This window comes from Pecten maximus, chromosome 14 (assembly GCF_902652985.1).
Source record: "Pecten maximus chromosome 14, xPecMax1.1, whole genome shotgun sequence".
In the NCBI taxonomy this organism is placed as follows: Eukaryota; Metazoa; Mollusca; class Bivalvia; order Pectinida; family Pectinidae; genus Pecten; species Pecten maximus.
In genome coordinates this window covers 29,441,396-29,502,343 of record NC_047028.1, presented here as the reverse complement: position 1 = coordinate 29,502,343, position 60,948 = coordinate 29,441,396, and the positions used below count along the sequence as shown (strand labels likewise).

The 60,948-nt window shown below is 36.3% G+C and overlaps 1 protein-coding gene across 3 annotated transcripts; it reads right to left on the bottom strand.

The window, feature by feature from the left end:
- Positions 1-1,596: 1,596 nt before the first annotated feature.
- On the bottom strand, positions 1,597-45,615 carry LOC117341985 (myosin-VIIa-like). Of its 3 annotated transcripts, XM_033903899.1 has the most exons (29): positions 45,093-45,615; positions 24,831-25,114; positions 23,919-24,197; positions 23,313-23,399; positions 22,762-22,857; positions 21,027-21,145; positions 20,097-20,214; positions 19,632-19,760; positions 19,270-19,443; positions 18,793-19,020; positions 18,003-18,412; positions 16,971-17,122; positions 15,096-15,277; positions 14,245-14,357; positions 13,762-13,928; positions 13,205-13,299; positions 12,789-12,850; positions 12,185-12,337; positions 11,707-11,812; positions 10,234-10,384; positions 9,752-9,790; positions 7,439-7,531; positions 6,591-6,703; positions 6,065-6,183; positions 5,214-5,280; positions 4,582-4,698; positions 3,861-3,944; positions 3,313-3,432; positions 1,597-3,089 (listed from the first exon to the last, which is right to left on the bottom strand). In XM_033903899.1, exons 1-29 carry the CDS (start codon positions 45,115-45,117, stop codon positions 2,979-2,981), a joined length of 3,993 nt encoding a protein of 1,330 aa, XP_033759790.1. In that variant the 5' UTR covers positions 45,118-45,615; the 3' UTR covers positions 1,597-2,978. The 3 variants fall into 3 exon arrangements, with proteins under 3 accessions (XP_033759790.1, XP_033759791.1, XP_033759792.1); XM_033903900.1 differs by lacking the exon at positions 9,752-9,790 and having other exon boundaries at positions 45,093-45,614; XM_033903901.1 differs by lacking the exon at positions 9,752-9,790 and having other exon boundaries at positions 10,267-10,384; positions 45,093-45,613.
- Between the last annotated feature and the right edge of the window lie 15,333 nt (positions 45,616-60,948).

The window sequence follows — 60,948 nt, the reverse complement described above, 5'->3', positions numbered from 1 at the left end:
TTCATTTTATACAGTATCGAGTCCTATTGTTTGTTTTTATGAAGAGACAATATAAAATAGTTATGTACATATAGTTGGACTGAGTGAAAGGCAATCAATGTTGGTCTGATATACTGTTCCTTAAAGGAGGTCCAATTTGCTGATATATATTTTTTTTCAAGTTTACCACAAATAAATGAACACAACGGCTAGTTTGACAAGACTGACATATTTATTGTCAAAGTAAAACATACTTCATATGATTATAATTGCTCTTAATATTTCGTAGTGTTAGTACATATTGTATACTGGCAATGTCAACGAAAACAACAGATTTCTAATTCTCCCTTTGCCCATAATATTTGTGTCCATAAGGCCCCATTTTGATTTTCTGCAGCGTAAAATACTCTAGAAAAGAAAATATTACTTATACGATTTTTTAAGAGGAAGGCACATTTCCAGTAAAAATATAAATCCGAATATTCCGAGATAGGTATACAGTAATCACCGGATACACTTGCATAATCTAACTCATATAATTTATATCACATATACATTTATAATAAAAGATAGGTAGCAGAAATAAGAAGAAAAAAAAAGAAAAAAATAACAACAGGCGTTTGCTTGGAATAAATAAGGAAAATATCAATCTAATTAAAATCTTACTTCATTTAGTTAGATTTGGAAAATATTTACTGCTATAAAAAGTGTTTTACGGCAGTGGAACTAGAAGGAAAGATAAATTCAGATACAAATCTCAACTTGTTCAGAACTTGTGTTGGAAACGCAAAAGGGGAAGGTACAGATAAAAAACTAAAATATTAAAACAAAAAAAAACGGATACAAATTATACCTATATGTACCTCAAGACGGATATTTTGGTATCATCGTGCCAGACTGATCATATTATGTGACGGTAGGATGTGATCCATTTCTATTTTATGATGTCATATTTGAATATCTTATATTACATGTACATTCCTTTTAATCTAGTTTAATTCCATCCATGTACACGTACTAGTATACCACAAAACAAAACAAAACAAATATTGATATAAATAAATTGTTGGATAAACAAGATATTCAATTCGGGGTAATTGTGATTTATACTATAAACGAAAACTATATTGTACATGTGAATATTTGTTTCAATAGATTCTCAGTAGAATATCCGAGCTTCTGAAGTGTAATTCCTCGGAGAAAAACCTCGCGAAGTTTTATACAGAACTTAAACACCTCCCAAAAATTTATACATGATATATAAACTTCCAATTCGGTATACTTTGAAGTATTTTTTTTTAAGTTTTAAGTTTTAATTAAACATTTGGAATAAAAGTAACAATGATACAATTTTAAAACGGATCCTATTTTTTTCCGAATAGATCTTTTAAAATCATCTTTTTCGCGTTTTTGTTCTTTCCTCGAAAATTGAAACCTCTTCAAAATAGCATTTCTTATTTCCAGTTGTCGATGGATGTGCTCTCTGTCTATATAATCTGTATAATTATGTGGTAATATATAAATAGTTTGTTAGTTTAGTCACCCCGGTTGTAGATTTATTATTACCCCCCCCCCCCCCCCCCCCCCCCCCCCCCCCCCCCCCCCATAGTCCATATATCAATCAAACTTCTGCTTAACACATAACGTCGGATGAGAGGTGTATGGATACGTACAGAGTGCAAACATTTTGTTCGCCGGAAAACGATTTACTCCAAACGAAGCGGAGGAAATAGCTGAAATGGATCGTAATAATGAATTTAAAGGAAAACATTTCAACCATCAAGATTTATATATAAGAGAAACGATTTCCTGTCAGTATTGCCACTGACTACAAAAAAACTTGACTTTTAAGTTGAAAAAATAGTTCCTTTGTTACAAAATGGAAGTTCTAAACATTCCTATTATCTACATTTACCCTCAAGATATATTGACGCACCTGAGATATTTGTTTATTAATTTGAATAATGTTACGTTAATCTAACAATGCTTTTAAAAAACCAGGACAAGGACAGAATAAAAGATACACCATAGAATATAATTATGAATGTATTTGAAAGACAAATATTATCATTTTATAATACGTATAAACAACAAATATGGTAATATGATTTTGAAAATTACAATGGAATATATTTCATTTATTGATTGCAAACTTGTTACGCAAATGAACACAGATTTAGATATCCTCAAAATCAACAATAAAAACACCTAATTACATCCATGAAATTAATCAGCCGATTCATGTTCATCACATCCTTACCCAATATAGGATATTCTACAACACGTTTTTCCTGGAGTCAGTTAAAGATGGAAAGGCTAAGTATGATGTGACTCTTAACCATTTGTAGCAAAACATAAAAAGGTATATAAGTATTAACAAAACAGAAACTTGTTTCATATTGTCTATAAGATAACAATAGGATAAATATATCAACTTTATCAGTATCCAGATACTTCGCTACCAGTTAATACCTTTACAATAAAAACGTAAGCTATTATGCAAACCTTTAAGCCTGAGTACACACTGCACTCGTTATGGAATACGATACTACTTGTACTTTTATCTGGTATAATAACTTACTTATATAAGAATAAATGTCCATATACTTTGGTATGCATCAAATTATATTCGACGAGACTTGTCCCCATAGTAACCTTAAATGTATATTTCAACCTTATATTTGTAGCTCATTTCAACACAATTATCGATAAGCAACAAAAAAAGAAAGAAAGAAAAAGAAAAACGAAGAAAGTTTTGAAGTCAATAATTGACATATTAATTTGCATTCTTTGTCAAATTGTTTCTGAGCAAAACTGTGGTTAAGTATCTCTCGTTCAGTAGTCTTTGAAAACTTCATCAACTTCAGCCGGAATTCTTCCAAGTCATTTTTTCTATTTGATGTCATAGTTTTGATGACTGTAATAATGAATATTTAACCATTTTTAAAACGTGAAAACTTTGCACAGGTGACGCCAATTTTCAAGAAGGTTTGGCCAGATCAGCAGCTTGATTCACCGACAGTCACGCCTGCGTACTTGGGCCGTTTCTTTATATGAGTGTTCATGGTCCATGCCACATATGCCATCACAATGTCGTCAATGTTGTGTCCCTAAAAAATTAAATAATATAAGGAAACAAATAAATTAAGGAACCTTTATACGACAAATATCAATGAACTACAGAACTCGGTTTTTATATCAAATGAAACACATTAACGTCAATTGACACGAATTCAAGCTGATCTTTCCGATGACCCGAAAAAGACAAAAAAAAACATGTTTGATATCAGAAAATAAACATCGATCTAATATCTGAAATTCATAATTGCCTACCACACTAGTCTCAAAGAAGATTTTTGTTGCATTTGAAGATTCGCCGACGACGAGGGTGAAGGAGAATTCGTCGTAGGCCCAGTTCGGAATTTTTCCGTATTCGTAGCTGGACAAAACATCCTGTAACACAACCACACAGTACAAGATAAAATGGTTAGAGCAATACAATGCTAGTTGGGCTTCTCTTTAATAAATGTTGTGTTACCCTTTGTTCATTTTATCCTAAACCATCTTCGTTAAACAGTGAACAGTATTGTAGGTTTTTTCGATGGTTTTATTTTTGTGGGTTTATGAAAGGCCGAAAAAAATGTGATTTCTGCAGAGAAAATTAAACTATGTAACGACCAAATTTCCTTTTGGGAAACTATGTATATCAAAGACAATAATACTTTCGTAGAGTACACGAGTGAAATGGGAATTCTCCTAAACAGCTCTCCTGTCAATCTTGTCTAGATCTTATATGACTCTTATAGTAGATACGACCTAGTGTCAAAGGTCATTATAGATCCACGGTTACGGTCAAATGTCACCTATGAATTAAGCATTACCTTAGAGTCAGGATCCAGAAGTAACACTCCATTGGGATTGACGGCGAGTAACAAATATTTTGGCAAATGTTTCATCATCCGTTGCTGCAAGAGAACAAAAACTTGATGTATAGCATATGAGAATAGCATACTTTTTAAAGGAATATTGAATAGAACTTCAAACGTTATGGAATACGAAGTAAAGTTTCCCAGAGGCATCTTGGTTTCCACTATTTTCTTATGCCTGCGAAATATCGATAGAAAGCTTCAAGTGCAAAATATGTCCCGAGTCGCCGAATGACGGCATTTTCTCTTGCATGATATAAAAGCCGAGAATGAAACTTGGAACACTTATTGAGGGGAGCGATATGATATATTGGTCATTATGGTTTCTGACAAATTTCCAATCATCATATGCAAAATAAGGCAGTACGCAGAACAAAACGTGAATTTTTTAAATGATTCTTTCGGAATTGACTGTCGGCTATCTTTTTTCCCAAGTTGCACGATAATATGTTATATTCATAGATAGGCATCATACAAAAGGAATTCCAGAAACACCCCTTCTCGAGAAGTAGTGTCAACAAATCTCAATTCTCTAAATAGCTACTAAAATAGCTGCATAAAGGTCATCTTCACTCGCGACAAGTCCTGAATATGCATAACTAAATGTCGTCCGGAACACACGATAGAATTTCCGGATATCGTGATAGTTTCATTTGAGATATATGATCTAGTTTACCTTGACTTCAAAGAAGACACTCCCGTACGTCGGCCATTTCCAAATGTTTTTAAGAAATTCTTCTTTGGCGTTGTCAGCAGAGAGTCCCTTTGTCAGCTGTAAGTTTGTCTGAACGGCCTGTTGAATTCAAGTTGGTACATGCATACATAAATGCCAAGCCCTACTAAACAAACTTAACAATTCAATTAGATATGTCTTCTATATCTTTAATTTACTTCAACGTTTGAAATTAACTGATATAAAAATAACAAATTTTAGTTATACATGTATACAATTAAAGCAAAATATCAGCACACAGGCTGAATGGACCTATCGTTTTACCTGCAACGTATTTAAACTTAATCAATTTTGATCAGAACCCAGTTTAATGGTGATTAGCTTAATCACTTGATTAGTGAAAATCTCATTTCTTCTTTACTTCAGAACCTGAGTGTGTGTAATTCTTTAAACCTACAGGTTGGAAAAGACTGACGAGTGTTATAGTTTCCTAAAATTTTGTCAAGTTAGATTTTCCAGAAACGATTTTATCGGGATTTTAAGATTGTTGTTAAAACTTTGATAAGCCTAATCACACTTTTAACAACTAGGCCCAGATGTTTTGTTGCGACATCCTTAGTTCATGTTGTACTGACCTTTCGCCATTCGTCGACAGATTTCGTCTTTGTGTGGGACCGAGGTATCAAGGCATTGATGTTTTCGCTGGTAAAGTAAAATAATTAATAGGTAAAGTAAAATAATTAATAGGTAAAGTAAAATAATTAATGAAACTTTCACGTTCAATTCTCATTGTGAAATACCTGATTGATAATGAAGAAAGAAAATAAGGGGTACAGGCACCAGCGTCACTACAAAAGGAAATTTCAGATTCTGAAAAAAATATCAAGACCAATGTCCCCTACGATTCAAAGAGGAATACCACAAAATGAGCAAAGATTCTATTGTTTGCACCTTTGACATAATGGCTTTGAAACAATAAAAAGAAATTGGTGCCTAAAATATAGCTTCTGAGCCGATTCGACAAATTAGACAACTTGTAACCCTTGCTTTGTTCCCCCTAATCACATTTTTATTCGAACAATATTCCGACTGTCAGAAAAGGAAAAAAAAACACCTAGGCATTGCAGAACGTTTTTTGAGAAGATTTTTTAGAATACAAATAAATCATTATGAAAGCCAATGAGCCAAACAAGGACTGACAATCGAAGATAGAGAGTGACTCTTGTATACTGCAAACATGGTGAACTCAATGATTAGCGCCAAGTCAAATTAAAAAAGGTTCGGACAATGATACAGGTACATGTATATGGGCGCACCTACAGCACCTGACGACGAAAACTATACCGAAACTGTAATAACGCAGTGAAATGCATTCAGCGGGAAAATAAGCTTACCACTAAAATATTTACATTTACAGTACCTTCAAACTCATTACGTTACATAGGAAATAATATATCATGGGCTAAAGTAGAAGGTCATGACTCACTGGAAATTGATCATCCCGGCCATATCATCTCCGAACTGGCCCCGATAGATGTAAGCTGCCATCTTGGCAAGATCAACATTTGAGAACTTGTGGAATCCGCGGAGGTAATTTGGCAGCTCCTGTCAGAAATTGATTTGATTTACATATTGGAAGAGAATAAGTAATTGTAAATGGTAAACATATTGGAGCATAAAATTGAAATACATATACTTTGATTTGATTTTTGAATAAATGCAGAAAGGTATTTCCCTGCAAACTGCTGAACTGAAATATCCATGGCAAAGTTTAAGAAACAACAATAGAGAACACTAATGTTTTTATTTTGTGAAAAAACGCTTTCAGTGAAAGTGCATTTCCTTAAGTTGCCAAACTACCATATCGATATTTCTGTATCTGTACACAGAGAAACAACAATGCAGTGACCTTATCTGCGGAAGGTGGAGTATGACGTTTGCCATCTTGTTATTTGTGATAAAAGCTGTCTTACTTATAAATAAAAAAAGCATTACATTCGTAGATCCCTTACCTGAGGAAAGTGGAACATGGAGTCCGCCATTTTGTTTTGTCCAGGTTCGGCATTTACCCATATTTTCTTCATGAAGAATACGTGCGGTGCTGGTGGAGGCCCCTGTTCTGTTTCTGTAAATATGATATTTACTTTGTTTTCATACGAAGCTGGTTATATTGGTGGGCTTGTCAGAACAAGTAACAGAGACCTTCCAATGTCATTAAATTTCACCTATATATACTATATTGACGAAGTGTTATCTTTATATAACAAAATTTTATTGTCCACTTCGACCGGATATATCCTGTAGAGTTTAAATGAAGACCACTGGAAAGTTGATGGTCGACATCTTGATCTGATTTGAAAATATTCTATGTCCTTTTGTGATAGATGCTTCTTGGTATGCCTACTGGTTCCATTGTCACTTTCATAACTCTTATTTAATATTGTAACATAACCCAAATTTGACCTAGATTTGTATGTCGGGTGGCGCCGATGACGTGGAAGACGCGTACTCTTCCGGAACACCCGGTCTTATTCTCCTGATGCTTTTTGAAGAGTCTTCATGTAAATATATAGTTTTGATTTTGAGTTTAAATTATGATATGCTATTTTGTCAATAATTTTTGTTGTTTATATAAATGTGAAATTTGCATGTTTTACATACTATCATAAACATATGCTGATCTCAAGAAAACATTATCATGTTATTTTCAAATATTTCTGTAATCTCTATCGTTATAAATAAAAACATATATGTTCAACATTCTTGTATGTGGAGTAGAAACATTGTATGGTTACAACAGAGCTGTCAATAGGATCCTGTGAAATTGGTACAAAATCGACATATATTGTTATCAACTTACGACTAGCCCTTCCTGAATGTGCTAGCTTTGTCCAGAATCTATCAACCTGACAAAGGGCGTCCATAAAGTAGTCTCCATCATTTGCACTCAACACTGTAAGTAATGAATCGTTCAAATTGCAGTACATGTAGATGCGTAATGGCAAATATCGGAAAATAATGTTAAAGAAGACACAATAATGCTTTTCTATAAAGATAAAAACTTTTTTTCGGAAGAGGAACTGTATGATATAAAATGAATATTCATGCATATTTTCGGAACAAATTTAACATATTTTTATATGGAGCGCATGCATGGCACTTCTAAAAGATTAGATAGATTATTATAAGCTTGATACATTTCGGCAGAGAAGACTAAACTAGTTAAAATTCGTTAATACTTTCATACATTTACAGAATTATTTTCTAGTTAATATAACAATTCCAGGTAGGATTTATTTTTGATCCATTGATACGTATTCTGTTATATTTATTAGAGAAATAAAAAACAGATAGAATATAACACTGTTTCACAACCGACCAGTTGTGTTAACCGACTTAAAAGAAATATGTGGATAAAACAAAGAAATGGGAAAAAAATCAGGAAGAAATATGTGTTCGGTACACGTGGAAAAATGATTAGATGGAGCATGTGTTAAACACGAAAAAGGGATTGATGAGGTAAATAAATACAGGGTGGGGTGATAATATGTGCATCTTATTGTACTGCGCGGAACACAATACGTAGACATTGTATATTAGTATATGAGTAAAGGAAAGGGGATATTTGTACATAAAACTGCAGTGTGCTCACTTGTTCAAAAGCAAGTCTTGGTAAACTAGTCCAGATCTAAGAATGCTGGGTAGATGTGACAGAAAGAAAACAAAAAAAGATAATGAAGCATACAAAAAAAATTGTGAAGAAATTCTTGATATTGGATTTGCAATGTGAAGCTGGTCACGAATAACGAAGAGAAATATAGATAGAAACAAAATAACGACAGGAATTAATTATTTCATTCACATATTTAACAGTTAAGCTAAGACGAAAGATTGGAATAAATCATAAGCATTTAGCTTACAAAATATCCACATAATTAGACTGAAAATAATTTCCCCTTTAGAAAAAATGATGATTATCAATATTAATATTGTTAATTATTATGAATATATCACAGTTACAGATCCTTTCATCGAAATATCAGGATCTGGTCAAAGTTAATTTATGTTAAGAATATGATATATGGCTATATATGATATACGAGTCAGCATAATTACAATATCAGCCACCATTAGTAACCTTATCCTCATAAAACTCTATATGGAAAACAAAAATGTCGGTAAATATATGTTATGTACATCATATAAATAATCATGATTTAACAGAGACAAGATCTTCACAGATAAACAATCCATTTAAAACTGCATTTTTTTATACACGAGTGTTCTTATGTGCAGATTGTTAGACAAAGGAGTGTCACTGGCAGTATGACTCATTCCTACAGTATGCCTGTACACATGTTTACAACTAAGCAGACTGTATCAGAATGAGGGCGTGTGACTGCAGCAGTCAGTGCTGTTTAGAAACGTGCTATTTGAGAGAAAATTGTGAAATGTTAATATACTGTAACTTAAGCAGGCAAAGTGTGAGTATGACGAAAACAATGGAATATTCAAAGTTTTCAAACATGTACCAAGGCATTATATTTGCCATCGGTATCACACATTGCCAATTTAATTCAATTTCATCCACACACATTTTCTTTCTTATAGTCATTAAGTTCAGCGATATTAAGTAATGTTTGATACTACAATGCTAATTGCTTATCGTTAAACAAGTGAAAAACAAACATACAGTCGTGCATTTTAACTTTTGAACTGGAATTTAGTCAAACTATTGCCTAGATAATGTTTACATCGCATGTTTGTGAGGATTCCGGAAAGAATGATAATATAAAAGCTTACAAAGGATGTCTTGGCTTTTTAACCATCTGTTTAACTGGAAATGTTAATTGCGGTTAATGCTAACGTAGAGAACATATCTGATATAGTCACTTGTATAATGTGACCTTAAGATTTGTACATTTCTGTAAGTGTGGATGAAAATGACAACTATTACCAAGAAAGAAGTTCAACGTAACGTCATGTTAAATTTTGAAAAAAAAAATATTTCAAAATTTTAACTATAATTCAAAACATGACGTTATTTTGAATATCTTCATATATGTAAATATATTACATAAGTGACGTATATAGCATCAACTACGATCAGTGGATTCCGTAATAGGTGAAAGGGATTGCTCTTTTTGCAACTACAGGCGTTCTATAGACCTGCCTGTGATATTGAATTCCGAACCATGTTTGTGACCAGAAGCTGAAAATAGATCTGAATGTTTAACAGGTGGGCAAACTAGTAAAACATCTAATCACAAAATACTACACTGTTTCCGTCTTTTCAATTTGTCGTTAACATAACTACTTTTAAATTGACTCAGAACACATCTTATAAAATGTGGAGACTTCAAAACTTTTGAAACTATGAAATGGTTAATTTTCATCAATAACAAAATTATCATATTGCTTAGTCAATCAAATAATTAAAAAAATCAAAGCTAATTAATTAAAATATTTTCTAATTGTTCTATTATGGATGTATTTGATTTCAATTATCAAACATGCGATCTAATTTTATTTCTACCCTAATTGAACTCTACCCAGATAAGTGATTCGTCTAGCTATGGTCCTCATCATCCAATATTTTCTAATTGCAATGGAATCCAATAATCTTAGCGATAAGGCAAGTGAAAGGACACACACTCGTTTTTGTATTGGTAGATGAATATTGTGGACCTCTGTCACGAAGGGCGAAGAACAAGCCGTATTCCATCGCTGAGTCAACTAGGTCGAACGCCGTCAAGATCTGTTGCTTTATATCAAATACACGGCTTGTGCTCTCCACTTCCACCGACTGACAAAAACAATATCAACATAATCATATATAAAGGTTAGTTTAAATAAATTTCATGATCTGCATGTTGTCGTAAGCAAAAAGTTACTTTGTCACTTATATAACTTATTGTTTTAAATAATTTTATAAATGTCCTAAAAATCCAAATGTCTAATTTTTAATGATACTTAAAGAGGCTTACCCGCAGACGGACCGGTAAACGGCACATCTCCGATCACTAAATAAACTTCAGTACACGTTTCTATGTGACAAAATTAGAGGCTTTCCGACTTTATTTCTTGAAAACAATTACAGAATATGTATTTAAAAGACGTTTTAAAACTCAACCTGAGAGGGAAATGTATGGAATATAACGGCAAATCTTCTTTGTAAATCGCCGCTGCCTTTGAAGTTATCACTGTGCGGCACTGTGCACGTGCTTGTTTCTTTGATGTGTCAATCAAATTAGACTCCACTTTATAGCGGGGACTTATTGCGGGTTGCGATTAAATAAATAATATTTAAAAAATGAGGTTTTAATATCACTTTTCAGCGTTTTATAAGGAAAATAAAATGAAAAACTCGACAATTCCAACAATCTGTCATGTGTAAAAAATCTTTTTCTATTAGCCAATTTTTCTGATCTCTGCGGGCAAGCCTCTTTAACAAGCACCGTTTGCTTTTGGAAAATGTTTTGATAACTTATCTTAAATCTTGACCGCTTTTTTATTTTCTCCAATCCTAATACTGAATTTCTTTATGAGTTGTCGTGTAAACCTGACATAAGCATTTACGCTTACCCAAAATACCTCAAGTATTAACACAGCATCCATATCACAATTCACTCACATTTATTTTGATTCCGTGTACTTATTTGTCCAAATTGACCATTCATACTATTTGAGAAAATTTCAGTAAGAAAATAATTACATCCACTCTTTTTATACCAACTGATACAAAACTATAAAAACATTAAAATGACAATTTCAATTCATTTTAAAATATACAGGTGAGGTATTGTGTAGATAGGTAAAGTTGTGAACAGTCTTAACTGTTGTTCGGTGTATTGTAAAAGACCTTGAGAACCATTGTCTGAGGCCTCACGCCAGAGATGTTGAACAAGTGTTAAGACTTTTCCAAAAGAACAACGCAACAAAAACATTTCTTTTCTAGCCATGAAAAAACTATCACGCGCTTTATTATATCTCATTACTATGTAATTTTAGATATGGATATAGAGGAATTGTTTTTGCCTAAAAACTGATAAATGCTTCACCCTTACATACTAAGCTTTCAAAATATTTCATTATCATATGACTATAGCACAAGGTAATATTACAAACCTGTATTTCATTAAAAGGCAAGACGATATCGAATTTGATTGTTCTCTCTGTGGACCTGAGCAGTTCATACTCCTTTTGGTGAGGTGGGTATTGTCTGAATCCGTTTCTAAAACAGAATTATGAAGGACTGCGTGACGGTATTAGGTGGTATTATTTTTCTAATGTGATTGCTTACATACACGACACAGCTCATTGTCCGCCCATATTACATTCATATACTTTCAGAGCATATCAAATATATTTGATCTTTCCTTTTTATTTGGTACATGTATCTCAAACTTATTTATGTTTATCTGAACTACCTCATGATCTCTACAAAATATCTTGTTAAATTTGCATCCTGATCTATATCCTCTAACCGTTTTGTTGTCAGAAATCTATCAAGAAATTGGAGAATTCATTATCCTTGTTTATCAAAACTGCTGTGTACCAAATATTTGAATATCCAGACCATGTGTAATGATCAATGCTCTCCTACCGTTTCGTTGTCTGAAATCTGTCAAGACATGGAGCGGCCATTCTATGAGAACTTCCTTTCATGAAGAGCTCGCACTCCTCCACTAAATCACTTCCGGGGATCACTGTAGATGACATTTGTACGAGCAATTGCCAGCCTCGATCTTCACTTGCCCTGCAAAAGAGGATGTCAACACATTTGGTCCTTGATATCACTCATCAGCCCTAGAAGTGTCAAACGGTTTGCTTACATTCCATCAAATAATAAAAAAAATAATTAGGAGTTATAAAGGACGAATAATAATTCACTAACAAATGCACAACCACATCAATCATAGATAACACCTGGAGCTTACAATCGCGCATATCATTGGAGCAACGAACAGACAACTTCCGGCCAAACTTTAGACATTCAGTAGTGGACAGTTAAGACATCTTTTAAACAAGTCGCGGGACGCGACTTTACCGGAGCCGGAGGAATATTTCATAGTGAATTTTATGAAATTAGTGGTAATACAAATATTTATTGGACATTTTACTTTTTTCATAATTTTGAATTTCTTCGCCGTCTAATTTAGCTTTGTAAGGCTGTTATAAGGACAGATTAATTTTGAGGGTATACTTACTTATCTGGATTGTGTGTGAGCTGCTTTATGAGTTGGCAGTACACCTCTTCCCTCAAATGTCTCTGAAGAAAAAAAAAGGAAAAAAATTTTTTTTTTTCATATGATATAGAAGTATATCTATTTTTAAGAAATCGAACTATACTAATATATAACGAAATTGATATTACAATAATCGGAGAATCTTTTCAAAATAAATAATACCAGCGCTAGAAGAAAATCCATAATTCTAACTAACAATCGGATAAGCATGCTTCAAATATGCACAACATATAGTTTTACAGGGATACAAAGTAAAAGGAGAACAAGACAAGATGTTCCGACAGGGTAAGCGTCTTCTCCAGCATTGATGACACCCTCCACGTTTATAGTTTAACACTTAAATGTAGAACAAGGTCAAATATATCTTTCATACTCACGCTTCTCATTGACGGTTCAATAATAGAGTTATTGGCGAGTTCAAAATCCGATATGTTGTCCTTGTTCGAAGCGTCCCCCATGAACTGCTGGATCGGTATACAGTGTTAAGGTTGATTTTAAGAAATCGTATGGAATGCATTTATTAAATGATTAATTTGAAATGCATAACACAGTCAGGCATTTAGTAAATGAATGTAAGAAACAGAATTTCTAAGCAGATGCGTATGCAGGAAAAATTGATAGTTTCGCCCTGTCAGTAGTCTGTATGAATATGAATTATGTGAGATAATAAAAAGTGTACCTAAACACCAGGTACATGTACACTGCACGTTCACAAATATATGTTATATATGTTTGCGTACGTTCTCTCTAACATGAATACTCAAGCATAAAGTATTGGTGGAATGGCCAAGTATCATCATAGTTATCAACCTGTGTTTTATACAAACGTTCCGTAATCCGGTTCTAATATCATAGCCATAGACGTTATCTTTCTCCTGATATTTGTAAGATTTTGCTCCATGATCTGTTGGAACAGTTGCATGTAAAAGGATATCGAGGAAGCATCTGATGCTTGTCTGCCTAAGTTCATCTCGATTACATGTCTTCTTGAGCAGTGGTTTCTTCAGAGGATCCTTACTGAATTGCCACAACTGAGTTGATTTGTCCTTCTTAAAGGAGGCTTTGGATAAAATTTTGGACATCCTGTTTTCATTTGATGATCTGAAACACCAACATGCAATCATATTATGGTATCTTAATGACGCGTATGAGAAAGGCAATACAAAACCTAACCTCGTTTTGCTATACTTTATATATGGTGTTGAAATGCGGAGGATGATACTCCATTAAATATGCTAATTAACGATGAGTCGTATAAATTTTTCATACTAAGCAAAATCTCACCATAAGTAATGAGTACCACTCATCTACTGAAGTCAGTTACTTCATATGTGATCTTTTTCGCGTTCGTTATAACTGTAGGATACCTTAAGTCCTCATTGATTTGTCTAAATGACATTATACTTGAATGACTTACCGGAAGTGGTGTTTGGAGAAGTTGAGTAGGTTGTGTTCTTCCTTTCGGTTTTCAGTGTTCACCAGCATAATGAACGGGTTAAATTCCTTCCTTAATTGAACAGTCACCATTCCCTATGGCAAACAGCAAATTTAGTTTTAGTATTATAACCGTACATATCAATAACATTTTAGCGAATTATCAAATTATAACAAATTCGCCCAAACGTAACACAAAACATTAAAATGTAATTTTGATTTAAGTAATCATGATCAATTGGGATGTGATCAGTGTGATAAGCGCTACGCAGAGATCCGTAGGTTTACAATGCACGCGATATCGTTCTGATTATTAACGCAATATTACAGTGACAGGAGAAAAACTTGTTGGCATTGTTGCTCATTGACATTATTACTTATATGAGAGAAAGTGATTCCGAAAATTAATTAATATCGTGAAACTTAAATATATGAAGAAGGCCAAAATCTGCAAATATTTTCAAACGTACTTTTTCGATTGTTTTATCATATACATGAATAATGATACTGGTCAAATGCATGCATTTTATTGTCCACCATGCTTCCTTATCATTCAATCGTAATTTAAATGCTGTATCAAGTTACTTTCTACAGTCAATTATACCCACTTTTCGATCGTTGACAATATCTTTATGACCTTATATTTTAAGGATACCAGTAATTTTTCTTCAATATGGATAATCAATATAAACGAAATTGATGAGCAACTTTTAGTTAACAATCATCGAACAGGTGCATATGTAAAAGGAATTTCTATTACACTTGTCTGCGATAATTGTATTTCATATTGTTAACGATTGTTATCAGGAAGATGTTGAATCATGTAGACTATACCATCATATCCTTTGTGGGTTGTTCTATAACTGGGAGTATATAAAGGAGGTCACGTGGCATTGTCTCGCTCTTTCCCGTACGTTGGCATGTGCCTTTGAAAACATCGGCGTTCTTCAGTTGGTCATACGAGTGATCGAGTTTGATGAGGTCCCCTTTTTGTACACCGAGTCCTATTGCACCATCTGGAAACAAAGGGGAGGTAACTATCAACTATTATGGCGAAAAACCATACTGTTATAACCTTTCAAGGTCGTTTAAAAATACTTGTTCCAAGTCTATAAATCCAGGCCAATTCAAAGGGCTATAATAGTTCTATTATACAAATTATTTATTTCTAAGCAGATTAAAGAGTGCAAGTGTCCGTTTTCCAAATATACAACGCATACCTATTCATAGATACATTACATTTGTTTTGCACGGCGTGTCATTTTGACGTTTAACTGGGAATTATGTAAGGCTATTTTAGCCAATAGGAAGGCACAAATACATGTACATCATTTCATAAATAATATATATTATGTTTTTGATTTAGAGTTGAAACTAATCTTTATTTGTTTCAATTTGAATACTGATGCTACATGGTCTTGCGATTCACAGGGGCTTGGCACGATTTTCCATGTATATAGTATCAAGGGTAGTAACTACGAAGAGGGGAAAGACCAACGTATTTAAAAAAAAATAATTTGTCGTATTCTGCGGGTCAAAAATCTTAGTGACACATACATTACCTTAAAGAGAAATGTTTTATCTTTCCAATGAGTGTTCGATGAACAAAATTGGCCAAGTATTATCCAAGTTATGACCTGACGAATTCGGAAATAGATGCTGAAATGGCTAGGTCGGAATCTCCCTGTCCGGTTGAATAGTCGCCTCGCCTCTAATGGGTACCTCAATAACCATTCAGAAATCGAAAAATCGACGCTTGCAGCGGTATACAGTAACCATAACTATGTCAATATAGGATGTCGGTTGGTTATGTTATCCGTCATGTGCCGTAGCCAATTCCATATTACATCACCGAGCTTACCGTCTTCAAAAAGAACGGCCATCTTTCCCTTCATTCGGAACGCTTCTTGGCTGTACGACCACTGTGACGACATAAACAAAGTCACGAAAGGTTAGGGAAAGATGGCCGTTCTTTTTGAAGACGGTAAGCTCGGTGATGTAATATGGAATTGGCTACGGCACATGACGGATAACATAACCAACCGACATCCTATATTGACATAGTTATGGTTACTGTATACCGCTGCAAGCGTCGATTTTTCGATTTCTGAATGGTTATTGAGGTACCCATTAGAGGCGAGGCGACTATTCAACCGGACAGGGAGATTCCGACCTAGCCATTTCAGCATCTATTTCCGAATTCGTCAGGTCATAACTTGGATAATACTTGGCCAATTTTGTTCATCGAACACTCATTGGAAAGATAAAACATTTCTCTTTAAGGTAATGTATGTGTCACTAAGATTTTTGACCCGCAGAATACGACAAATTATTTTTTTTTAAATACGTTGGTCTTTCCCCTCTTCGTAGTTACTACCCTTGATACTATATACATATATATATAGACTATCATTTGGAAAATCGTGCCAAGCCCCTGTGTTGCGATTCACATTGCGATAGCTTATACATCTAACTTTCACTGGTGTAATTAAAACATATCGGTATTTTTCCTATAAGTATATCTTTATTGTCTCTGAACACGTGTGCAAATATAACATCCAAGTTCGCTATCACCCATGAAAATGTTGCCACTGGTTTAAACATTTGAAATACCTCTCGATAAAACCCATTTTCGAACGGAATCGAACTGACTGAACTTTGATGTTAACAGTTATAATCGGTGGTCAATACAGATCGTCGAATACTCACCATATTGTGAACAGTCCTGGACAACAAGGCCATATTTTGATTTGCGCTTTAATCCTTCAAGGAACATTGATAGCATACGAAAAAGGTCTTCGGAGTGGAGTGAAAATATCACATATTCTTCGGATTTCACCGTGGAAAGGGTCGTAGTATGTCTGAAAATGGACATGAATTATATAACAGTAGTTATACTAACACACCAAGAACATAGCGACACCTATATCAAAATCGTTAAAAATCAGAGGAAAATATAAAATTTTAATGAAATTGGAAAATAGAGCGTGATACTTCGGAAGAGTAAGCGTCCTATAATTTGTCTAAATCTAAGTAAATCAGTGAATGATGATTTTGATGACAACTGCACCAACAAACATTCTCATGGCATCAAATTATGATCTTCAACACACAAAGTAAACATAAGCTCATGTTTATCGCTCACACTTGCTTATACGCCAGGAAATGTTCAACTATCTTAAAGTTACCTCCCTTAATCTTGATCACACGAAAGTATCTACGAATATCACTGAGTTAAATGATTGGTTAGTATGCACCAGCTGAACGGGCTAAATTCTAAGTACACGAAGGCTACTTTTGTAGGTTAGCACATATTTAACATACAATTCGCCCTTTTATATGAACTCATTGAGGGAAATTCAGATTATGTACCGAGTAATGCTGTAAGGCGTTAACTGGTAAAATTATCATATACAAGTATAGGTATTGCCCATCAAATATCAAAAGGCCATTTATACAAATGTAGGTTTAATGGTATGCCTTTAAACTGTTGTTAATGCTCATTTGACAATAATGTGTAAAACAATTTTGTACTTTATCTTAATCAACTAATCTTCTGTCCTTAAAATAGTTTCGTGTCTTTAAAGTTCAATGAAAAAATGTAATATAATTTCGTTCTTTGTCGGCAAGCATTTAGGAGAGTATGTATAACAATGCCAAGTTGGAACTTTAACAAAATAACGAAAAATGTGTATTTCGGTCCCACAGAGATGGTATACCCGATTTTCCCGCCTGATTTACCTGCTTCGAGATACTGAGGATACTTCTATGAATGGAATCTGCATTTTGATATTCTCTTTCTCATCCATCACTTGAACGCCTTTGAAATTTAGGCCAAGAATCACTTGGGACCACGAGGTGTCTGGGCCTTGGATTTTGCTGGCATCGTAGAAACGTGAAAACATGTGAAACCATTTATTTTTGGCGAACGTCACAACATCTGCTTTCAAAGTGTCTGCATTGATTTTACTTTTCAAAATGTCTGTTTCAAGCACTTTTGTCACTTTTTCAATCCAGGAATTAAGTTCGTCACCTGCTTTCTTTTCACCTGGAAGCCAACTCGTTAGGAAAGACTCAATATTGTCCCTTTTTAAATCACTTCCATGCTCTACAAAATATCGCTGAGCAGCCATCATAACCAACACTTCCTCCTGAAATAATTTATCAAAGGTGTAAAAATACATCAGCTTCACATCTTAGACTGAATGTAATAAACTCTTGATTATAATACAATATGCATGATGAATATGGCTTTTTTTTTTTATTTCTTGAGGAGATATTTGGTGATCACACCACTGATTTCCCTGAAAACGTCTCGACTCAGATGATAAAAAGGAAATATTTCAAATGCAAAATGTAAGAAACCACAGGCGTTTAAGGCTTTTAAAATCATCTGTTAAAGGTTCCAAAATAATATTTTTATAAAATACATCAAATGTAAGAGCTCGGTATTGAGTTTCGCTTCACAGAATTTATTTCCAGATTCTAATACGAATTCCAACTGACAGCTAATCCCGATTCACTTGCATACCTTGTCACAGACGTATTCGCCCACCGACACGCCTCTCATGACTTGCTGATAGACGAGGTCGATGCCAATTGGATCGTGGATATGCTCGTGCCAGGGCGTGAAGTACTCTTTCCGGAAATACAGCCTCCACGTGGACGTGCTCTCCTTCATTCCCATCTGACGGGTGTGCTGTTCACACTCCGATACGGCATCCATAACACGATGTAAGCCATGTCCAAGACAAGATATCTAATGAGAAAATTAAATGGATGAACCTCTAAATGGCGGAGCGCAAATTGTGGCATCAGTTTTCAAATACAATCAATAGAATTTGACCCTTCAACCGTCATTGTTGCGGTAACCCTTATAAGAAAGGAAAATGCCTGCCCTTTAATAATCGATGTAATTATAATCTTCGTATGCATAAGTTTACTTAAGATATATTTAAACAATGACAAAAGTCGAGAAGAAGATGAGAGAAAGTGATATGATTGTTACCCTTTGCATAAGTGTTATATAGACAGAAAATCCTTCAAGATGCTGGAGACCAGTCCGGTTCCCAATTTGTCGACTTAGTTCTTGAACCGTTGTCACAGAATCCGCTTCTACCAACATCCGATTCCCGTTCATCAATGCTACAGGAAGCAGGATGGGTTTGCCATTCTTCGCAGCCTAAAATGCAATTACATCTCTTAAAGCATTATACAATGACTTCTTTTACAATAACATTTTTCTTTACTTTTGTTCATCACTCAGATACTGAGCAGTCTGAATCTGTTTATGAGCCACTATACTAAAATAACTTAAGATAGTTTGTATTCGGAAGAGGTAATGGCACCATGTTTGCTCGTGAGACTAACCTGAAACTCGAGCCAGCTGGGTGGGAAAGCCCTGGTCCCTGTGATGAATGTCCGCCGCAGTATCCTCTCTACACGGTTAGCATGTTCCGGCATGCTCTCCTGGAGAAACTGGAGGAAGCATGGGGAAAACTGCAACATAAAATCATAATGATTTAAATATATTTGCCATCATGATGCATATCAATGAAAAATAATAAGAATGATCAGTTTTTAGATTCATCCCTTGCGTATAATGTCACAACATGAAGGGAAAATATAGTTATTTAGCTACACAATGTACATGTAGCAAAATATACCACAATGCAAATAAAAACATGACCTTTTAGCCTTCTGGGAGGTATCGCAACTAATGGGGATGACCTGTCTGCTACAAGGCTAAGTATGTGGTATTGTAACGTAGACTCTTTTTGTTAAAAAATAATGTTCAAACTATAGGAAGATAACCCGTCTGAAGAATCAACCTACCCTCTCAGTAGGGGAGAAGCTCCCGGCCATGAGGTACAGGAGGACCCAGCCCCTCACTGTGCTGTTACGGGACGGATTGTTGGTGAGCTGTTTACAAACCTGGCAGTACAGCTCATCTCTACAACAGAGACATCACCATTGTCACGTGATATTTGCTGGTCACATTACTTATGAGTTTAGTTATCATTGGTTAGTCACATACTAGTACTTGTAAGTCACACCACATCATCACTTATTACTGGCGAGTCACATCGTTGGTTAGTCATACAAATAGTGAGCTACACCATCGGTTAGTCCAACCCAGTCGAGTCAAATCAATTGGTTAGTCATATCAATGGTTTAGTCAGTGCCATCAATAGTGAGTCACAAATCGGTTAGTCACGTCAATGGTGAGTCACAATATCGGTTTGTCGCGTCAATGGTGAGTCAAATAATCGGTTAGTCACGTCAATGGTGAGTCACAACATCGGTTAGTAACGTCAATGGTGAGTCACAGCATCGGTTTGTCACGTCAATGGTGAGTCAAATAATCGCTAGATGACGTCAATGGGAGTACACAACGATTAGTAACATCTATGATGAGTCAAATAATCGGTTAGCCACATCAATGGTGAGTCAAATAATCGGTTAGTCACATCAATGGTGGATCAAAAATTGACACGTATACACAGCATGTACAATTTGAGAAATATTTTCAGTAAAATCAATTGTCGGTACAAAGTCAAAATGAATAAGAAACTTTGATAGAGTAATCACGCAGGCCTGTTTAAGAGGAACACTACCGCGGACTGATGTCTGACTTAATCCATTGTCTTAAAATTATCTAATCTGAAAATATACTTCAAGTCCTTTTTACAATGCAAAGACTGTAAATACAAACGTTCAGAACACCTAGATTCCTACTGATTATCACTGATACCACTACAATACCTGAGGTCCGGCTGGTAGATGCCAAGCGCACATATGTACTGGACCTTTTCCAGCATGGAGACTGATTTGTCATTGAGAAAGGGCAGACCTTTGGCTTCTGTGAATCCGGGATTTTTAAACTGTAAAAGAGAAATTGTCAACTTAAAATTGCAGCAAAAGACCATACCGCTTCACATTGTTGGGATATTTTGGTGGTATGAAGGTCTACGTCTCGAGTGCTTAGCCTCTAGAGAAAGACCGGATAAGTGCAACCGACGGATAGATTGATCAGTGAGGTAGTCACCAGGTACTACAGTACAAGGAGACTCCTCGAAATTGTAAATATATATGGCATACGAAAATGTGTTTTATCACCTTATATATTAATGTTGTTTTCTTATATAAATATATATCTTTACATCATATCAAAAATGCTACCATTTGTACAAATGTAAATACCATTGTATAAATGTTTATGGAAAAGGATGTTTATAAGTTATACAACATGTGTTAAATTTCTTTTGAATATTTTGAACTAAAATATGTTTAAACTGAAACGTCCTCGAAATGACCCTGGCTGTTCACGGGGAAATATAAACAGACCATACACACAAAGAAAATGTCGATGACCTGTACATATGATAGCGGTGTCAACTAAAACATAACACTTTAACGAGCAAACCTCCGTAATGATGAATGTCAATCAGACAGCGGACAAGGGGAGAAAACACACCAGCCTGCTCGTTTGAGCATTTATTATTTGAACTCTTGAAATGTTTTGTGGATATGAATATTCATCAGTGAAACTTTCGAAAGTTATATAACATACTGAAAACGCATTTTTTCTGCACTTGATTTAGCGCAATATCCATTTTCAACAGATCATATTGTATAAATGAATTGGCGTATATCCAATTTATGTTAAACAAAACACTATGATTTGATCTTATTTGTAAAAGAAACATTTTCATTGACTTAAAAATTTGTTATTGGTCCATAACGTGAAAAATGGCGTTGCCCTTTGTAACGTCGCTTTTGATTGGTTAATACAGAGGCGTTGTACATCATAAGAGAAAAGAGCTGATCAAGAAAAGCGAATTTCACAGAGATTGTATATAGTGAATTAAATTAGAAGGATTAAATTTAATCCTTAAATAACATATTTTGAAAAACACAGTCATAATTTCCAGATTTAGACCAAAAATCGCTCGACAAAGTTGACTGCGAAAACATGAACATTTACAGTGTATGGATCGATAACTCGTTCGTGTACATGAGTTCAGCGTTCGACAGAAATTTAGTATAAATGGAACACGTTTACATGTCAAATGAATATTGGCCAATTTCTCTAAATGTAAAGATAGCATTGAAGTTGTTTTATTCAAAGACAAATCATATCATACAGATAGCTACTGTAGGTTATATCGTTAGAACTTGTCGAAAAATTGTTTCAATGCAGTTCCACTCCAGACATAACACAGCGATCACTATGCGTCGAAAAGTACCGCCACATTGACGTTATCTGTCGTGGATGAATGAACATCAAAGCTTTAAAGAACAATTTATTTTGTATCTATTGTTTTTATGACAACACAATCTGCTTTTCATTTTGCTGGAACAATGACTGTCAGAAAAATGATAAACAAACACAAAAACCTATATCAGTTCTCCCAGCAGTACCACTGTCTGACAGATAAGGTACAATCCGCCTTCCTTACCACGGTCTGACAGATAAGGTACCATTCGCCTTCCTTACCAGTTCTGTGTATTTCTTGTGAGCATCCTCAACATCCTTCTTCGTGTATTTCTTGTGGTAGAATTGTCGGACTTGGACAGTAGGGGGCGTTGATTGCTGAATGGTAAAAGTATTTTAAAATATTATTGTTTACCTTACTCCTGTATATCGATTTCTAAATATAGATATAGAATTTTCAAGAAATACTTATATCATTTTGTGTGGTCTAAACAACTCAACAAATCAGAAATTGAAAACAAACAAACAAACAAACAAACAAAACAATAACAAACCAATCTCGTTACATTGGCTCTTTTTCACCATGCTTGTGGAATTCTCAGCGGTTTTTATTTCAGGCAAAGAAGTGTCCTTTTCCCATAGAATGTACATACATTTCAATTTAAAAGGCCAAAATATTTGTGTCATTCTATTTTGTCAGGTGTACAGGACAATGGTGTGAAATTTATTCACTCCTGCTAGGAAATGAGAAGATAGCTACAAAATCTTAAATTACCTGTATAGCATCTACTCTAGAAAAAGAACCTGCAGATTCCATATGTCACGTGACTTACCCCAGCAACATCTATCTTGTCTACGACGTCCAAATCTGGCAAATCTCCCATGATTCTCAGTATTGTTACCCAGGAAGCTAGCGAGGCCTGGACAGAAAATAAAGAAATGAAAAGCTTTTCTCACCTGAAAAATATGTCAATCACACCTCGCTATCAGGTAAGCTTGGTGATGATGACTCTTACGAGAATGAATCTTATGATGACAAGTCAACCTCCTCTTTTCAAGGGGTTTTCTTGACAGCTGGTAAAAAAATTGTGTGTGGTTTTGAACATTCCGGAATGGAATTTCAGAATCTCGCTTTTTATTTATTTTATACAACTATATGTTATGTACATGTCTTGCAGAAGATTTATTAGAGTAATGAAAATTCTTTGTAAAGGCAATTTGATGTCGGAAGTGTTTGATGGCCCTAAATTATTGTGAACTATAAGCAATACTGTTGCAGAAATATTAATGATATATCAACCGATAGCATGGCCAGTAGTGAAGTGGGCGAATTTTCTGCATTATCATCAAGATGAGAAATATCTAAGCAATATATTTCTTAAACGCAATAATTTGTTAACGCGTGAAAGTAATTGAGGGTAACAAAAACTCAAACCTACCAAATGATCTGACTTTTCGTACTTGGGTAGGAGGGGCTGGGGCAGCGCAGCACAACAGTAACTACTAGATCCCTTTACTGTGAAGAGACTCTGAGCAAAGGATGTCCAGCTACTAGGGGCTACGGAATCCCCGGAGTCATGTGACCTGGTTATGGAAGGCTCGTCTGACTGTTCGGTTGAGTGATCACTTGCTGTAGAATGACGACCAGATGACCGATGGTCATCGATGTCCTTGCCATTGTTCTCTTGGACAACAGTGGAGTCTTGTAAAACTTTTAGCTAGAAATGTGATGCATACAGATTAATTTTACATAAAAATACATATCATTACGAGAACAAAATGGCGTTCATTATCAATGTATCATATAGATTCTAGTATAGATTTTGGCATTACAAAGGATATCAAGTCAGCTTCAATCTTCGTTGTAAATACGTTTAACAAGAGATGTCAGAAGAACGGCATAGCTCGCCGAGTGGGTTAAAACTCTAAATTAGTTTTTTTATGTAGGTCAAAGGTCCCTGTCAAGTTCAGGAGATCTCCAAATGTAATACCAATGGAACATTCTTGTCACAAGGAATGCATATGTCGAATACAAAAGCTCTTTCTCGTTCGGTTGACACACTCTAGCCATGGTCGAAGATTTTCAAATGTAGGTCAAAGGTCACGGTCAAAGTAAGCAGGAACCAACATATTATATCCATGGAAAGATCTTGTACAAGGAACACATACATGTTTTGTATATCAAATTATCATTAGTATTGAAACAACAATATTTCATAAAAGAAACCTAACCTAGGTAATTAAGGACGACGGTGAGGGTATACAAATTTAGTAAAAAATTCCCCTAGACGTTGTTCCAGGCGAGCTAATCATATACATATATAGGTGTAAAATAATCACAGTAAACATACGAGCTGGTCCGAAACTTGCGCAGACGAAAGCGTCGCAGTCCCGAATTTGGGGTCATGTTCACATTCTTCTAAAGCTGAGAGTCCATTTTTCTGTTTCGTCTGAGAACTTGGACTTTGTGGGTTATCGTCGGTAATGGAAACGTCGAAATGACGTTCATCCCCACCCCAGGCGGAGGTGGTTGGTACTTGTATAGACTGTGATGACCTTTTCCTCGGGGGAGGGTCCCCGCTCCCAATCTTTATGTTGCTGACATGTCTCTGTTTTCCGTCCGACATTCCGTTTGTCCTGAAAAATAAACATGACAACATTCAACAATTTAGATACACACAACGGATTTTTTTTACCGAGGAAATTATCTATAGGAATCATAACGGGAAATAACATATAAAAGATAAGCGAGGCCATATGAACTTTATGTCAGGAAGGAATCCGTGATCACGATACGGTGTGTTATCTTTAACAAAGGCAGATTGCGATGAAGTAGTTTTAGTATTTTTTTTTCTTTAAGGGCGCACATTCAACAAAAAAATGTATGATTTTTCTTGAGGGAAACATTTCTCGTTTGTACATATAGAAATGACGAATTGTCTAACAATGATAGTTACTCTTTTACTTTATTTATTAAATTCATTTATTTATTTTTGTTGGTCTATTTACCTATTTATTTTTAGTTTGAGGGGGTGTTATGAAGTTCTAAGAGATTAAATGGTGTATAAAGACAAATCACGATGACCAGACTATACATATCACAACCTGGATACTCTTCCGGAAAAAACTAAACTGACAGCAAACTAGAAATGACTGTGCCATAACATTTTAACCGGGGCATCGAGTAATTAAGGATCATTGAGTACAAAATAAAAACTAAAACCCTGATTTAGAACATGATATTAACATAATATAATGACATGTGGTGAAGGAAATTAAGTAGAGATTTCCTTTATATCTCTCGCGGCATTAAAAGTGTTGCGTATGGTTTGGTTATGTATTGTTTAACATCTTATCAACAACTATTGTTTAATTTAAGGACGGCCTCATTCTGCGTGTAGTGAGAGTGTGTGTTGTCTAGAAGACTGCGATATGTTCATTTGTCTCCATGTGGTGGCGCAGATATGATGCCGACTTTATAGTGCAGGAAATCACATCCACTCACTTCCAAAGACATCCAACACGACACAACATCTGGACAGTACCAAAGGTATCAAGCAGGACACCACACCCGGTCACTAACAAAGATACCCAACAGGACACAATATCTGGACAGTACCAAAGACACCCGATAGGACACAATATCTGGACAGTACCAAAGACACCCAGCAGGACACAATATCTGGACAGTACCAAAGATACCCAACAGGACACTACACCCCGTCACTACCAAAGATACCCAACAGGATACCACACCCGGTCACTACCAAAGATATCCAAACAGGACACCACACCCGGTCACTACCAAAGATACCCAACAGGACACCACAACCGATCACTACCAAAGATACCCAACAGGACACCACACCCGGTCACTACCAAAGATACCCAACAGGACACCACATCCGGTCACTACCAAAGATACCCAACAGGACACCACACCCGGTCACTACCAAAGATACCCAACAGGACACCACAACCGATCACTACCAAAGATACCCAACAGGACACCACAACCGATCATTACCAAAGATACCCAACAGGACACCACACCCGGTCACTACCAAAGATACCCAACAGGACACCACACCCCGTCACTACCAAAGATACCCAACAGGACACCACACCCGGTCACTACCAAGGATACCCAACATGACACCACACCCGGTCACTACCAAAGATACCCAACAGGACACCACACCCGGTCACTACCTAAGATACCCAACAGGACACCACACTCGGTCACTACCAAAGATACCCAACAGGACACCGCACCCGGTCACTACCAAAGATACCCTACAGGACACCACACCCGGTCACTACCAAAGATACCCAACAGGACATCACACCCGGTCACTACCAAAGATACCCAACAGGACACCACACCCGGTCACTACCAAAGATACCCGACAGGACACCACACCCGGTCACTACCAAAGATACCCAACAGGACACCACACCCGGTCACTACCAAAGATACCCAACAGGACACCACACCCGGTCACTAACAAAGATACCCAGCAGGACACCACACCCGGTCACTACCAAAGATACCCAACAGGACACCACACCCGGTCACTAACAAAGATACCCAACAGGACACCACACCCTGTCACTACCAAAGATACCCAACAGTACACCACACCCGGTCACATCATACTTGTTCCGTATTTAGTAGATATAAAAGAAACTGTTTACTTTTACTAAATCATTAAACAGAGTCGAAGTTCGACATAAAGCAGAGAGCAGCAGTGGATCTCAACATTCAGTATTACTCTACCGACAAAAGGTGGAAAGGTGACTTCTTGAATAAACAGGATTACAAGACAGACGAGCAAGCATGTTTGAAATAAGTAGCCTGTTTGCTTTCTTTCACACGGCGTACTGTTCACTGATTATATCGTGTATCGTAAAAGTAAACACGGGGCCTTTTTCTTGTGCCTTATCTTCTTTCACACGGCGAATACAAAAATCCTCAAATCTTTAACATAAACTTTCGATATTAAGCTAAGACAAGATCTAGAAATCTGTTCAACATTACAATTTCTATTATCATTTTGCGATGTAATTGCATGATAAAAACACGATATGTCCCGAAGGTGAAACACGGACAGGGCCGAGGTAACCCGGAGACATTTGACAAGTCGTGTGTGTAATTCGTCTTCAGCTATCTCTCTCCATCCTGTGTCTTGAGGAAAGTTTTAAAGTCAGGTGTGAGATTAGACTCACTGTTATCAATTCAATTTATGGCGTGGTTGGATTTAGACTGAATAACCGCGCGTACTGACAACGCCGCTAGGCATGGTTTCGGCTTCATCTACCCAGGTTAAGCGATAGCATCAGTGATTATCGAGTAGTATGTTCACTGTATAATGTCCTTTAACTTTTGCCGTGCCTGATTTCTTCCCATGTAATGCTGAAGTTGCAAATGGATCACTAGGTGACTCCGGGTCTGTCTCATTCGGGACCGACAGACGAGGTATATTGGAAATACCGCGATATCGTATCCATAGGGATTGTGTGCTTGTGAAAGCGTTCACAACAACAAATCAACATTGCTGACAGTGGAATTTCCAATTTGCTTCTTGCCCTCCATATTACATAAATATGATCTTAACGTAGTCATTATATCATATTATGTTATGCCCCCCCCCCCTCAATCCTCTAGCCGTAACTCGCACCCAGCATTTTCAACCCAACCACCCCAAACCATGGAGTTTGGAAAAATCGCTTTACAATTATTAAGTATCATTAATTGATTTATGACCAATCAATTGATTCTAAGAAATTTTTCACATTTTTTTTTAATTCTCCCAAATTTTCCCCTGTGAAATGTTCACTGTGTGAAATGAACTCTTTTGATGCATGAAATTTGTAAGTATTTATTCTAGCAAAAAAGATATTGTCACAATGGTCAAGAAATGCTGGATACCTACATTATAGATCACGTTTTACGTGTATACTGTTTGTCCTTGGTTCCATCTAAGGTATTTGCTCGTAATTACACAATGATCAAGGGCTTGCCGTATCTCCTTTATCTTTGAGTATAAGTTAACAAAAGGAGTTTATGATATTGTTCCTGTTTTAGAAAAACCAACACCCAGATTTCTGCTCACGTTGAAAAGGGTGAGGTAACTTCAAACCAATAACCAATATATATATTATTAACATAATTACGCATAGTCGTATACGTTTCTGTATTTGAGAACACCTTAGCCGATAATAATTAAAATGCCATATTTGGAATGTTCTCAGAGGTAATAAAATTGTTCATACAAAAAATGAGGCTGTTCCACATATAGAGATCTAATTAAGGTGCATTATATATCCCATTTCTAGTCAGTGCTGCCCAATATTCACCAGTAATATAATCTTATAAACTTGTATTTTTCTTTTAATATGTACAGGTCTGTACCCTTCATTGATTACTTCGGCATTTTGGCACGGTGGAGTCTGCTTGAAAGGTTTGAATCGTCGAGTGTATTTTTTTTTCTTTCGTTTTTGAGGATACTGAAGACCGTGACTGAATATATGTTGATAGGCTGTCATGATTAATAATTATGTAAAACTAGTAACGTATCAACACGGAAGTGACGTCATTTCAATCAAGTTCAACCGTCTATGTTATTTTTAAGTAATCACCTTTTTTTTATAAAACAAATGATAACATCAGCTTGTTAATTTTTCTGATTTGTGCTTAGGGGATTAATGAGTATTTTCAAATTCTTTCAGTCAACAAGTCTCTGATAAATACCGAACGGCCTTTGAAGAAAAAGTCGAAAAATACTCGGGAACCTATCGTTAAGTTAAACATGAATAGAAACATTCGTGGAACCTGGGCTTGATATGTAAAATCATGATCGGGAAGATTTGACCGGTATGCATAATTATATATAAAAAAATACATATATACTGCGTGGCAAATGTTGTATACGTGTAACGTTTATACAGGTGCAACACAGGATCCTGTTTAGTCAATCCGTATCTTTTCATATCTACTCGACCAAAAATTAATGCATCTGTAATTCTCAACGCCCAAATGAATCATCCTCATCATTTCTTTACAGGCATGACACGGTTGTAAACAGATCTAAAAGCAAGTAAGCACTATAATAATCTAAAAATCTTTATCCATTTACACGAACGACATTCCTGTCACTATAAAAGTTTGAGTGATACGTTAAACATTGTGCTGTTCTACAAAAACACTACCAACTGAGGTGGCCGTGTTGACATGTAGTAATGCTGTAGTTTATAGCAACACGAATACACATTATAAAACTTTCTGACGGCCATGTTGTGTTACTATTTCAATACTAGCGCTCATGACCCAATATTGACACATATTTTGTACTCATATGGCAGGTTAAGAACGTCATCTCGTGTAAAGATGTAGTTTATCGAAGATAAATTCTCGAAACAATTGCCTTAAAAGTTTTGTAATGAGTTGACAAAAACATCGGATAAATGTTGTGTAAATTCTAACTAAATCTTTAAAATAAAATGTAAAGTGGTGGATACTTGTAATTGCCAGTTACAGGAAAAGCTGAATCCACAATGGCTGAAACTAGTACATAAATATAACCGTCAAGCAATTTAAATAAAGATTTGTTCAGATTTTGGACAGAATCAATAGAAAAAGTTTGTGGGTATGCAGAGTTGACACAAACCATTAGACAAAGATCATATAAAGTGCATGATGTTGAACAGAGGTTTTTTTTAGACATAACGTCTTAACATGGCATTGTATTTTAGGGTGTATCTCTTTCTAATGCTGGGATAAACGCAATTTTCTTATACAGATATTTTTTCCATACTCTAAACCGGATCTATCAACAATAAAAGTACATATATTTTTAAAAATTCATCTGAATTTGAATTTTGTTTCGTCAGGGATGGTGGATATCGAGGTATATTTTGTGACGTTGCCAAATCGTTGACGTCCGTTTCTTAAAGTTGTTTCACAAATGAAATCTTATGCCTTATCTTACAATCAACAAACACTTTAAGAATTCTCGCGTGTGACAGTATGCGTGTTTGGCCTACATTAACCATCCGACCTAACCCTAACAATTATGTTACTGGAATGCCTGCAAACTAGAACTCGTATTGTATAGAGAAGTTTTTAAAGAAAGGCTGCCTTTGGCTTTCGCTCCCTAAACAATGTACATTGTATATGTTATACCTACACATACGTACGTATGTCAACAAAGACCCTTAAAGAGTTTATCTTTCATTGAATTCCTCCAAACCTCTGTGATAAGAATGTTCATTGTTTTGACATAACCTAGGTTTAAACCCATATCCAGTGTCGTATAAGTGTACAGTCTAAGCCTATACTGTGATCAGGTGGATGTGACTTGTTTGTCCATTCGCCCATTCAATTATTCCATAAATAGCATTTCTAGCTTCCCCTAATGAAGTTGGTGACGTAGAATGCGTATGTTTGTATATTAAGGAGTACATCATAATCCGATGGTGAGGGCGTATATACATACTCGAAGGGTCAAGAACGGTGGGGTGGGGTCAAAATCTTATGATGGATTTGAAATACAAACCATTAGTGCTAATATAAATGTTGTATTTTCTGATCAATGTTTTTTTTTTATTAAATTTTAACATGTACATTGTACATAGCGTGCAGTTAATTCATGCAGTCATCGTTTCATACATGTATCAACTAAGTTCTCTTTTGAGATGGTGCCCCCGGATGGAGGATTTACCCTAAAACTAAGGTCAAATGATGGCGAGGCTATACAACAACTAAAGTCACATGACGACGGTGTCTACAGATGATAGGGCTATACAACAACTAAAGTCACATGACGACGGTGTCTGCATATGATTGGGTCATACAACGGCTTCAGTCACATGACGACGGTGTCTACAGATGATTGGGTCATACAACGGCTTCAGTCACATGACGACGGTGTCTACAGATGATTGGGTCATACAACGGCTTCAGTCACATGACGACGGTGTCTACAGATGATTGGGTCATGCAACGGCTTCAGGTCATATGACGACGGTGTCTATGGATGATGGGGCCATACAACGGTAAAGTCACGTGACGACGGTGTCAACAGATGATGGGGCCATACGACGGTAAAGTCACGTGACGACGGTGTCTACAGATGAGTTTTTTGTTTTTGTTTTTGTTTAACGTCCTATTAACAGCCAGGGTCATTTAAGGACGTGCCAGGTTTGGAGGTGGAGGAAAGCCGGAGTACCCGGAGAAAAACCATCGGCCTACAGTCAGTACCTGGCAACTGCCCCATGCAGGTTTCGAACTCGCAACCCAGAGGTGGAAGGCTAGCGTTAAAGTGTCGGAACACCTTAACCACTCGGCCACCGCGGCCCCTCTACAGATGATGAGGCCATACAAGGGCCAATGTCACATGAAGACGGTGTCTACAGGTAATGGGGCCATACAACGACTAAAGTCACATGACGACTCTGTCTACAGATGATTTGGCCATACAACGACTAAAAGCATAGTAGGAAAGTATATATTGGCTGTTATAGATATATGTATACAAAAATGTATGCGCGAGATGTCGTTTTTTCGTTTGCCTTGATTGTCGTACGAGAATTGTGTTCAAAGATGATTGGGCACTGCAGGGTCGTTTTAAAGTTCTAGTTCAAGCTCTTTCTGACAATGACTCTTTCGGCCTGTCACTGAAATGTTTTCTCGGACAAACCATCGGCAATCACATTTATTTAAAATCAAATTCTTCTCTTTAAAGTGGTAAACAGCTGTCACGGTACAATGCCGCTATACATATTTATCGCATCTTCTGGTGGCCAACGTTTATAAAATGTATATTGTGATATTGTTAACTGTTTGTAACCATCACGCGAACACCTCTTATATCTTGTTACAAAATGTCAACTCAAGACCAAAAAACAATCCTACCTGCATATTTCATAATTTCTAAAGTTAAAACCGATAAACGCCTTTATAAATATGTAAATGTATAAAACATCCTGTTTTGCGAAATACCTACGAAAACCTAAAATTACGCCCGTGTGTTACGACTGGGTGAACATATAACCACTGAAAACTGGTTTGTCAACAAATCGTAGACTTTGTATATTTATAACTGAAAACGCATGAATCGTTGCTATTAGCCTGAAAATAATGTTTATGAGTTTTCTCATCTGCAGATTATTTATGGCCACAAAGTTATGTAGACACCTCTATTCTAATTTGAATATAGTTAAAACACAGCACGTCTATAAATATAAAGAAACATTGGTATGCCTGCACATGCATGTCTTTAAACCTATTTATAGTTCCTTTGGTACGTAAACAAGCATGTCCAGTCTATATAGAGTCGTTTAATTAGTCCTGACATGTGTATGGTCGAACGTCTAGATTATGGTTTTAAGATATTTTTAAATCGCACATGTTGAAAGATATTTATCGTTTTATAAGCTCACCTGCCCGAAGGGCAAGTGAGCTTATGCCATGGTGCGGCGTCCGTCGTCCGTCCGTCTGTCCGTCCGGCCGTCCGTCCGTCCGGCGTCAACTTTTTCATTTAAACAACTTCTTCTCAATAACCAAGAGGCCCAGGAACTTCATATTGGGCCTGTAGCATGCTGGGGTGAAGGGCTACCAAGTTTGTTCAAATAATTGACCTTGACCTTCATTCAAGGTCACAGGGGTCAAATAAGCTATAATCTTCGAACGACTTCTTCTCAATAACCAAGAGGCCCAGGGACTTGATATTGGGCCTGTAGCATGCTGGGGTGAAGGGCTACCAAGTTTGTTCAAATAAAGACCTTGACCTTCATTCAAGGTCACATGGGTCAAATAGGCTATAATCTTCAAATGACTTCTTCTCAATAACCAAGAGGCCCAGGAACTTGATATTGGGCTTGTAACATGCTGGGGTGAACGGCTACCAAGTTTGTTAAAGTAAATAACCTTGACCATCATTCAAGGTCACATGGGTCAAATAGGCTATAATCTTCAAACGACTTCTTCTCAATAACCAACAGGCCCAGGGACTTGATATTGGGCCTGTAGCATGCTGGGGTGAAAGGCTACCAAGTTTGTTCAAATAAATGACATTGACCATCATTCAAGGTCACATTGGTCAAATAAGCTAAAATTTTCAAACAACTTCTTCTCAATAACCAAGAGGCCCAGGGACTTGATATTGGGCCTGTAGCATGCTGGGGTGAAGGGCTACCAAGTTTGTTCAAATAAATGACCTTGACCTTCATTCAAGGTCAAATGGGTCAAATAGGCTATAATCTTCAAACGACTTCTTCTCAATAACCAAGAGGTCCAGGGATTTGATATTGGGCCTGTAGCATGCTGGGGTGAAGGGCTACCAAGTTTGTTCAAAAAACTGACCTTGACCTTCATTCAAGGTCACATGGGTCAAATAGGCTATAATCTTCAAACGACTTCTTCTCAATAACCAAGAGGCCCAGAGACTTGATATTGGGCCTGTAGCATGCTTGGATGAAGTTCTACAAAGTTTGTTCAAATAAATGACCTTGACCTTCATTCAAGGTCACATGGGTCAAATAGGCTATAATCTTCAAACGACTTCTTCTCAATAACCAAGAGGTCCAGGGATTTGATATTGGGCATGTAGCATGTTGGGGTGAAGGGCTACCAAGTTAGTTCAAATAAATGACCTTGACCTTCATTCAAGGTCAAATGGGTCAAATAGGCTATAATCTTCAAACGACTTCTTCTCAATAACCAAGAGGTCCAGGGATTTGATATTGGGCCTGTAGCATGTTGGGGTGAAGGGCTACCAAGTTAGTTCAAATAAATGACCTTGACCTTCATTCAAGGTCAAATGGGTCAAATAGGCTATAATCTTCAAACGACTTCTTCTCAATAACCAAGAGGCCCAGGGACTTGATATTGGGCCTGTAGCATGCTTGGATGAAGGGCTACCAAGTTTGTTCAAATAAATGACCTTGACCTTCATTCAAGGTCACATGGGTCAAATAGGCTATAATCTTCAAACAACTTCTTCTCAATAACCAAGAGGCCCAGGGACTTGATATTGGACCTGTAGTATGCTGGGATGAAGGGCTACCAAGTTTGTTAAAATAAATGACCTTGACCTACATTCAAGGTCACATGGGTCAAATAGGCTATAATCTTCAAACGACTTCTTCTCAATAACCAAGAGGCCCAGGGACTTGCTATTGGGCCTGTAGCATGCTGGGTTGAAGGGCTACCAAGTTTGTTCAAATAGATGACCTTGACCTTCATTCAAGGTCACATGGGTCAAATAGGCTATAATATTCAAACAACTTCTTCTCAATAACCAAGAGGCCCAGGGACTTGATATTGGGCCTGTCTGTAGCATGCTTAGAGCCAAGAGTCGCCAAGAACCGATCTTAGGCCAATAGTATGCTGGAATGAAGGACTAGAAAATATATTGACATGAATTAACCTGGCTTACTCTGATATTTAAATAAAGTTGTTATCAGCATAGTATCTGTATAAATGACCTCAATCAACTGCAATTTTGTGTAGAGGCAGGTGAGCGATACAGGCCCATTGGGCCTCTTGTTTAAATATATACTACGTATGATAATGCATTTTGTTGATTCTAATACATCAACCTCTTATGTAGCGTTAAAATGCATTTTTTTTTGATATTTTGAAAATGATATTTAAATAATAAATAAAGCTCACGGTTGAACACAAACAAATCAATTGTCACCTGCTTTAGCCTTGCTACTAGAGAGATGTACTTGCTTATGTCAATAAAGATAAAAATGAAAAAAAGATGTATTTATATATATCTAAATCAGTTCACGTATATCCAAAGCAATTATTTACTAATAACCACACATCGTGATATTAATGATATAAAAATGCAGGAATTTTTATTATGACATTCATCAAGTAGAACAGCCATCGGCCTATATCTGATTGACAGTAATGTATTCCTTTGTCTTTGCTTGGGGTCAAAATCTAGACACGAAAGAGGAACAGTAAAATTAATTGACCGCGAATGTATTTACAGTCTATTTACTGAAATACGGTGTTGTCATTAAGGAATTATAACTTTCTTAATTGATGCATAGCCTTGAACGTCGTGTTACGGTAATATAATTTAAATAATACGGTATATGTTGAGAAGAATTGATAGTCCGAACAATGATTCAAATAAATACTGATAACTCGTTCATAGATATATAGTTTGAAATATTTATCAATCAACCAGCTCCATAGCAGAACCTCTACTGATCAACGAGCTTTATAGCAGAATCTCTACTGATCAATGGGCTATATAGCGGAACCTCTACTTATCAACGATATATAAAGCGGAACCTCTACTGATACACGAGCTATATAGCGGAACCTCTACTGATCAACGATCTATATAGCGGAATCTCTACTGATCAACGATTTATATAGCGGAATCTCTACTGATCGATGAGCTATACAGCGGAATCTCTACTGATCAACAGGCTATATAGCGGAACCTCTACTGATCAACGATCTACGCTCGTGTATATAGCGGAACCTCTACTGATCAATGAGCTATATAGCGGAACCTCTACTGATCAATGAGTTATATAGCGGAACCTCTACTGATCAACAGGCTGTATATTGGAATATCTACTGATCAACGATCTATATAGCGGAACCTCTACTGATCAACAAGCTATATAGTGGAACCTCTACTGATCAACGGGCTATATAGCGGAACCTCTACTGATCAACAAGCTATATAGCGGAACCTCTACTGATCAACGGGCTATATAGCGGAACCTCTACTGATCAACGAGTTATATATTGGAATATCTACAGATCAACGAGCTATAAAGGGGAACCTCTACTGATCAACGATCTATACAGCGGGACCTCTACTGATCAACGGTCTATATAGCGGAACCTCTACTGATCAATGAGCTATACAGCGGAACCTCTACTGATCAACGAGTTATATAGCGGAACCTTTACTGATCAACGAGTTATATAGCGGAATCTCTACAGATCAGCAAGCTAAATAGCGGAACCTTAACTGATCCTCGAGTTATATAGCGGAACCTCTACTATAATAAAGCAGGATATCTATCATTCCGCCATCTTCTCAGCGTATCTTCGTAAATCAGGACAATTTGTACAGCGAAACCTCAGCAATCCGGCCAGATACAATTTATACAGTGTAGCCCTGACAACCTGGTAAAGTACAGCGGAACCTTATCAAACCGGTCACCAGTACTGCTGTGTCACCTCTTTAAATCGGTCAGCAATACAGTAGGATGTATTTGTTTTTATTGTGTAAATACTGAACATGTGAATACCTTACTTAAATTAACAATTGCGGTAACGTCCATCCTTTTAAGCAAAACTGAATGATTGTAAGACTACAAAGTTAAAGGGAAAGATTCGCACAGAAAGGACCCAACCTGTCCAGTAGCTAGAGAGTAAACAATCGGATTAAAGGTGGCCATATTAAGGCATACCTATTGTAAATAGATTGGAGAACCCGTATTAATACACACACACAAAAAAAACGGTATGTAAAGTACGCTATTTATGAAAGATTATACTACAATGACGTCATAGTTACTCGTTACCTAATACTTGGATTTTTTCTATTATTTACTTTTATTAATCTGGTGAAGATTACCTAATATGAAAAGGAACTGTGTGTCCATCAAATAAAAGCATACAATGTTAAAGTAGTTGAGCGTGTAAACCGGAAGTGAAATGTACATCACAAAAACGGTAACGTCTTAAGTGAACGTTAAGTATTTTTTGATAACACAAAGACTTGTGATATATACAAAGAAATAAATCTCTTGAGAATGTACACATTGTAAATATGTCTAATCCGACCCGCTGTCTAGTTACCGGTGAATAATGTAAATACAACCCCTGTTATGTAAGTCCGCCCTGCCGTGTCGTGTCACTTCCTGTATCCCGATGTCCTTACTGATAAAATCAAAACATATTACGTTTCCCTTGCAACACGAACATTTAAATTAAAACGAAATTTGACAATTTATGGAGGGTAGGGATTTGGCGAGACATGCAGCAATGCAAATTTGTGTTCGCAGTGACCCCAATGACCTTGCATAACCATATATCAATTGCAATGTCTCGATAGCGACAAAAAGACGCCAAAGCGAGACTATGGTGTTCTTTTTCCGGCAGTGGTCTCATTGTATTTAAATGTTTTGGGCTTAGCTCCTAAGTTTACAAGCAAATTTGATTGAAGTATTGGTTCATGTGAGGACCAAAGACATCATAATAACACTTAATGTTAATGCTGGACGCACATTTAAATGAAAGGCTATTCCGGTGTCGGGATAAATGCTATGCCAGTGTGTTTGCAATATGACATTTCAGTGAACTTCAGCTACATGTATAATGACCTCCATAATTTGGCCCATCGACGTACAGGTATAGACCGAAAACCGAAATGCAGTATTAATAATCCGCAAATGATTAAATTTTATCACAGCTATATGGTAGATATATATTTTGCACCTGTCGTTTGTCTGTTCGTGTATTCTTCATAACCAGCCCCTATGCGAAAACCTCTCTTTCGTTTGCCTGTTCGTGCTCTTCATTTCCGGTCCCTGTGCGGAAGCCTCACTTTCGTTTAATTGTTCGTGTTTTGCTGACATCAGCAACATTACCTATGGCGACAGGTTTAACGTGCTTGTCTAATTTTATTTGTGTTATGGGATATAAAGCTCGTTTTTATGTAATCTGTGAGCTGAACACTGCGTAACTTGACAACGTATCTCCATTAGAGCCTTGCTAAACAAGTTTATAGAATTTGCTGTACATGATGGCGAGATGTGTAACATTAATTAGGCCTACATCCGTGACTATACGAAATCGAGTCACAGCAGGCACAAGGGGTCGAAATCTTACCGAATCCGGCGCCTAAATGATCGGATATTGCCTGTGATTCGGTTAAAAGGGGTTACAACCACAGGGGCGTGTCACAGCATATGCTTATATTGACCTATCCCAATTAATGGGTTCATTATCATATTAATATAATTGTTGGTATTAGTAGATGTTTTCTGAAAGGAGGCAATCTCCAATTATGCAACCCCAAACCTTCTCGAAAGGCCATCTGGGTATAATGAAGCACTGTCTATAAAGATCACCTGTTCTGGGTCACCATGTTAAAAGGTACAATACCCATAAACCTGTATATGGGACCACTTGTCCATAAAGGCCACTTTATTTTTCTGGGTAAGTAACTATATTAACAGAAATGGAAATTGCTATGTATACTATATAATTGGTACATCAATCGAAAATGTACAGTATAATTCCCAGTCACCGTATAATCTCAACTCTATGCGTCATGTATACATCCACACTGTTCGTCGAACGATCAAAAAAGCCCGTCCCAATGGAATCATGACGGTATGAAAATGTATTTACGGTCGTTAAAACAAAATCTCTGTTTAATGGCGGCGAACAGAGCTAAATCAAGTTACTCGGATGGTGACTTCATAGGTCAGGGTCCTGAGGTTATGATGGTGCTATAGGCTGTTACTTTTTAACGTCCTAACAGCACAATTAGGTCATTGGAGGACGTCGCCTACATGATTTGTCACATGACTGCAATGTCATGCCGCTGGCGCGTTTCACATCACTTCCGGTCCATTTTACTAACACCCACAATTGGTCGGTAATGCTCGTTATAAATCCGATTCTGTGTTGACTTTAGACTTTGGACCAAGGTATGGAAACCGAATCACGTGTCTTCCTCACACCGGCGAACGCAAACACAATGGCCGAAAGTGAGAAAATGAAATATTATGAAGAAACATTTTGTTAAAACAGATAGAGAAGCATTTGATCTGAATCACTTACGTCCTACTTTCATTCAAAGATTCGAAATGGGGTACTTTAAAGTGAAACCTACGGTATTAAACGGAAACCTGTGACATAAACGGGAACACATGACATAAACATGATCCTGTGACATAATCGGAAACTCGGGACATCATGGGGAAACCGTGATATAAACGGGAACTGGTGACATAAATAAGAACTCGTGACATAAACGGGAAATGGTGACATAAACAGGAACTCCTGACATAAACGGGAACTACTGACATTAACGGGAAAACCGTGACTTAAACGGGAATTAATGACATAAACGGGAACTCGTGACATAAACAGGAACTGGTGACATAAACGGGAACTGGTGACATAAATAAGAACTCGTAACATAAACGGGAAATGGTGACATAAACAGGAACTAATGACATAAACGGGAAATGGTGACATAAACGGGAATTAATGACATAAACGGGAACTCGTGACATAAACAGGAACTGGTGACATAAACGGGAACTGGTGACATAAATAAGAACTCGTAACATAAACGGGAAATGGTGACATAAACAGGAACTAATGACATAAACGGGAAATGGTGACATAAACAGGAACTCGTGACATAAACGGGAACTCGTGACATAAACAGGAAGTCGTGACATAAACGGGAACTAATGACATTAACGGGAAAACTGTGACTTAAACGGGAATTAATGACATAAACAGGAACCTGTGACATAAACGGCAACTCGAGACCTTAACGGGAACTCCAGCCATGGGACTAAACTGACGTGAGGAGAGGGAATTTACTTATATTTTCTGTACATCTTACTTTCGTTGGAAAGAATTGCGCCGATCAATAAAAAACATTTCCGGTCCGATAGAAATATTTGTGTAAACAATCAAATTCAATGAAATTTACATGTAAACGCTATAAGAATAAGTACATTGAGAATATAGTATTTTGTCTCGCTTCATCGGCGACACAGGGCACCATCTATCTTAAATCTTAAGTAAATGGTATTTCCTTAAATAATATACGGTATTTATTTCAGTAAACGTTAAAACGTTTAAAAGCCCATATTAAGGTTAAACAGTATCTATTGATCTCGTTTAAATCCGTGCGGTATCTTAATGTTCATTTTAATGTTTTATAACTTAGTCAATCCGATGATATGTGGTAAAACTGAATTCAGTTATTGACTGAAGTATCGACAACTGTTTAAACCCATCACTTTTTAAACACCTCATTTTCCCAACCTCATCTCCAGTTCATTTTATAAACGATCAAACTAGGGAGAGCCATTGGCTTATTACCCTGTATAGTACGTGTATTACGTTAAGTGATCCGTCACGTGATATCGGTAAAGCGCCCACGGGAATATTAAATTGTAAATAAAGCTGTCATAATTTCTATAGTTAACGCATTTAGGCTAAATGATCCTGTCAGAGGTTTTAAATAAATCCGTTATCAGGACGATTTTCTACTTAGTAACTCTGGTGTGACAAAATCTGTCGAATTGTAAGTAGGGCTGGGAATATTGGTCAAAATACTGTTATTACAATTTTTGAAAATATTATCTGGATATTATGAAACGAAGAAGAAGAAGAAGAAGAAGAAGAAGAAGAAAAAGAAGAAGAAGAAGAAGAAGATGGTCATGAGAGTTGAAGAATGTTATTGCGATCTCGTGTGTGCAGCTATCAACACAAAGTACATATGCCCAATACGTTTCAACACCAAATTGTATGGGAAAATGACAAATGCGTCTATATTTTCCATACGTTTACTGAACTATACCAAACGTTTTACATCAGCCTTAAATCCGTTTTAATATCCTAATTGATATAGAATGGACACTTTTATTTCGACTACAAATCAAAATTTCCATCTTCAAATGTCAACGAACTTTATCAAGAGATGAATTTTAAGCGGTTCTGTATTAAATGAAATGTGAAATGCGTGTAGAATTAGGGATTAACTTGTAGACTTGTTAAGATGATGTCTCTAGGAGTTAATGTCATCTTTCTCCCTCGATCTTCAGATTCTACGAACTCTCAGATCTCTCTTGCAACTAGATAGTACTGAGCCGGTTAGAGCGATGGACTAGATACCTTTGATGTTTTAAGCAAGTCTAACTATTTCCCAGAAAGCTAAAGGGTCAAAAAGTAGACAATGACATGTCCCTATCAATTCTGAGAGTCAAGTTTCATTTTTGGTGGCTAAAACATATAATCTACCAGGGTCTACTTAATACCCTGGTCGGTTTAGGTAATTTAATAAAACCCGGAAGAGTGTTTGTTACGGTAGAATAACGAGTCATGTTGTTACGTGTGGACCAATCGAGTGGGGCCAAGAATTGGGGGTTTGTTGGGGGTTGGGGGTGGACTCTCGAGTAGTTTATAAAGTTATAAAATCGCGTAAAAATAAATAAATGAATAAATAAAATAAATACCACAAGGCTCACCAGGTGTGAGAATTTATCCACAATCGTACAAGTTTGGCTACGCGTCATGAATACATATACATTGATACCTTTACTAGTATAACAGACACGAACTTTCCTTTTGAGGTTACGTTTGAATTATGAACAGGTAAAATCGGATCAATTGTAGACACCTGTACATACCACTAGACGAAATGACGTAGTTATACATATGAGTAATGTTATTGTGTGAGCGGAATGTGGAATATCTTTAATACACAAGGTACTTTTAATTCTTTGTGTACATTAAATTTTTTGATAAGCCTACCTGTTCGATTTTCACCTGAGAGAAATGTTAACAATTGTATTGCCGTGTTACTTTTTCTTAATAAAGCAACCACAGGTAAAATTACATGGAATGTTTATTTAATGACTTTCAGTTCCTTTGTGTTACTTCTGAATTATTCTAACGTCCATATCCTGTCTCAACGGCACGCGGAGGACGTATAGACCGGGGAGGTATCGAGTTATAAAGCTATATACATGTATGTTGTATACTGTACAAAATAATGTCGGTTTAGGTGAGGAATTTATTAAATCCCAACGCGTGTTTTAGTCCCCAAGCTATGTAGATAATGTATAAATATAATGAGTTGTGGATGATAGTCAATGCATTTAATTATACATGTAATTCATATCTCTCTTAATTCTGCTATTATCACCATATACGTATAATCCTACCCCGACCCCTACCCCCTACCGTGACATATCACTACCCCAACACACCTTATCCTTGTGTAGTGGTCGAGTGGTTAAGGTGTCCCGACACTTTAACACTAGCCCTCCACCTCTGGGTTACGAATTCGAAACCTACTTTATTATTATTATTTCTTTATTTCCTCCAAATTGAAGAGTTACAAAAAGAAATATACATTTTTGTCAAAAAAAATAAACACATCAATTATTTACAGAGATGACCGGGTAAATGAATACATAATGAAATAGTTAAATAACTACATAATGAAAGGTCACGAAAGTAGCAAATGATACAAAAATCATTACAATGCATGCATGTGAAGCCTGAGGTTTCCAGCGGTTGGGGAGAGCCCTACCAGCAAAGTCCTCTCAGGCTTTCACAGGCATTAACACACACGAAGGGGTGATATAATAATAATAATAGATAAATAATTGATAAATCAATTAAACAGTTATTAATTTGGCACTACTCATGTAAAAAAACAACATTGTATGCCATACGTGTATTACACTATTAATGCTGATATAACAACAACATTTTATCAACAAAAATAGCACTATGCAGTACAAATATCACATGATCAGATGGACTTAATCTGTAGGGAAGACTACCACCAAGTAGTACATGAATTAAGTTATATTCCGATAAGGAATGTAAGAACACGCTAAATTCTATATCAAAAACAGCACTAATAAGACACCAGAGATCGTCTCTAAGACTTTCAGTTTTTGTACAATGGAGTACTATATGTGATATACGGTCATCATGTAAAATACCACAGAAATGGCACAGTTCTATAAGGTTTGTTGATCTTAAATCCGTACATAGTCGAACTATATTACTTAACTTGCTGAGATGTTCAGGGAATTTTAGTGCTACTGTCCATAAAATATGTGGAGAAATTACATCTTGAATGAGCATAAACCTACTGAAATCTGAATCGTTATTCATTCTATTGTACATCATTAATTCTTCCCAATTAAAAACAGCTTTATAGACGATTGACTTCCATTTCGAACTACTTGGAAAAACTAGCCCTCCACCTCTGGGTTACGAATTCGAAACCTACGTGGGGCAGTTGCCAGGTACTGACCGTGGGCCGGTGGTTTTTTTCTCCGGGTACCACCTCCAAAACCAGGCACGTCCTTAAATGACCCTGGCTGTTAATAGGACGTTAAATAAAACAAGCAAACAAACAACCCTTACCCTCTTGTCCCGCCCGCGGGAATAAACATCTGTTAAAATTTGCACTAGTGCATGTTCAAAGATCAGATTGAGATTGTATTCAGATTTTCTTCATTGCGATGGGATAATGACTTGTCTATGTTTATATGGTACTGGCCAACTTCAACAAGGAGTGAAAATGGAGGAAGATTTAAAAAAAAAAATCTATGTATATTAAGATAAAACATTGATAAGATATTTTGCTATATTTGCTGGTGGTATTGACGGTAGATGGCTATTTAAATGAGTCTATGGTGGGACAGGAGACGATGTCTGGTGGTTTGAATGAACGAAATTCAAACATGGGCCGGGGAAAGGCTTACTGAATATATATACTTTATACGTTATCAAAGTACAGATAATTACGATATTATCTTAACTCGTCGGAGGTGTTGATTGTGACTGCCTCTATCAACAGGCTGGATGAATGACCGTGTATCGATACTATCTTAATGGTAGTCCAACACGAAAATCGTTAACATTGCCAAACTAGTGAATTATATTGACTCTACAACCGATAGGTCCCAGGTATTATATACAGGGTACGTACTAGTCTTTATAACATATTGAAGTCATTGGACGAGTATATCATGTAATTGACAATTCCATATTTTACAGCATGAAGCTAGATTTAGACTTACGCTAGAGTTAGACTCTAAACATAAAAAGACAACGGAAGGACTTTTTCACAGCTGAAAAAATAGGGTGACGTAAGGTATATATGACGTCACAAGTCATGGCACCTCAACAGTGTCATTTTACCCAAGTTCTATGATTTTAAGCAAAGAAATACACTATATAATCGCTAACGACCTCTATTATATACGATAAACAGCGTGGAAGGAAACATTCAGAGCCGAACATTATTGCCACAACGTGTGTAATTACAGAAACGGGCAAACGTGTGTTACATGTATAAATATATTGCGAGTCAAAATTACAGTTATACTACTAACTACACAACATAAGCATAATTACTTATCATTCGTCTACTTAAAATGCGCACATGATCAAATCAATAGCTAACGTTTGTTTAATTATCGTCAGCCGTAGCATGATTTAATACTGAAATATTGTGTTGTGAGCTCCCGGGCATTGAAAGTAATATGATATTAAATGCAGCCTGCATACAGGTGCTGTTTTCAACACGAGGAACGATTTTCTGAAATTCAACACGTTAATCATTGTCTCTGTGAAATCAGCGTTATTGACATATGTTAGGTTCGTTACTCTAAGAAAATGAGTGACAGATTACAGCAGAAATACATTAATATGTACATGAACAGTAGCTGTATTTACAATGTATAAGTAGACACAGGCCGAGTTCAGCTAATTGATTATTTAAATCTTATGTACATTATAGCATACATATTTCACTACCTAGTACACTCCAGACTTACCGGTCGTCCTGAGCTTGTCGCCATATTTTTGATTTTTTTTTCTTCACATACAGCTAAGTTCCATTGTAAAAATAGATCAATATTCCACAAAACACATTATGTTAAACACTTTTTCCACTTTTCGTGTCTCACCTGTATTCGCGTGTTAGCACAGGTATGTATTTGTAACTACTACAGGTATGTTACCTGAGATCACAGGTGAATATTCCAGTGAAACTTCAACACTGAGAGCGTACAACTATATAAATATACATCTATATATAATCCAAAACAGGACCAGTTATCGCCGTATGAACACGGGGAACAGGTGAGAATGTTGTCGTTCGGGTACCTCGTTTGCTACTCCGCCATGTTACACGAACACACCCTGTATATACACACGGGTATTGGTGTGAACTAGACCAAATCGTATAACAGGGTAGACCTGTTTGACCCAGAACTTGTAATGAATGGACTTCCACGTTCGTCTTAAAATAGCACCACGACAGGTTTTTAACGCAACTCCATTCGATTCAATAGTAAAGCCCGACTCAACACGGTTGCATATAGTTTTTCAAAATAATCCTTCGGGGTTTCTCGGGATTTATTCCTATCAAAAGCTTTTAAATTTCATCAAAGGTGTTATCAAAGCGAAAGTACTTCAGGAGTTCTAAACATGGACAGGCAGGTAGATTACATGTCGGGGACGTTATCGACCGAGGAATGTGTTTATAGATACACAGAGGAGGGGGTTTAAAGATACACAAACACTCATTTAGATTTGATAAAATGATTCTTTTTTGCCACTGGTCATTTTAATAGAGTACGGTGGTCAGCCAAACTGTAGGTATAAGATTGAGGAGTAGGTGTGTTCGCTTCTTTAGTCGAAACGTCTGTTTATATCTAAAGCTGTAAGGGGGAACTCATAAATTTATTTAGTCAACGTCCGATTATATGCTACGTTAAAAATTATGTATAAATTGAATTTAATCTAGAGTCTTTACATATAGTTTAACATGAGTACTACATATACAAGTTTCAAGCATTAAAGATATTTTCGAAGCTTATGCATATTTAAGTTATTAGAAAAATAGAACAGAGGAGAATACAAACATAATAATGAAACCGAAATCCAGACTGAAACTGATATTTAGAATATGAACAAAAACATCTAGTCTAATCGCATGGAAAACTATTAGTAACAAAGAAACAAACGAACAAACAACAAAAAACAAACAAACAAAAAACAGTAATCTAATCAGTTAAAATATGTCGTTTTGTTTTAATTCATCATCCCCTCAACATCTTAATTGTAATAGCTGTTTACAAAACAAGACGTTTGTGTTGTTTATTTATGTCTACTGAACATCGTGTATTCCTGTAGATTGTATATAGACGTAACTTATAATATGTAGATTTCAGTTATAATTAAATAACATGAACTTGACCTAATGACAAGTTAAAAATAGAAGCTAAATTATAAATGTAACATAAAACACAGACGTTTATTTGCATAAATAGAGCATAACTAATCCTTTTTTGTTCAGAAGGCAAAGCAAATATTTAGTAAGTTTCCTGCCTGGCGAGTCTTGGGGCTACGTATACAGCCAAAGTAATTGACTTTATAGTTAGACTAGGAAATAAAACAAGCCCCCCCACCCCCACCCCCTACCACTAAATTTCCCTCGCAAAGTTGCGTAAATGTCATGCCAGACGGACATATTTTTAGGGCGACGAAAAGGCGTTTCGACAAAGCACATGTAAAGTAATTAAAAGAACATTAGCATTATTTAACAAATAGCATGACAAGCACATGCCTCTGCTCCAAGGGACTTTTCCAGTAGATCTGCGGAAGGCTGAATTTTAACATGTAACAACATTAAACCAGGAGTTTGATATTATGTGCTCAAGGTGAATCGTTGTACTGTATTTTCTGCAAATATCCAGATTTACATCTTGAATTTCTCGTTAATAAAATCAGACTGAAACATGTGTGACAAAGTCCACTCCTGAACATAAGCAGGTTCAGTGTGGACTTAGTTACAAAGAATTTATCGAAGTTAGCGTAACTGGAGTTACACATGTCATAAATTATCATACTAATTTAAATTTATTTGCTTTGGTTCGAACCCGGGACCTCTGGAATAGTTGTCTGATGCTCAACCGACCTTCGTATTAGAGAGAAGTTTTCTCTAGTCGAACATACTATATCGGCCAGTATTTGCCACTGTTACAACAATCAAAAAGTTTCTTGTTGCTCTAGTAAATATTACATTTATTTTGAATTAACAATTAAATTGGACTCATTGTGGTAAATTTCCGGTAATTTGATTTGTACCAGATATTACCAAGATGCACTCGTGCGAAAGATATTTTCTGGTGGATCATTATGCATTGTGATATCTGCAGGTAATTAAATAAATGTTCATGTCAAAGACGTAAATTGTAAACACAATTAAATCGTGTATCAAAGAAATCAAAATTAAAATAAATTAAACAAACATGCTTAGTATTGCTTTACCAATACATGTCCCCTACCGGACAACGCAAAAACACAGTAAGCGACCTTGACACGAAAAACCCTGGAACTCGATATTGTAGCTTCTCACGTTACATACGAAGTTTCACCAACAATGCGGAAACTGAGTGGCCTGACTGACACAGACGGAGGGACACGCTGACGGGGAGGTAACCTATTATTTCACCTGTAGGGGACTAATAAGATGACATTTTAATTATTCCCATAGACCTGTACATATATAATTATAGATATTTTACATATTTTTTTTTATTAATCTACGTTTTCATAACGTACAGTATTGTGCTAAAAGTCTTCGTAATTTTCATGACGTCAAAACGAAATATCGTATGACGTCTGAGGGTTTTTCCTGCTTTAAGCGTCTTTTACTCGGTAAGTGTGTAAGAGTTACCCCCCTTATTACACACACGTAACCACTGACGCTGTTGCGTCATACCTTTCAAGTCACGTGATTGCTTTTCGACTGATCTGCATGAAATTTCTAATATATTTAATGAGCAAAGACGGCCACCAGTGTCCAAACGGACGATCCTGAGAAGACTACACGAGGAAGGCTTTCATCGACCAATTGTAAAGAAGAAGATTAGTATCGGGAAAGAAAATATTAAGAAACGAGTTTCTTAGTGTAAAGAACTCGGACATAAAAGTGTGGATGATTACTGGAAGGAAGGAAGGAAGTGATGAGTGCAAAGCAGAAATTGGAAACAATCATCGAGTACATGTATGTATCTGGAGAAAAGCCGGCGAAGGATGGAGACCGCCATGTTTATACACATCACGAGTGACACCCCGGATTTTGATGATATGGGGTTGCATCACTTATGACGGTGTTGGCACATTAACTGTTTTAAATGGGAATATAAATGCACAAAAGTATATAGAAATACTTGATAGCAATATTTGGCCTGTGGTTGCTCGACATTTTCCGCACAATGATTACATCTTTCAGGATGATAACGCCCCCATACATCGAGCGCGGATTGTGAAGGATATCCTTTGAGACAAACAACATTAATACTACGACATCGCCAGCCCAGAGTCCTGACATCAATATTATTGAAAATGTGTGGTATAAACTTAAATTAGAATTGCAAAAACAGTCTGAAACTTTGACGTCTGCTTTGCTACTGGAGAACGCCATTCGGGATGCATGGGTAAACATAAGCCTTGAATTCATACGAAAATTCCAAAGAGACCACGGAACGTAATATCATCTAAGGGATATATAACCAAGTATTGAGGTAAGTGACATGTTTAATTTTTACAAACAACGATTTACAAGTTCTCAAGTAAAGCGCTCTTCATAAGGCGGCCATCTTGAAATTACGAAGACTTTTGGCATAGCACTGTACATCTACAACGTAGGTTGGTCCAATACATTTTAAATGCCGTAACTATCGGGGTTTTTCCGAAAGTTTCGGAGAACAAAAAAATGCGAAGGATTGGCGACTAATGCAAAGTAATTATCCAAAGACGATTGGAAATCAGAGACAGAGGAGGAACATTCCGTGATCAATGGTGCTACGGCGAGTGACTATTTACACAACACTTGCCGCACGTGAAAATTTTCGTAAGAAAGTTATAACTGACTTAAAATAATCGTACTGCTTTTAATTTGTACTTGCTTGATGGTATTTTTATTTGAATACTTTCACACAGCGAAGTTTTTAGAAAAAAAAAAAAAAATCGTAATACACGTAATACGAACTATAAATATAACGAACTGAGTCAGTTGGTCCCCTGGGATTCGCTATAACCGTGTTTTACTGTAGGTCTTTCTTACCACGGGTAAAAATGGTGTATATTCGGGTAAATTCATTTGAAATAGAGTATAACCCAACATCGCTCTCCGTACGCATGTTTATCAACATATTGAAGAGAGAAGGGGTTTTACTAGTTAAACAGCTATACTTGTGTTAGAATCTATATACAAACGGGCCCTTATGTGGTTGTTAGCATAACTGTTACATTTAAATTGGCTTCATCCGCTGACATTCTGTCATATTTGATGGTATTTCTTTTCTGTAAGTGACTGATCACAGGTTCTAATGTTTTACCGGATGTAGACGCGCTTCTGCTTCCGCTGTTAGTTCCATAGTCATTGGTCAATGTTTTTACATATGTATTTTCATTCATACAAACTATAGGTTCAATTTATACATAAGGTGACTCTAGGTTTGGTTTGGTTTATTTTGTTTAAGGTCCTATTAACATCTAAGGTCATTTAAGGACGGCCTCCCGTGCGTGCGATATGTATGCGTGTGGTGAGTGCGTATGTGTGTTTTGGGAGGCTGTGGTATGTTCGTGGTAAGTCTCCTTGTGATAGGCCGGAACTTTTGCCGATTTAAAGTGCTATCTAACTGAAGCATACTGCCGAAGACACCCAGCAGCACACCCCACCCGGTCACATTATACTGACAACGGGCCAACCGGTCCTCCCACTTCCAAATATGCTGAGCGCTAAGCAAGAGCAGCAACTACCATTTTTAAGACTCGACTAGGGGACAGATTTGGTTTGGTTTGGTTAATTTTGTTTAACGTCCTATTAACAACTAAGGTCATTAGCCCAAAACCTTCCTCACAGCGGCGAACGCTCAACTAAAGGCCAAAAGTGAGGCATTGTCAAGGAAGACATTAGGAAGAAGAAAGTTGTTAAGAAAGAAGAGAAAAGATAAGATCCCAAATTCAGTCGCCTCTTACGATCATGCAATGGGGGCAGCAGGTACAATTCTTACGCCCTACCTGCAGGGCGCTGTAGGGAGGGAGTTACCTGGCCATTAAGAACCACTGTTAAAAGGAGTATCAGATCAGTTAGACCGGATTACCTGCCTTAGTTAATTAAAATGCTACCAACATCTATGGAGAATTGTTGTGTCTGCGGACAATCCATTCTGAATGTGCAGAAAATAGACAAATCGATATCACTGTTGTTCACATGGTAAAATTTGTAGAAATTGTCAGCGGAGGCTTTTTAGTATAAACAAAATTGTAAATCAATTTAGAGAACAGTGCCATAACACAAACTTTCCATTAATACCAAATTCTGTTTCTATTCTACAACCTGTGCTGTTGGTATCAACACCTCTGAATGACATCACAAATTTAAAAAAAAATGAAAGAATTACTCCCAAAGCCATCAAAAACTGATACTCATTCATCTCTGCCAGTCCTAGCTACTAATTCAAATTCACTTCAAAAGGATGTACCAACTGCATTGCAAACTTTTTCATCAATTGCAAAAGTCATGGAATCTGAACATAATTATCAGTCTAAAACTCAATTAAGCGACCAATATCTGATGTCAAAACCCTTCCTCATGTGTCTGAGCATGACCACTGTTACACTGAAGGAAGTGTTCATTCAAAGTCTGTATTTGCAAACATTTGCAACAGTTCACAAAAAATATTTGAATTTCAAAAGGAACTCGAAAACTGCAACATGACATTAACAACAGAGGAGAGTCAAGTTTTAGTGGGAAAGGTGTTAACTGGTTCCCTTTCAGTTCAATTTGAATATATATTCAACAATGATAAACTGTTTACAGCATTACACTGCCTTCTTGTGGAACAGCAACGAAAGGCCATTTCTAAAATGGGCAACAGAAAACATGGCTTTGTGAGCTCTTTAATGACAAAGGGGCTCACAGATTTAAAAAGATTCTCATGGGATGCAGTTGTTGAGGAAGCCTTTGCTCAACTGCCTCTTCTTATGAAATTAACAGTTGCCACAATGATGTTACAAGAGTCAATTCATGGACTAGCTGATATCAAGTAAGATTAAGTTTGATGCCATTGTATTGTATATATAAGTAATTCAATGGATGTTCCATATCCGATTTCAACATGTTTCATGCATATCACGTATAACTTGAACATCATGCAAAATCAACTACTACTGTTTATATACATGTGTTCTCATACATATTACAAAATTTAAGAATTCTTGAATTGTTCAGCAGTATAAAAATGCTTAAACAAATGGTATCTTATTGGCTACTTTTAATTTTTCTTCAATGTTAAGTATTAGTTTTTACATTTTTACACTGTTCCGTCACTTGTTCAAATTTCAGAATGAAGTTACCCAGACTGGGTATGACCAGACTGGGTATTACCAGACTGGGTATGATATATGCAATCATATTTCAGGAAGAATACCTGAACTATCAGCAGTGCAGCGAATGATATCCATCATCCTGTTTGACAATATTGCAGATCAAAGGTGATACATATGTATAATGTTTATGGTAATTGTTTACAATGGACTTATAACATAGACTACAAAATTTGTATGCAGTATATATGCAAATTAAATATTAGATTAATGAATTTAATTTCATATGTTTTAAATTAATAAAAAAAAAATGCTTCGTGGCAAAGGAGAAAGCATATCGACAATTCATATATGGTATATATAAAGTTGTAATTTGTATAGCATGTATTTACAACAACACTATTCTAAGTAATCTGCAGTAAAAAACAGTAAGTTACAAACAATGTTACTGGACAATAGCTATTTTTGGACACCAGCTATTGAATTTGCATGTATGTATATCTAACAGATTTATGATCGCTTGAAACCTGTTGGACTGTGTCTGAGTTATCAGACTAGCCTTGAGGTACTCCACACCTTTGGAGCTGGCAGTTTTAACATGAAATTGGTAGAGGTTATCAAAGCTGGAAAACTTATAAGATTAGTTGGCGACAATGTCAACTTTTCTGTCAATGTTACAGATCAGCATCAATCAACCGAAAGAAAAACAAAGGTAAGGTACATTTAATCAATTCCATAAGATAACATCATTTTTTATTATAGGCACTTCTTTTGTGATTGGCACAGAAAATTTTGTTTTGTTGCATTGTCACTAACAAATTACTTTCCATATCTGAGAAATTTATGTTAAAACAAACATCATCAAATGAAATAGATGCCATAATAGATAAGATGATAATTAAGTTATGTAAATTCAAAATTTATTCTTTTAAATGTGTCGCTTTTGTCAGTTATCACCCAGGCTTAAATTATATCTGTAATTTGTTACATGTACTTCATGTTGATAAGAAAAAAACATTCTCCATTTCCAGACTATGCATCATGCATTTGCAAGTGCTGCCTTGATAAATCACTTCAACTTCAACCATCAACAGCTTAGGTCATCCAAGGACGGCCTCTCGGCTTTGTTCAATGTCTGGCTGAAATAAGCCACCACTTGCTCTTTACCATCTTCAACTTGTGACAAGACTTCCTATTCCTGTTCATCCAGCATCGGTATCCAGGATGAAAGGTAGTTCAAGATCTGGATATCTCAAAATGGGTGCTTTCACTAATTTGTCCTTTAATTGTTGGAAGGCATCTTCACACTCGGTCGTCCATATAGGAATTTCTCCTGTTTCTCGGTCAATCGATGTCAAGGCTGAGCTAACTTGGAAAAATCCTTGATGAATCTCCGATAATGAAAACGGGTACCTAAAAACTTCAATAACATCATGGACATTTTTGGGTTGTTGCCAATTTCCGACTTTTTCAATTTTCGCTGGATCAGAAGCTACGTTGGACACGATATGTCCCAAAAAGGTAAAACTTTCTGTTTGGAGAAGTCACATTTCTTTGGTGAAATTTTCAGTCCTGCCTCGGTGATCCTGGTCAAAACCTTGGATCGTGAACTATGATCGGCTGATAACTATTGTTTGGTATATGTAATGATTACGTAAGGACTGGTTGGATATCTGTTTCCTTCTTTAACTATATCGTCTGCTTTTGGGAGTATCCCATCATGCATCACGTCAGTCTTGGTTGCGAAGGTAAACAATAACTTCAACAAACCTTTCCAAGCCTCAAATACCCAAAACATCGCTAATAATGATTAGTGTATCATTTTTAGATGCGTACCTATCGTTTTGGTGGTACAGAAGACATTCTGTAATGATGAAAGTCTGATACTGGATCAACACGTCTGTCCAACGTGGATGCAGACACGGCGACCCGATCGCTGCATATATATTTATTCTCTGTGCTGAAGTTCTTGCTGCTAGAATAAGAAATAACAAAGATATTAGAGGTATACAGGTAGATAATACAGATATTCTTAATTCGCAATATGCTGATGATACCGGATTGTTGCTTGATGGTTCAGAAAAATCTTTAAAGGAATCTATTAATGAGCTAGACAATTTTTCTAAGATATCGGGGCTTAATATTAACACAGATAAAACACATGTTATATGGTTTGGAAGCAAAAAATATAGTCAGGAAACTTTTTTGCCACAATTCGACTTACAGTGGGGTAAAAGCAGGTTCACATTTCTAGGAATAGACTTTTCTGTTGACCTAGCTGAAATGCCAAGGATGAACTTTGACAAAAAAATAGTAAAACTTAAATCTTTAATATCTTCTTGGAAAAAGCGGAATCTGACTCCTATTGGTAAAATTAATATTATAAAATCCCTATTAATCTCTCAGCTAAATTATCTTTTTATTACTCTGCCTAACCCACCTGAGAAATTCATAGTGCAATTAAATTCCATAATATTTGACTACCTTTGGAATGATAGGCCTCATAAAATAAAGAAAGATGTTGTTATCCAAAGCTATTTAAAAGGAGGCTTGAAAATGATAGATGTCCGGGCTTTCATAGATTCACTTAAGTTAGGTTGGGTACGTAGGATGTTTAAGTCTTCAGGCAAATGGGTTATCCTCCTAAAGACTATGATAGATTTTAAAAAGTTGCAGTGCTGTGGGAATGCTTACATATGTTTTCATGATGTTTTCAGAATATGGAAAAAATTGAGAAATTCTAGACTATTTAGGAAAATGATATTGGATCATGACTCTTTTTTGAAAACTCCATTATGGTATAATACAGATATAAAAGTTGGAAATAGCACCATCTTTACAAAAACTGGTTTAATGTTGGAATTTATACAATTTCTGACTTGGTTAAAGATCATGGTAATTTAAGTTTCTATACAATTAATGAGTTTCTAGAAAAATTCAGAGCCAACACTAACTTTCTTCAATACCACGGACTGATATCTGCAGTTAGATCTTTTATGGAGAATTATGTTTTAGAGCCTCCATTTGAAAATCCATTTCAACCATTTATACCTTTGCATTTAGAAATTTTCTACAAGAACCATAAAGGCTCAAAAGACTTTTATAATTGTCTCATCACACCAGCTTCTGTACCAACCGGTGTTAGGAAATGGCAGGAACAACATTTCTACTTTAATGAAGACAAATGGGAAAAAAATCTTTACAATTCCCTTTAATGTTTCCCGCAGTCCAAAGTTACAATGGTTTCAACTGAGAATTATTCACTATATCCTAGTCACAAATACTTTTCTTTTTAAAACACATATAATTGCTAGTCCTTTATGTACTTTCTGTAATAGTGAACCAGAGAAAATAACGCATTTGCTCTGGGAATGTGTATGTGTACAAGAATTATTACAGGAATTTGAAAACTTAGTTGATATATTGTTTATTGCTTTTTCTATGAATAAAGAATCTTTCTTATTTGGTTTATTATCTTCATATGCCAACCCTGTTGATAATGAAATCATTATTATAATTAAATATTATATCTATAAAACAAGATGTTTCAACAAAGCTTTAAATATAACAGCTCTTGTTAATGATATCAAGGATCATTTTACTGTTCAAAAATATATCAACAATGGAAATAATGTACACAAAAGATTGATTTTTGAAAAAAATTGGAAGAAATGGATGCCATTATTGGAACTAAACTGAATATTTTCCTTCTGGCAGTGTCGAATCTATGTTCAATTTTGGTAAAGAAGTTTTTGAATTAAATTATTTCATTTTGATATATACATCTCTATTTTTGAATCTCCCTCTCCCTCTCCTTCCCTTCTTTTCTCTGCCTTTTTTCTTCTTCTTTGTTTTCATGTACAAATTAATTATGTATGTATGCGTGTTTGAAAGTTTGTGTGTGTATGTCTGTAAGTGTGAGTGTATGTACGTATACATGTGATGGTGTGTGCGCATGTGCTGTCTGTATGAACATGATGTTTACACGTAATTTATTAGTGTGAATACGATGTTTGCTTTTCTCCCTTTGCTGTTGTATGTATACAGTATATATTTACGTATATATATATATACCGTCTTTGTTTTCATGTACAAATTAATTATGCATGTATGAGTATGTTTGTAAGTGAGTGTGAGTGTGTGCATGTGCTGTTTGTATGAACATGATCTTTGTTTACATGTAATTTATTAGTGTCAATAGGATGTTTGCTTTTCTGTCTTTGCTTGTGTATGTACTATGTATACAGTATCATATCTATATACTATATACCGTACTATGTTAATATATCTCTGGATATAAGATTGGATGTGTAAATGTATGCAGTATGCAATATGCGTGGGAATTTTATATACATATTTGGTTGATGTATGTGAGAGCAAGCAAATGATATATATAGATAAGGCTTTTGTGTATGTTTGTGTGTGAGTGTGTAAAGGAGTAATTGTATTTTATGTACATTGATGAAAATCTTGAATAAAAAGATAATTACAAAAAAACCCAAACACGTCTGTCTGCTCGTAGCGGTCAGAGAAAGTGAGTCGGTTGCTGATGTCTCGGCCGGCTTTAATACTTTCCGCCGGGACTGCATCAGCCAATCAGCGTCGAGCAATGACGTCATCTTCTGGAGTCCGCCTAAGTGTAAACAAACGCGGAACTTCGCAGAATAACCATGTTTGCGGTGGGTTTACATGCATAGCACAATTATAAGTAACTTAATAACATCACGAAGGATCCAGGCATGCTTCGTTTACAATATAAGGTAAGATAATTGGTCTGGAATTGTGTCTGAATCTAAGTTGAAGAATCTCGCCATTTTGAATGGCATGCTGAACCGGTAAAGCGTGGTAAGGAAAGTTGTCGGAAATTTCTCTTATGAAATACGTATTTACGTCGGGCTCAACTCATGTTATGATGTATATAGATAATCTACGACTGGTAGACTGTAAATTCGTAACATTGCCCCCTTCTTCGTTGAGCATTCGTCCCGAATGTCGTAATACATTTCCGTTAATTGCCCAGTAATTTCCATTGGCAGATTGAGGCACGCGCTTAGCGTGTCAATGTCAATAAGGCTGGCGGGGTGGCCACATGGCTTGGTGTGAGATTCTTTCTTCAGACATAAAGACCTCAAACTCAAGGTACATAATGTATGTAATTTAAATAATTGTAATAAATAACATGTTTTATAACACAATATTACATAAATATCATAGTACATAAGAAGTGGAATAATTTACATGTATATATATTTAGATGTTTACAATTCAATTTACTAAGCTATCTATATTTTCCAGTCGCTATGTGAATCCTATTGATCTTTTCCTAATCATTTCTGCCTGCAGAATATAACATTTCATTCTATTTAATTTTATAATCCTATTTTATATACATTTTGTACTGTAATGTACATTGATAAATAAATTAACACTTTTTAATGGACACCGTTTTGCATAAAACAATATTTACAATTATTTTGATAAATGGTATATTCTATATGTATATTAACCAGTTTGGTTTAGAATTAACAATCCTAGAATTTTTTCATATATACAATCCGGACAAGTCATTTTATATCACAATTATCTAAATCTATGACTTATTTTAAGTTAACTAGATAAATAGACTGTAGAGATTCAATATTTTCAACACTAAACAAATCACATTATGTTTCATATATTAACTTCAATGTTTACTCTGTTATATACACTGTTCTGTGACCGTTTCCTGAGTTTATGTACACATATTTCACCTGTTCACAGTTCCTCACTGAAATTTAGCATTAGTGGCTTCATTTTCCTCTCTACAATCAATTTAATTTCATTCAAACCATAGAAATATACCTCGGTTAAGAGTTCTCTTAGTTGCGGAATACTGCATGGAAGATTTCTCTGTGTGATCGTGGATCCATTTCTCAAATAGCACAATATGTAATCAAACATTTTAGCACTTCTGTCCATAAAATATGAAATTGTCCAATTTTCCTTGTAGGGGGCTAATGGTGATTCCCTGGACACCATTGTAGCGAAGACAGAAGATGGATCAACTTTAAGTGTGGTTTGGCTGGTCTCGAACCTACATCCTCCAATATTAAGTATACAACGTGATTCCTGACAATCTTCCTGACAATCCTTTAGAGCTTGCAGCTGGATGATATTTTTGGATGTGGGCTTATAAATGGTTGTTGTAGCATCTCCTGATGGATTCATGGGTACATATTCTTCTCCATGGACGGACAAATTTGATGAGACTACAGATGAAAACACATCTTCCTGGTCTACAGGGGTGGAGACTTGTTGAGCCGGCTCAACATTCTTAGCTGGTAAAGGTAGGATGACTTCTGGAACAGCAAATGATACCAGTCGGTGAAGATGGAGCAGATGAAGATGATGAGGAGGAGGAGGATGACGCCTGCGCCGCTTTGGTTTTGAATGATACCCTTCTAATAGGAATTCTGCTGTGTTTCTTGTTGGATTCTTTCTGAGTTGCTGAATCTGTGGAACATGTTGGTACAGTTCTACTAGGGGTAATGTTTATCACTGGTCATTTTGCTGTTTTTGTTGGAGGGGCTTCTTCTAGAAACTTGATCGCACTTCTTTTATTTGATTTTGGTGTTTTTTCTTTAAAGTTCTCTCTGTAGCCTCAAGCTGCTCTCTCATAACTACATTAACTTTGTCTTTTCTAGAAGCTTGGAACTTCCTGAATTCCTGCTGTTCCTCCGGCCCAAATGCCATATTGGAGCGTTTCACGTTGACGATCGGAGCATTGCAGCTGTGCTTCATTCCAGGTCGAGACATTAACCTTTTACAATCGTGGCACATGAATGCGAAATGCTGGGGTGACTCAAAGTTTTCACATATGCCACAGAGGTACCTTTGAACCTGAAAAGACAGAATAAGAACCCAGAATAAGTATATGTATAGTGGTAAGTTTTACAAAGACAAAACCATAAACTCGTAAATGTTTAATTGTCCAACTTTTATCTTTTTATGACCATTTGGGCTTCTTATCTCCCTTGTATGGTTTGAGTAAGTCATGATGAACCACTTTAGTTTTACATTTTGGGCTTTTCTGTATTCTGTATAACACATTATTTATTCTTTGTGTTATTAGGTAAGGTCCTTGCCAAGGGCAATGTCATTTTCTACCCAACCCTTTAAATTGGGGGTAATATAACCAAACAGCTTCATCTGGCTCATACAGGTGTTTGTGTATCTTTTTACTGTACTCTTTGAGCATATTTGAGCCGATAGGTTTAATTTGTCTCTTGCAAAATTATGGATGATTTCAATAGATTGTGCTAGTTTGTATGCATACTATGATGCTAATTCTTGTTTCATTTAAAGGTTTCACACGTCCCAGTATTAGATCTACAGGCAAATTGACTTGATGCCCAAAAACCATCTCACAAGGTGAAACACCAGTGGATTCATGGATTGCGGATCGATACGCCATCATTAGAGGGTATATGTGTTCGTCCCAATCTTTCTTATTTTTATCCCCAAAAGCTGAGAGCATATTTTCAATAGTTCTGTTTGCACGTTCTATCATACCATCAGATTGTGGTCTGTATGGTGTGGTACGTGTTTTCTCAATGCCAAGGATATGACACATTTCTGTAAAAAATTCACTCTCAAAAGCTGGACCTTGGTCAGAGTGTTATTCAATTGGAACACCAAATATCGTGATTATTCTTTCTACCAATTTCTGGGCAATAGTATTAGCTTTCTCTGCCCTGAAGGTAGGGCGTAAGAATTGTACCTGCTGCCCCCATCGCATGATCGTAAAAGGCGACTAAATTTGGGATCTTATCTTTTCCTTTCTTTCTGAACAACTTTCTTCTTCCTAATGTCTCCCTTGACAATGCCTCACTTTTGGCCTTTAGTTGAGCGTTCGCCCCTGTGAGGAAGGCTTTGGGTTCTGTCCTCTGGCCGAGACATACCAGAGTCTTTAAAAATGGTAGTTTCCACTCCTGCTTAGAGCATATTTGGAGTGGGACGACTGGTTGGCCCGTTGTCAGTATAATGTGACCGGGTGGGGTGTGCTGCTTGGTGTCTTCGGCAGTATGCTTCAGTGAGGTAGCACTATAAATCGGCAAAAGTTCCGGCCTATCACAAGGAGACTTAACACGAACATACCGCAGCCTCCCACAACACACATACGCATTCACCACACGCATGCATGTCGCACGCACGGGAGGCCGTCCTTAAATGACCTTAGATGTTAATAGGACGTTAAACAAAATAAAACAAACCAAACCAATATTAGCTTTCTGATTCCTCATTAGAATAGCTTCTACCCATTTGGTAAAGTAATCACCAACAACCAAGAGATAAGAATTACCTTTTTTACTTAAAGGTAAAGGCCTAAGGACATCTATGGCTAATCTCTCCATAGGTGCTCCTACAATGTATTTTTGTAATGGTGCCTTGGCTTTCTTGTGTGAGTTTTTCTGGTTGCACATTGGTCACATTTCAAACACCAATGTTTGACATCTTGGGACATATGATACCAAAAGTATCTGTCACGTGCTTTGGATAAAGTTTTCTTGTAGCCTAAATGACCACCCAAAACTTTATTATGTAGTTCATTTAGTACTAAATTGGGAGAACCATTTGATATTTGGTTTGTACATCTTCCCATTTATGACAAAGAATGTTGTCAGGAAAGCATAAGGAATCAAATCTCACCCAGTAATATTTACATTCTTCACTGAGGTGTGATATATCATTCCAGTCTGGTCTTTTACCAGCTTTTACCCACTTCATGACTAAACCAATAGTGTCATCATTGGTTTGTGCTTTCAATACAATATCTTGTTTAAATGGCTGTTCTAATGTTTCATTTTTCTTATTTTCAGGGGCTGAACCTGAGATACATGTTTCTGGACCATTTGATTGTGACCGTGTACAGACAGGACAACAACTAGCGGTTGAATTGGTAACTGTATTAACTGGTGTGGGAGTTTTATAAGTATACCTTTCCTCTGCCTTTGTACAATGTTTACAATTCTGTTCAGAACATGGTCGTCTTGAAAGAGCATCAGCATTTCCGTGTGATCGACCAGCTCGATGTTCAATCTTGAATTGATAGGTAGCTAAAAACTCAAAGCATCTGGCAATTCGTCCTTCAGGGTTTTTTGAAATTGATGAGCCAAGTTAAAGCTCCATGATCAGTTCTGACTTTGAAAAATTGTCCATATAGATAATGATGGAATTTTTTAATTGAGCTGACTATTGCCCGGAGTTCTCTGCGGGTAACACAATAGCGTCTTTCAGCAGCACTGAAG

What these genes read in the sequence shown, in the direction of transcription:
- LOC117341985 (XM_033903899.1), bottom strand. Translation starts at nt 45,117, where the DNA reads ATGGCGACAAGCTCAGGACGACCGG. An exon ending in ACAAGATAGATGTTGCTGGG is followed by an intron (nt 22,858 to 23,312) that starts GTAAGTCACGTG and finishes TTTACCATTCAG; the next exon opens with CAATCAACGCCCCCTACTGT. An exon ending in ACAAGAAATACACAGAACTG is followed by an intron (nt 21,146 to 22,761) that starts GTAAGGAAGGCG and finishes TCTCTTTTACAG; the next exon opens with TTTAAAAATCCCGGATTCAC.